Source organism: Saccostrea echinata, unplaced genomic scaffold (genome assembly GCF_033153115.1).
Source record: "Saccostrea echinata isolate AGI-Se365-2 ecotype Australia unplaced genomic scaffold, CSIRO_AGI_Sech_v1 ptg000014l, whole genome shotgun sequence".
NCBI classification, from domain to species: domain Eukaryota; kingdom Metazoa; phylum Mollusca; class Bivalvia; order Ostreida; family Ostreidae; genus Saccostrea; species Saccostrea echinata.
Window position 1 is genome coordinate 4,808,719 of NW_026889763.1, and position 72,089 is coordinate 4,880,807.

Genomic DNA, 72,089 nt, shown 5'->3' on the forward strand with positions numbered 1-72,089 from the left:
CAATACTAGTCCCCTACCGGTAAGTGTAATTTGGTTCCCGTTAGGAATTGAAAATGTCATAATTCCGTCAAAAATCAATAAAGCGGAACGAAATGCAAACTTGATCTATAACTTATCAAGGTAAAGTCACATACCAAAAATCAGCTCAATATCAAAAAGCATTTAGAAGAAAATTGCGGAAATCCTTAAAAATTGAAAAGGCCATAATTCCGTCAAAAATCAATGAAGCGTAACGAAATGCAAACGTGATCTGTAACTCATCAAGATACACTCACATACCAAAAATCAGCTCAATATCTACAAACGTTTTGGAAAAAAGTGCGGAAAACCAAGTGGGACAGACTGACAGGCAGACAGAGGGACAGACCGACAGACAGACAGACAGACGAACGGACAGACTCAGAGGAAACCTATAGTCCCCTCCGGTTTCAACGGTAGGGGACTAATAACCACAATGAATGATGATTTAACTTTCACTAGTCATCAAAGTGTTAATTTACCTATAAGTACAGTAGTTTCTTACATTACAATTCGAGTGATTCTTTATATACAACAAGCATTCTGAGAGTATTGCATTAGCAATACTAGTCCCCTACCGGCAAGTGCAATCTGGTTCCCGTTAAAAATTGAAAATGCCATAATTCCGTCAAAAATCATTGAAGCGGAATGAAATGCAAACTTGGTCTATAAGTAATCAAAGTAAAGTCACATACCAAAAATCAGTTCAATATCTCCAAGCGTTTAGAAAAAAAAATCGCAGAAAACCCTTAAAAATTGAAAAGGTCATAATTCCCTCAAAAATCAATGAAGCGGAACGAAATGCAAACTTGATCTGTAACTCATCAAGATACACTGACATAGCAAAAATCAGCTCAATTTCTGCAAGCGTTTAGGGAAAAAGTGCGGAAAACCAAGTGGGACAGACTGACAGAGGGACAGCTAGACAGACAGAGGGACAGACAGACAGACAGACGGACGGACAGACTCAGAGGAAACCTTTAGTCCCCTCCGGTTTCACCAGTAGGGGACTAACAAGCATTCTGAGAGTATTGCATTAGCAATACTAGTCCCCTACCGGCAAGTGTAATCTGGTTCCCATTAAAAATTCAAAATGCTGTAATTCCGTCAAAAAATCATTGGAGCGGAACGAAATGCAAACTTGATCTATATGTAATCAAGGTAAAGTCACATACCAAAAATCAGTTCAATATCTGCAAGCGTTTAGAAAAAAAAATCGCAGAAAACCCTTAAAAATTGAAAAGGTCATAATTCCGTCAAAAATCAATGAAGCAGAACGAAATGCAAACTTGATCTGTAACTCATCAAGATACCATCACTTACCAAAAATCAGCTCAATATCTGCAAGAGTTTAGAAAAAAGTGCGGAAAACCCTTAAAAATTTAAAAGGCCGTAATTCCCTCAAAAATTAATGAAGCACTTGATCTGTAACTCATTAATATACACTTACATACCAAAAATCAGCTCAATATCTGCAAGAATTTAGAAAAAAAAGTGCGGAAAACCAAGTGGGACAGACTGACAGACAGACAGCTAGACAGACGGACAGACTCAGAGGAAACCTATAGTCCCCTCCGGTTTCACCGGTAGGGGACTAAAAATAAGAATACCAGCTGACATAGAATCCTTTATTCAGCTACATGTATACATGTACATTCTAGAAGTAATTTACATAATATTACATCGCCTTTAAGTAAAGCTACTGTTTCTTCGATACAAACAACCTCAGGCAAAAAATGTGGATCTTGGGTCCGGCAAAAACGCCCTCCAACCCAGTCGATAAATGTATAAATGTATAATGTTGATACTTTTACACTGTATGCTGATACTTCTTCATTGTATTATGATGACATTATATCATGCTGATACTGGAACATGACTTTTTTCTGAGTACAGTATTTTACTCTAGTAAATTTTCCTTTAGATGCTGGTTGCCCCCCCCCCCCCCCCCTTGATGTTGTTAGGTCGAGCAATGGCAAATTCCAGGATTTGGACAGTAAATTAGGCTTTTTTTTTTGCTTAATTGTCAGATTTTTTTTGGGAAAGTACCCCCCTCCCACTTTAAAAACCGTTGCTATGGGCCTGCATGCTGCTACTTTATCATGATATGAAGATGCCCAAAATTGTGATGGTTATTTGTCATTTCTGATGAAATTCATAATGTTTTGCTGAAAACTGAAATTTCCGTAAAGCAAGACGAAGGGTGATGAGTTTCAACATGTGTGGAAAACATCTTGGATTATTTTAGAAACTGGAGTTGCAACTTGCTTACCAATATTTTGAAATGAAATGTGACGATAACAAATAGTGATCATACCCAAAATCCATTTAAACGATACAAATTGTGAGCAGAGCAAATACGGAACCTGAAAACAGAGGTGGGATCAAGTGTCATAGAGGAGTAAGCATCTCCTGTCAACCGATAAAAGTACTAGTGAAAAAATGAGGCAAAATATTGTAATTGGCATGAGAGATGATAAAACTTAGAATACCTAGTGTTAAGTGTGGTTGATGTCTAGATATCAAATCCAGTTCAGGCTGAAGTGGGACCACCTATGTTTGATAATCCATAATCGACATTAGAGAGTTTTCTTGAAAAAGACGATCACATCGTTGACGACGTTGCTAAATAAGAAAGGGCTATTTACGTACGAGAGAGAGAGAGAGAGAGAGAGTATTTATCGCAGAATGAATGAAATGAGTAAGTTTTTGGAAATCAATGAAAATTATCTTAAAAAAGATTGGACGTTTAAAAAAATCTTCAATATGATGAAAATACATCTATTTTGAAATGTACTAGATGTTTAAGAAAAATTATCACTTGTCTCTTTGAAATGTTTGATTCCTGAGCAAACTGTTTACAGACAATATATGACCTTATTTTTGTTCCTTTCAAAATATTCGTAAGGATGTTGCAACCCCAGTTTCTCCAAAACATGAAAAGTGGTCGCCCACGTGGCGCAGTGGTTAGAGCGTTCGCTCTGGAGTCGCGGAGTAAGGAGTTGATCCTTACGTCGCGGGTTCGAATCCCACTGTTGGACGTGGAGACCGGGCCTTCGGATGAGACCGTATAAACCGAGGTCCCGTGTCGCAGTAGGTGTTGGCACGAAAAAGATCCCTCACTGTTCGATGGCCCTGAGTGCCGAGTATAGGTCAAAATTTGCAGCTCTCCAATGGCAAGTGGAGACGTCTCCATATGAGTGAAATATTCTCGAGAGGGACGTTAAAACACGTTAAAAACAAACAATCAAACATGAAAAGTGTTTTTCACACATGTTGAAATGAGTTCCTGTCTTACTATCCGGAACTTGATTCTAATTAAATTTAAGCAAAAATAAATTTGGAATTACATCAGAAAATGACAATCATCATATAACAAAGAAGTATAAAGTATAATCTTATAATGTCAAAGTACCACTATAGGAACAAGGATCATCCGATACAGTCAGACTATTAGCATATAATGAATAATAATCATTGTCAGCATATATTGAATAATAATCATTGTCAGCATATATTGAATAATTATCATTGTCAGAATATAATGAATAATAATCATTATCAGCATATAATGAATAATTATCAGCATATAATGTATAGTATCATCATATAGAGAAAAAACTATAAGCATCGACATATAGAGACAAAGTATCAGCACAAAATGTTAAAGTATCAGCATATAATAAAGAAGTATCAGCATATAATAAAGAAGTATCACTTTATAAACACAAAGTTTCGAATATAATGTTAAAGCCTCAGCATATCAAGAAAAAAGTATCAGTATAGAGAAAAAAGTCTCTGCATATAATGAAGAAGTACATGTATCAGAATTTAGAGACAAAGTATAACAATGATGAGCTATCAGAAAATGAAGACAAAGTGTCACTGTGTTATACGGTATCAAATGTAAAAGGTAAATATGACGAACAGTGATCAATATCATAAATCCAGTCAACAAAACGAATCGTGAACGGACAATAACACGGACAATGGAAACACCAGAGATGGGATCAGAGGCCTAGGAGGAGGAGAAAGAGAAGTAAGCATCCCCTGTTGATCTGACACACCCGCCGTGAGGCCTATGTATTGATCAGGTATACGGAGTACTCCGTAGTTAGATTTAGTACTAGTATACAGGCAATGATCTAACAAATGGTATGAAACATTTCAGGCGAAATACGGCCCAACGATAGATTGTATTTACAAACAAGGTCATTGTCAATACCGTAGAATTTGGGAAAAGCTTACATTAAACGGGTTTGTTGAAATCCTTGTAACATCAACTTATTTGTTCGTAGCTTGCCTTGGTTTAAAAATTGATCGTACTCAGAGCATGCTCTTGCGTATCGAATCAGTTGGGAGACATAAACACCATACGCAGGCGATAGCGGAATATTACAACATAAGGGAAGTTAAAGATGGAAAAGCTGAAGTCAACCCATTAGTCATACGCTTTAGTTATTAGTTAGATATTATCGTCTACAGTCGGTAAAACATTCAAATATGAAAAAGATGGGGTAGAATCTTTAGGGTCATCAATTTCAAGTTCACTGGGATATGTGGAGTAGACATCTGAAGGAAAGTAACAATTGTTAATTTATAAAACGTCGTTGATATATCTAAATGTCGAACTGAAGTACACAGAGTTTTCTTCTTCTCATTTAGAAGTTTTTGAATAAATTCTGCTTCACATGAATATAAAAAACAGATCGGATAATAAAGGGGCATAATTAGAGCCCATCGGAATTCCAACAGTTTGTTGGAAGACCTTGTCTCCAAAGATTATATATATATATATATATATATATATATATATATATATATATATATATATATATATATATATATATATATATATATATATATTGTCAATGACGAACTTCAGCATCTTTTTGATATCAACTTCAGAGTACTTATTTGTAGAATCAGAATTATTTTTTAACAAATAATATTGCAGATGACCAATCACAAGATATGAAAATTTGCGAATTCTATTTTCATTGAACAGAAGCTATGATGTCAAAAAGCCCACTCTTTAATTTATCGTGAGGAATGATTGTATAAAAGGTAGAAAAGTCACATATGTTGTGATGCTATTGATTTTTTTAATTGAAGTTTTGAGATTTTAAATTTTCTAAAAGGTCTTTGGAGCTTTCTAGAATCCACATTTGATTTACACCACTTCTGAAACGTCTGAAGTTTCTCCTCCACAGCAGACAACGTTTTGCTCAGGCGTAAGGATAAGGGCTCGATTGAACATTTTCTGGACCCTATAATACATCTTTGTTTTTAAGAATTTACATGTATATGAACTTTTGGAATCCAGTATAGGTTCAGTATATCAAACTCACTTCCATTGACTGGAATGTTACGTAATTAAAACTGAAAGGCGATTTTGAAGAATTTCATCCTTTGAAAGGGAACTACGAGTATAAGTTGGATGACCAGATGTGAAATTAAAAAGTTCTTCAAAAATGCTGTTGAAATAATTAGCATTGCAAACAAAAGCTATATTGTTACAAGCTTTGTCTATTGTAGCCAAAACATATTTCTCTTTTAGTCTTTCTTATTCTTTTATCACTTCCAGTCAACTGAAATCGGAACGATAAATAGTTCTTATCAAATTTTGAGCTTTCATTTTCTAATGCGATTCATTAATAATTCTCTAAAATGCTTTATCCATTCAGACAGAGTATCAAGGTCTCCCCCTTTCATATTTAGCCCATCATCTAACATAATCCTCGACGGAATTCATAATAGAAATGAAGTTCTGTCGCCATATGAATGATCTGGGGCCCCTCAGTTTAGGATCCTTTAAAATGTTAGCTTTTAGATTGTCATTTTGAACTATACTTACATCACCAATAATGATGTTTTTAGCTGGACTATAGTTGAAAGAAGAGGAAGAACAAGAACTTAGGAGGACTTTGTTTTAGAGTTTGTTTATAAATAAAAAAAATTGGATGCACCGGTTTGCAAATATCTGTAGGAAATACAGCAGTACAAAGTGCAGACTTATAATGTCAAAGTATCATCATAAAATGGAGATGTATCAACATATAGTGTCAAGGCAACAACATATAATGTCAAAGTATCATCATAAAATGGAGAAGTATCAACATATAGTGTCAAGGCAACAACACAATTATATATCAAAGTATCATCATAAAATGGAGAAGTATCAACATATAGTGTCAAAGTTACAGCATATAATGTCAAAGTATCATCATAAAATAAAAAAAAAATATCAGAAAATAGAATATTATCACCATATAATGTTAAAGCATCAGCACTTAACACTGTCTAATGAAGAAGTATCAGTGTGGCTAATATAAAAGTTTCCTTTTCTAAATAAAATATCACATACTTCTTTGAGATCTAGTATTTATTGGATTAAAAGAGTTTCTCTAAGTTTAAAACATTAAAAACAAAAATACTTGTTCATGTAGAAATATTTTAAGACGGGGTTTATATACCATTGTGGTATGATGGTGTGAACAATACACTACACAGTACAAGAAAAAAAATTATTCATGAAAATATATCTATAAAATAAATTTGGAAGTACATAACAAAAAAATTAAAATTATTAATAATTCCAATATTGGATGCATATAAAACAGAGGGCGGATCTTAAAAAAAAAGATTAAAAAAATAAAGGAACAAAAATAGAAATAATCTCAAGTTTCTTCTTCTGTAACGTCTACTTCCATAACCTTTGGCGACCTATTTACACTATAATGACTAACACATAAAATAGTAGCGGCGAGTATGCTTAATGACCCTACAAAGTGGTAAGTTAACATGTAATCTCCCGAGACATCCCGAAGATACCCTGAAAAGAGAAACAAAATACACGTAATTTATACTTGAATTAATGTACTTCTATTCAAAATAAAACAATAATTTAAAAAATACATGTAAAGTTTATATTTTGTCTTTTGGTAGAAAATATCAATGACTTTAAAACTTACCTGTGATCGGTAGAATAGCACTCCATATGATACCCTGTGATAATTGCAGAACACAAAGACCACTTCTCAGGTTTTCAATACCCAGTATGTCTACCACAACCGAGGCATACAGACCATGTATAGGACCTCCAAATACACCATTTACAGCAGCAAAGGCAGCTAGAAGCCAGAATGTTTGCAAAAATCGAACTAGATTTTGTGCAATTCCAGCAATCAATAGAGATATGGCAATGACAATTTGGCGATGTATTAATTTTCCTGAGAAAAATCCACTCCCACATCGCCCGATTATCTCCCCCACCATATAAATAGATATTAATAGGGCGGCATCGTCGCTTGGAATCCCACAATCCTCTGCAACATCCGGAAGGTATACCACAGTTATAACCACTGGAACCCCTAATGTAAACCCCAATGCGAAAAAAATATATTGAGCATTTTTAAAGATAGAAGCATTGAAGAAATTTCTGATGTTTTTCTCTTCTTTTTGATATTCGGCATTCACTTTCGCATCCTCGTGATTGGTATATCCATTTGTTTGCTGTCCATTTAGATGTTTTCCATTCAGTAAAACGCTATCTGATTTTTTGTCATTAGCTGAACTAGATATTGACCCTTTTCCATAAGGTACAATCAAAATCATATCGGCACTTCCGTATATCTTTGCTTTCTGTTTAAGGTCATGATCACATATACTTCTATTTGAATAATAATGTATACTATTAGACATTTTCGGAATATCGTAACTATGAACACTAAGGGTATCCTTTGGTTTCATGGACGTATGTAATAAAATGGACGAGGAAACAGAAGACTGACAGCCATCTTTCAAAATGGAGGGATTTTCGGTCTCATTAACGTCTGAATCTTCACTTAAGACCTCCCCATCAGATTTTTTGACCAAAAGAGAAGTTCTGCAAGTTTCTTTTTTATTTTCGTCTTGCAACATTTTCTGATGGGTCCACTTTTCGTATAATTCAGGGGGACGTAGCAACATCCCTGCAGGAACGATGTGGAAAGCCAGTCCCGCCAAAATTAACAGAGCACCCTTCAAAACAAAAGCATCGATGAAGTATCTGAATACAGGGGCAAGAACTAGTGCACCAAAGCTTGCAGCAGCTGTATGAAGCCCGTTGGCGATTCCTCGTCTTGTGTCGAAATACTGACCTGTGATGATCAGAGAGGGACCAAGTACTGCTGCCAAACCAAATCCTGAAAAAAAAGATAGAAGGCTGATAAAAATTATAAACAAAATTTGAGAGAAAACTCTTTTTATTTTCTGAAAATCAAGAAAACACGAAAAAAGTAGAAGATGAATATGATCAAATGACTGAAAAAATTGAGAGAGATTTACATACCAATTAGAACACTGTGTGTAAAAACCAAATGCGTGACATTTTTGGCAAATGTGCTCAGTATGAGAGACGTTGTCACGAAGAATCCTCCAATGACGACACACTGTCGACTGCTGAAGTATTTCATTCCCACGGTCATTAGAAATAATCCTGTAAATAGAGCAAGTATTTAGACTAGAGTGTGCCAAGGAACGCATGTGTCGCCTTAGCATGATTAAAATGTGAATATGTCTCAGAGTGGTAAACTATTTATGCTGGCATTTGCCTGCAAAGAAAAATTAAGACTGCGAAAGAATAGCATTTATCAAAAAGTTTGATAATCATATAGAAATATGATTTTTCAATCCTCAAAAGTAAAATGAATATTTAGAAAGAAGTATTCATGCATTTCATTCATAAGATCCCACAGATTCATAACTAGAAAAAGATTTCAGACCGTCTTTACATTTCTTTGCAAAATGTCAATGTACAGCTTTATTTGAAGTACAATCATTATACCGACCCCGATTAATTCTCATAGTATTTAATAGTAAATTTATATGATATAGTTTAAAAGTACAATTTCATGAGCTCATAATCTTGTAATGTATATGTCAGTTATCGAAGCTCTGTATCTCAAATTGCAGAAGACCTAAGACAACCTTTGGAGTATTTTTGAAAAACAGGACAAAGTCAAGTGGACCGTAAGGCTGGTCTTTTTTCATTCTGTTAATAAGAAACAGTCCTCATGCTAAATAGCACAGATTTATTTCTCAAATGTCCAAAAATATGTTGTATATCGGCATTATGATACATTTTGAAAAATAAAATAGGTCAAGGGTCAAGTTGAAAGGTCAAAAGGTCTGTAACATGGTATTGTACAATAGCACTAGTGCCAAGCAATACATGACCAAAATATCAAATCGATACCTCAAGATATAAGATGTGAAAGACGAACAGATATACAGACAGACAGACAGACGCTAGGTAAAGGTATCCATATTAAGTATCGTTCTACTCTGCAGGCGACTATTAAGTCAAAGAGGACTTCTCAGTATAATTATATAAAAAGAATATTGACCTTGACCTTCGAGAAAGAGGCCTCATAGTATATAGGATTTTTCTTGAATTGTATAGAAATTAGAAGTCTGCGTGTTACATTTCTCTTGTACCATATAAAGTGTTCACATGAAAATAAGCCATTTTGACTTTGTCCTTTAAATACTAGTAGATGACCACAAAATCTATAGCTGTCTTCCTCTTACCATTCTTCACAAATGAACGAAAGTATTGTTTTAAGATTAAAACATAGTAGAGTTATTCAAGTCTTCCAAAACTCTGTTGGAATTCCAATGGGTCCTAATTGCGCCCCTTTATTAGCAGACTTATTTTTGTATTCATATCAAGCAGAATTTAACTTCTACATGAAAAGAAGTCCTCCAATTCAACATTAAGATATATCGACGACGTTTTATCTATTAATAATGTTCATTTTCATTTCTATGTTGATTCGATATATCCCTTTGAACTCGCAATAAAAGACACCACAGAGTCTGACACATCTGTTTTATATTTGGATATTTTACTAGAGAAAGGCATTGATGGCAAACTGACAACTAAAGTGATGACTTCAACTTTTCTATCGCCAACTTCCGTTATTTATGTAGCAATATACATTATCCCCTGCATCTGGAATTTATGTGTCCTATGCTGTTGATTCGATGATCCGAACAATTTCTAAAACGAGACAGGCTATTGACAAATAAGTTGATGATGCAAGGATATCAACAGTCTCGTTTACGGTCAAATTCTGTGGTTGATACAATGACCTTACTTGCAGAATATAATCTGTCGATAAAGCGAATTATGTCATACAACTTTGATAAAAATATTTAGGCCATTATTTTCACACTGAATTGTCTATGGATTTTTCGTTAACCCAATCACGGCGGGTGTGTTGGTCGACAGGGGATGCTACATATGTATCTCTTCCATGGCACCTGATCCAATCTTTGTTTTCAGAGGTACGTGTTGGCTTATAATTTGTGTTGTTTAACAGGACTTTTGAGATTGGTCACTGTTCGTTATAATCACATTTTATAACAATCTATTGCAGTTTTACGTGTAAAGTATCACTTAATGTTCTTTACCGGCGGCACTCATCACTGCAATCTGCACACTGACCACGATGGACATACTGGCTGAGGAGGAGTCAAATTTCTTACGGAACTCCACGAACAAAATTCCGAACCCGCGATGTATCCCTCCGTATATCATCATTGCACCCAGAGACGCTGAAATACAGATTAATAGAATAGAATATTTAAATGTAAATATAATAATCTGAATTCCTATCGGAGACATAAATATTTAGTTTACCATTGTAAAGAGCTGGAATCACTTAATGCATAAAACTGCCATCTTCGTAGATCAATTACGTACTTTTTTCCAACCTTTTTTCCCATTTTACAAATTCATATTAAGTACAAATTTAAGTAGAAAAGATGTTTAAGAGATTTCCTTCAGAGATTTCACACATTGTAAAGCAGACTTCATGAAATTGCAATGTTCTTGAATTAAACAGAAAACTAGTGTATTTGGATACATGAAAATAATATCCTGTAAAAAAAGTTTAAATATATTGCCCAAAATGGAAGAAATTGTCATGAAATTGAAAAAAATCCAACAGTTCATGATGTCATATAACCCCGAAAAATGAATACCGAAAAATTTATAGAAGTGCAAATGAATGGAACAGTTTTCATTTAAACAGAATTTAAATATGCACCTTAGTGAAGATTGCTTTTTGTTACATTTCGGTTTGTCAAAATCTGGAGTTGGAATTTTATTGAGTGGAAATAGACCCTCTAATTAATTTCTGGATCCTTCCGTGTTTGTCCTTCCTTTTAATCCACTCTCCGACAAAGACGATACAGCATAACTTATTAAATTCAAAACGAACTGAAAAGGACTCAGTTACTTAGTATACATTGTACTAAGCTAAAATAATCGATATCTTCCATAAAAGACAGTATATTAAGTGTTCATAGCCGCTACCTGGAGAAAGGATAGAAAATTTGAATTTTATGAGATTTACGCAGTTTAAAAATTCTGTTTTAAAACTTTCCAACAATTCAACAATCTGATGCTACGGTGAATGTGTATATGAAATGGTAAACAAATATTGATGTACGCTAGGTAAAATGAGAGCTACAGTGTTTAAAATGTCAGAGGAATGCATTTTACTCACCATATAAAATGACCCAAGCCCACCCTTTATCAACGGGATGAGCAGGTTCATTTTCTGTATCCTTCTGTTCCGATCCCATCGTCGCTGTTGATTTGCTTCTCAGGCAGACGACAAATGCCAGCAGGTTATTCCTTTCAAAATCACATACTTGTACGTTGCGTGGCAAGTGATGATGTTGATAACACACCGCACTGTATGATTGTCAATCGAAACAGAAAAAGAATCCCCAGTGAAAAAGCTATTAATTAAATATACACACTCGGCAAGTCGATACGTAATTCTGTAATAACTCTAAACGAGAGAGTTACGGTAGACTAAGTATTTATAAAGCCAAATATAAGGTGTCCGGAAACACACATGAAATCTACAATATTAATGTTACGTGTACTTAACAAATATCTTTCTTTTTAAATCCAACAACATGCAGCATATAAGACATTTATCCCGGAATTCTTCGAAATACATACATGCATAAACTGGAATAGTCTAAAGATATCTAATTTCTTTTTATGTGCACTAAATATCCAATCCATGCTTTGAATTAAGAATAATCTGGAAAAGAAAAATACTTAAAAATATTCCAATAGTATTTTCCAGAAGACCTGACTTCTGTTTTGAAACTTCTGAAGAATCTGGGTCTGGAATATTCTTTCATGTGGCGGTTGGAGAGGTCAATAACAGCATAGTTGTTTGTATCTCAAAGTCAGCGCGTGGATCCAGCTTGAGGTGTTTTTCCCATGAAAAAAATTACACTCTGACTGAGTATTGTTTAAAGCAGTGTAGGAAGTTACTGAATCTGCAACATATGACCGTCAACGTGATAATTCTTTCCAGGCTAAACTAGATAATTTAATTATTTTTAAGATAAATTCTACATATCAATTCTATGCATTAAAAATACTTGTAACAGTAACTGTAACAAAAATTCTATTTGCCATTACTTTTTTCCCGCCTACTTGATCAAAACATGGGGCTTACGGCGGGTGTGAGGGGATGCTTACTTCTCCTAGGCACCTTGTCCCACCTCTGGAATTCCGGGGGTCCATGTTGTATGCCCTGCTCACAGATGTGTATTGTATGTAGATTGTTTAAAGATTGATCACTGTTTGTATATCTTCACGTTTTTCAATTTAAATAAGTTGACTTGAGTGGGTTATATGTTAGCACTACGGACATTTCTATTATATATAAAACTTTACGGTTAAATAACCTTCGTTTAATTCCATCCTGTAATTTATGTACACCTTAAAAAAGAAAACTTTCCTTGAACTTTCCTTGAACTAGAGGCTAACTACATGTTTTCGTGAATGGTAGGGAATTGCAATGTAAGCAATACTGAACCTTTCTCGAATGTCTAAATGAGAAATAATACAGATCTGTAATTTGGTTCAAAAGTGGATTGGGAAAATTTTATCCATATATATTTTCTTGCATTATTGAAAATATAGCAATCCTACAGATTATCTAAATATTGTCCGTTAACTGTATCTTCGTTTACCCATAAATCTGGTGTATATAAAATGGATTTTAAAAATAATTTCACGGGATTTAATTTTACAAGAAATTCATTCTATTAAAACAATAACTTATAATTCATAAAACGTCTGGTAACTCAAGTTAAATCACAAAAGTATAACTTAATAAATAATTTTTTTTTAAATCCAGGTCCAGATTATGTACTAGAATATTCTTTTTTGTTTGAGTTTGGTGAAATAATTCACACCACGGTCGTTGGTAAATTGAAATCTGCGTGTGGATCTAGACTTTTTTTTCAAAAAAGTTCTATAAATTATTATACCGAGGATTTTTTAAAAAGTGTTCAGGTGATATTTGATTTGTAAAACAGGACCATCGATTCAAAAGTAAGACTGTTTTATAAATCTGCTCATTTACGATCAATCTGATTAAAATCAGCTGTTCTGATACGCTACAGCGTATCAATCAATCAATCAATCAGATTGATTTACGATACGCTACGATACAAGATCTAACAAATTTCGAATCGTAGAGGAGCGGATTTGATTGTTTCTAGACATTTAATTCTAAAATATTTCAGGATCATTTCAAACCATCGAAAACATTAACAATTGCTCTGACTAAATCTGATATAGATCTATTATTTGTTCCTTCAGACTGGTTTTTTGATTAACAGTTTATCTAGCTAGCCTTGTCTTCATGATTACATATAACCTCTTTTTTAAAGGCACGCTCCATTGAAATTCAAATGTCTGTGAATTTAATCAGGGTTTAATTTTTTTTTGGTGAGAGGGTAAATGTTCTTCACGCTTGTAAAATTCTAATGTGAAGACTTTCTTTAAGCTTGTGAAATCCCAAGTTATTGACGCCTGGCCTGTTTATAATGTGATTATTATTATATTAATTCACAGATGTTCACATATAAAGGACAAAAAATGATGCAGAAATTGGTAATAGGTCAAAAACATGTTGCAATGATAATAAAATGTTAAAATCATTAGGGAAATGCTTACATTAATTTTCCTTGTAACTATATATAAAGTGCTTTCTTGCCATGAATTGCTACATGAAATACATTGCAGCCGAATTGACCGTAATTAGGTGCGTAATTAGGCAATGGATATCTGAATTAGACAGGCGTTTGGGAACTGCCATGTCTCCCCCCTCCCACCGGTCTATCCTGGGAAAGGAGCATGGGGCTAAGACCCAGGAAACTGGCGAACCCCTGTTTAATAATCATATTTCACTTAATTCAGTTACATTATTGTATTCAGGTGTATTTTTTCAAAAACTTTTGAAAAAACATATAGTATGTGATTTGACGCTCCGGCGTACAGGAATATGCCTAGCAACACCACTGGTATTCATCAAGCTGCAGTAAGAAATTACATTTATCATTGTTTTACTATAATACTTGCCAAATGTTTTGAAGAAGTTGGATAATAATTTTCTTATTTTCAACATTTCGATAAAAGATACGCGACATAATTTTTTAACAGTATATTGATTGATGTCACATCCTATGTTTAGCATTCACAAGAAGTGAGTAAATAAATGGCGTATGAAAATGCATTACAATTCATTATGTCATAGACATGTGCCATCTTTGTGAGTTGACTACAATAGCAAAGTGTCGGCAAAACCTAAAACAAAAGCTTTAAAAACCCGTTGTTGCTTTATAAAAGTCTTCTTTTCGACATAAAATTTCGCATACTTGTTTGAAGCATAGTTTTTGTTTTTTAAAACATGTTTTTTGCAAAATAAAAAACTCAAAACAAAATCTCTTGATTATTTTTTTAAAAGGGTTTAGATATGGTATAACATACGACTATGGAATGATGCATTGGAAGATTCATAAAAAAGTGAAAAATATGTGATATTAATAAAACAAATTAAAACTTTTAATAATGCTTTCCAATACCTGATGCTTTAAGCATGTACATAATAAACAAATCTAAAAATTAAATTGTAGTTGCCAATATAAGATGGATATAAAACAAAAGGTGGATCCTAATAAAAATAACAAAAATAAAGGAACAAAGTTAGTTATAATCTCAAGTTTCTTCATCTGTGACGTCTACTTCCGTAACCTTTGGTGACCTCTTTACACTGTAATGACTTACACATAAAACAGTAGCGGCAAGTATGGTTAATGACCCTACAAAGTGGTAAGTTAATATGTAATCCCCCGAGACATCCCGAAGATACCCTGAAAAGAGAAACATTATAACTTACTCATTTAGTTATAGATTGTAGTTGAAAAGCAAAAAAAAAAAAAATACATCCACAACAAAATATTTCTGAATATTGGTAGAAAATACAAATTACCTGTAATCGGTAGAATAGCACTCCATATGATACCCTGTGATAATTGCAGAACACAAAGACCACTTCTCAGGTTTTCAATACCCAGTATGTCTACCACAACCGAGGCATACAGACCATGTATAGGACCTCCAAACACACCATTAACAGCAGCAAACACAGCTAAAAGCCAGAATGTTTGCAAAAAGCGAACTAGATTTTGTGCAATTCCCGCAATCAATAAAGATATAGCAATGACAATTTGGCGGTGTATCAATTTTCCTGAGAAAAATCCACTCCCACATCGACCAATTATCTCCCCCACCATGTAAATGGATACCAAAAGCGCGGCCTTATCACTTGGAATCCCACAATCCTCTGCAACATCCGGAAGGTATACCACAGTTACAACCACTGGAACCCCTAATGTAAATCCCAGTGCGAAGAAGATATATTGAGCATTTCTAAAGATAGAAGCATTGAAAAAATTTCTTATTTTTTTCTCTTCTTTTTGATATTCTAAATTTGCTTTTGCATCCTCGTGATTGGTATATCCATTTGTTGGCTGTCCATTTAGATGATTTCCATTCAATAATAAGCTATCTGATTTTCTGCCTTTAGCTAAACTAAAAATGGACCCTTTTCCATAAGGTACAATCATAATCATATCGGCACTTCCGTATAACTTTTCTTTCTGTTTAAGATCATGGTCACAAATACTTCTATTCGAGTAATAATGTATACCATTAGAAATTTTCGGAGCATCGTAACTATGTACACTAATTGCATCTTTCGGTTTCATGGACGAAAGCAATCTAATGGATGAATAAACGGAAGAATGATGCGTACCATTCAAAATGGAGGGATTTTCGGTCACACTAACGCCTGGATTTTCATTTAAGACATCCCTATTAGGTTTTCTGACCAAAGGTGAAGTTGCGGATGTTTCTTTATTATTTTCGTCTCGCAATTTCTTCTGATGGGACCACTTTTCGTATAATTCAGGTGGACGAAGCAACATCCCTGCAGGAACGATGTGGAAAGCCAATCCCGCCAAAATTAACAGAGCTCCCTTCAAAACAAAAGCATCGATGAAATATCTGAATGCAGGGGCAAAAACTAGTGCACCAAAACTAGCAGCACCTGTATATAGTCCGTTGGCTATTCCTCGTCTAGTATCAAAATATTGACCAGTAATGATAAGTGATGGACCCAACACTGCTGCAAAACCGAATCCTGAAAAAGACAGACGAATATAGAAATGTAAGTTAATGTAAGTAAGAGAATCTGAGTTAAAACTCAATGTCTTCCTCTCTACCTACCAATTAGTACACTGTGTGTGAAAATCAGATGAGTGACATTTTTGGCAAATGTGCTCAGTATGAGAGACGTTGTCACGAAGAATCCTCCAATGACGACACACTGTCGACTGCTGAAGTATTTCATTCCCCCAGTCATTAGAAGTAAGCCTGTAGATAGAGCAATGGACTAGAAAACTGACACATTTGTACAGGACCCAGATATATATGCTTATGTTTAGAAGACCTTTTGATGTTGTCTTTTGAAAAAGTGATCTTAGAATTTAATTGTATATATGATATGTTGAAATATACTCATTTCGTATGCTAAAAATTGTCTTTAAAATGTGAAAATAAACCATTTTGAAATATGAATGAATGAATTCATAGTCTGTGTCATCCTCTTAACACTTTTTACCTCATGGTAAATATTCAATAACTGTGTAATTTCACTGCATTGGGTGAATAATTAACATCTTGAAAAAATGTCTTTATTTATGGAGTATACAAGACACAGACGTCGGAAGAAAATTGAAACCCTAACCCTGACCCTGATTGAAGAGAAAAATAAATATTCAAACCTGAAAAAAAAACTTGACAAAAATAACCCCAATGTTCAATACCTATTATATATATATCTTTGCAAAAAAAAGTGTGTGGGGAAGCCCCCCCCCCCCCCCCCGGTTCCGACGCCTATGCAAGAAGATTTCACGTTGAAAAAATATCTTAGTAAACAATGTATATAGACTTTGACAAATCTTTAGGCGTATTTTCCAGACCTTCCCATGTATATAGTACATATGAAGATGTTTATGTAATAAATTGAGTACCTTTTCACCTAAAGACTATATTAGGTGGAGAATCATGAAAGACACACCTATACAGAGATGACATAATTCGGACGTTTTGTATCCTTCAAACTTCATTTGAATCATGTGATGCAGAACGATTCGCGAGAAAAAGAGATTTTAGGGTCAATTTGTCCTTTATAAAATGTTGAAATTATCTCTGTATATCTATTGTATACTGAGTATAGGTAAAAGCCTTGGAGAAGACATTACAAAAACATTCAATATCATTGGCCTGTCTTATCGTAGGTAGAACTTAAATGTCTTTTTCGGGATTTGGTATTTATTTTTTGACATATTGCATAAACAGAGCTTGATAATTATCAAAATTTCTGCACATAAAATCTTATTTAATCTTTTCCTTTCTTATTCGTATCATGAATGTAGCATATATTTAAAATAAAAACAAAGTATGTTTTTTCCTAATTATAGCAGTCCAAGAAGTTTTATATAGCAGATTTGCAGAGAGTTGCACACTCTCCTTCAGATTTCAATGTCAAATCTGATCAGTTGTCGTGGCTATCATTATTCATGTACATACTTCGTGTTCCTACATTTTGGGTCACAGTACTGAGAATATTCGTGTCAGACACAAATTTCACCTCAAACGGAGATAATGAAACCTCTGCTTAAATACCTCACCAAACTGGTTGCACGAAAAGATAAAGATTAACCTAGGCTAGCTCTCTTGATTGAGATATATCAATTAATGCAATGTTATTACTGTTGACATGTTCCAATTATTATTCTATAGCATTCTGAGAGTGTTTCATGGATTGATTGTATGTTGTTTTACGTCCCATTCGAGAATTTTTCACACTCATATAGAGACGTCATGGACAGAGTGTTTCAAAAGCAATTCTAGTCCCCTTCATGCGCGGTAGACTGGTAATGCCTGTCTCTAACGTGTATATCGCGCATATCAGGCAGATAAAGCCAGTCTACATGTATGGGTGGTCCGGTACAGACTGTTAGACTAAAGGTCGTAATTCCATTAAAAAAATCATCAAAAAAGAATAAAATTCAATTGTGATCTGTAACCATTTACGTACACTCACATGCAGAATATCAACTCATTATCAGCAAGGGTTTAGAAAAAAGTCCAGAAAACCAAGTGGAACTAATTGACATACAGAGGGACAGAGAGAAAGACCCCTCCAGTTTCACCGGTAAGAGGCTAATAAGATAAGTTAAATCAATCTCTAGCTATTTTATATTTAAACTCTAATTGTTTTTACCGGCGACACTCATCACTGCAATCTGCACACTGACCACGATTGACATACTGGCGGAGGAGGAATCAAATTTCTTCCGGAACTCCACGAACAGAATTCCGAACCCGCGATGTATCCCTCCGTAGATCAGCATTGCACAAAGAGAAGCTGAAAATTTATTCGAATGAAATATTATTAACTGTTTGTGATAAACTATATATTTTAATTTGGAAATTTTTTGAATTCGTATTTAAAACTAAACATAGTAAATTTGTATTAAATGTTACAAATTATAGTAATATTAGCAATCATGGCCTTCGTATTACTTCAATTTCCGACAAGGTCGCTGAATGTTTTGATGTTGAATAACTTATGAATATTCATAACATATTGAAAAGGACACAGTTATACTTCAAAGTCAATGATCAATACTTTTTCCGCAACGTAAATGAATATAGGTCATAGATGCAACCTGCCGAGACGACTGATTCACTGTAATTTAATTTTATTAGATTTGAGCACATTAAAATCTTTGTTTTAACTTTTCAACAATTTAACAATGTAGGTTAAATCTGATGCTATATACGGTAAATATGTACGAAAATTGTAAACAACATTTAATTTGACATGCACACTAGGCAAAACGAGAGCTAACACATTTCTTGAACATGCTGAATAGCATAGTGTTAGAAATCTTACAAAATTTGACTTACCAGATAAAATGACCCAAGACCACCCTTTATCGACGGGATGAGCGGGTGCATCGTCTGCATCCTCACGTTCTGTTCCCATCGTTGCGGTTGATTTGTGGCCTGAGCAGACGACAAAAGTTACTTATGTGATTCTTATCAAAATCACATACAATCATGTACAAGTACGTCGCGTGGCAAGTGATGATGTTGATAACAAACTGTACTGCATGGTTGTCAATCTTCCACGTGTATAGAAACGGAGAAATCTTCAGCGGAAAGGATTATCTTTAAATATACACATCCAGCATGTCGATACACAATTCTGTAACAACTTTAAATGAGAGAGTGACGGTAGACTAAGTATTTAAAAAAGCAAAGCGTCCGTAAACATACATGAAACCACAATGTTGACACTACTCAACAAATAATTTTCTTTGAATCCAGTACCAGCACCGAAAAAAGCTGAGGATTCTTTGAATTATGTGAAGCCTTCATTTGTTTAAAACAGTCTAATGATTTCCAATTTCCTTTTATGTGATTAAAATATGAAATCCATTCTAATTGATACAGAAAATCTGGAAAGAAAAATACTTTATGATAAATGTGCAGCAGTAGCTTCCAGAAGACATTAGTTTTCAATATACTCCATTTTGAATTAGTGAAAGATTCTGGATCTAGAATATTCTTTCATGCTGAGGTTGGAGAGGTTAATGACAGAACAGTTGTTTGTTTATTGAAGTCTGGGCGTGGATTCAAATGTTTTACTTACAAAAGTGTACACTCTATCCAAGGAATTTTTTAAAGCAAGGGAATGAAAATAAAGCATGGAAATAATTTGCATCATATGCTGTCAGTGTGATGAATTTTCAACTAAATACTTTCATTTTAAATTAATTTAATTTAAATATACAATTTTTAAAATCTAGGTTAATTTCAAAACAAAATTAATTGTTAGTTAACTATCGATTAAACAAAGAGACATTGTGTAGCTCCAAATAACTCTGTTGATAGAAATTTGTCAGCATGTCTAGGCATTCTGGTCTAGTCAACATTGAGTCTTCCTAAAAGTTCATTATCAGGGTGATACCGTGCCCTGTAAGCTTGGTTAAGAGAGAACGATCATAAAGCTCGTTCCATAAAAATACTGCATTCTTGAAAATATGGACATCTTTCAGATTATTTAAGACTCTCATCACCGTTAACTGGATCTTCGTTTAAGCATTATATCTCTGATGTATATGAAATGGACTTCAAATAAATTCACGGAAATTATAAACTGAACAGTAAATCTATTTTACCTCTACCATAGCAACATTTGCAGAAATTTTATTTCATTTTAGCAATCACAGCATTTTGAATATTAGTGTACCTTCACATGATTGAGGAACGTTAACCTTATGATTTTACAAGCGTGGAGAACATATACCCGCTCAACACAAATATTTTTAACACCTGATTAAATATTCAACCTAGTCGCCCGCGTGGCGCAGTGGTTAGAGCGTCTGCTCTAGAGTCGCGAGGTAAGGAGTTGATCCTTACGTCGCGGGTTCGAATCCCACTGTGGGACGTGGAGACCGGTCCTTCGGATGAGACCGTATAAACCGAGGTCCCGTGTCGCAGTAGGTGTTGGCACGAAAAAGACCCCTCACTGCTCAGTGGCCGTAAGTGCCGAGCATAGGACAAAATTTGCAGCTTTCCACCGGCAAGTGGTGGCGTCTCCATATGAGTGAAAAATTCTCGAGAGGGACGTTAAACAACAAACAAACAAACAATATTCAACCTAATTCTATTTAATGGGTTGTGTTAATAAAAGAAGACTTAAAAAGAAATTAATCCTCCTGACTTCTATTGCAAAGTCTGCTCTTGAGTTTAATTTTTGTTTTCTTTTATAAAGTTGATATGGTTTGAGTTATCCTTGCACTTTTCCTCTATTTTTCTTAACATACTTTGTGCTAATTGATAATATAATAGATAAATAATCAATTTAAACTACATATATATTTCTTACGTAAGATTCCTTACATCGTATAGTCCCTAGGGATTCTCAAAAATGTATGTTGAGGTCAGGTAATAACCCATGAATTGTAAATATATTGTAACTGGTATTCTAGTTCACTCGTGAAAAACGGAAGAAGGAAGAAAATAATAGGTTTGTAGAGTTCACCAGCATATTACGAATTCTTGTTTGAGTGTAAATACATGTTTTATACTTGCAGTATTTCCCCTTAGACCACATTGGATTCAGTAATACATATTAAAAGATTTCAGAGTATATCACCATTCTTTTAAAGTGATGGACCGAGAAGTTACTAATGAAGAATGGAAAGATCCGAGGATTTCCGCTTGAAATTTGCCTTTCTTTATGCCTCTCAATAATTTTTGTGTAGATGGTCTTTGAGTGTAAAGTAAAGAAATCAACTTCTTTGTATTTACTCTAAGCAATATTCAAATACTCGAAAATTAAGCCAGTACAGGTTTGTTTTTTTTCTTTCTGACTTTAACATGCTCATATCGATTAAAATGATTATGTAATTATGCGACTGAATGCATGATTTGAGATTGAAAGCCATCAAAATCATACTTAACAACATTTCCGAACTTACTAGTATTTCTTAAGCACCTGAAAATAATTACAAATTGCATATTCAATTGTAACAATACAAAGACGAGAAATTGGCAATCTCTTTAGCATATTCATCGTTGCTTGGACAGAGACTTGAAACTGCCCTTATGAATTAGCACTCTGAGAGTGATTTGAAACTGTCTCTTTGATTAAGTACACTTACTGAGAGTGCCTTGGAACTGTTTATCCACTGCTAACTGATCTAGTATATTAAGTGTTACACTGACAGTGATTTGAAACAATATAATTTACTGAATTCATGTCTTTAAGTAAATAGACAGTTACAACTTACTGACAATTTCTCATGGTGTATGTACTTTATTAATTGGACAGTTTCAATTCATGTTAGTGTTAAAGTCATTTTTTTTTAATTAGGAAGATAATGTTAGAAAGAACGTGCTAAATCAGGCCTCGGGGTCATGGCACATCTCAAGCTTAAGTCAAAATCTGTATATTGCGCTGAAATCAATTTGACGCCAAACAGTCCAAATGAATATGTTATTCAACATTGCATCACCAAACTGCTGTTGTATGCAAATTAAAGAGTTCACAAGTAGTAAGCATTTTTGAAATGATTGAATTTGACTTAAGTCTAAGTCTGTTTCATGATCCCAGGACCAAGTGATTAATTTCCAATCACTGTCAGTGTCAAAGATGGTGTTCTAAATTAGGCAGACACTTTGAAGTCACCTTTAGAGTTACTGGGAATATTCTTAATCATATGGACTATTTCATGCATAGTAAGTGTTTCACTAAGTTTGCGAAATCAAATAAATTCTTTCAAGTCAATGTCAATGAACATGCTTAATCAAATGGACATTTCTACGATGGCCGATATCACAGGCACTTGAGGTCTGGACCCCCCCTTCCATTTTTTTTCTTTTGAAATATGGGGTCGAGTCACCTTTTTCCTATTTTTGTATTCTAATATGCACTATATGTTATCAATAATGTAACTCTTTTGTCTCTATATGCTGTTTTTAAATATACCGTTTTCGACTGATACATAAAAAGAGAGAAGGCTTGCAACTCTTTTCTCATCGTCTGCCTCACCTCGCTTAAACTTCGCCTGATTATTTATCGAAAGAATAAGAAAACATGGAATATGCATACATCAATAAATTCGTTATACATTCTTCTTCCTTTTCCTATTTTCATTTAATTTTTATGTGCCCCCGATTTGTAAATATTTCGATTAAATCAACCGCATCTAGGGTAAATTTTGTTGATGTGCACTAGCTGGGACGGAAGTGTCCGGTATTTTCGGGCGTCATCATTAAGTGTAATGTTATTCGGAACATTAAATGAAAGAGGGAAAAATTCCCGAATTTTCTCTTCATAATATATGTAACGGTAAGTTCTGTGAATAACAAGATAACTCCAACTAGCAGATTCTAATGGATGAAGATTAACATTTAACATACGACTTAGACAACCAAATTTCTCAATATTTTTATTACAAAGCTTGGAATTTTTATTTAATACAGAACATTTGTAAAGTTAGAGTTACCGTTCTTGCACTTCCGTCCCAGCTGGTGCACATCATTGCTCTTACTTTTTATCTGTACATGCTAAATATTGTCCCAGAAAAGCAAATAAAAAAGTGGGCGCATAAAACACTCATCCCTTTATTCATTAAAATCTCTGGTCATATTGACATAAAAGCGCTAAGAAATCATTGTAGAAGCAATTTTATTTGGTATCTTTTCATTCTTCTTATATATACCGGTAAATAATTGGTAATAAATTTTAACTTGTAATAAACCGTGGTTTGTTGTAAAATGTGCTATATATATATATATATATATATATATATATATATATATATATATATATATATATATATATATATATATATATATATATATATACTTTTTTACAGTGAAATTCTTCCCCGCGAGTAGCAATTTTATTTGGTATCTTTTCATTCTTCTTATATATACCGGTAAATAATTGGTAATAAATTTTAACTTGTAATAAACCGTGGTTTGTTGTAAAATGTGCTTTTTATATATATATATATATATATATATATATATATATATATATATATATATATATATATATATATATATATATATATATATATATATATATATATACTTTTTTACAGTGAAATTCTTCCCCGCGAGTAGTACGGATTTATTCATATTTAATAGCCTTTGCCAACTATAGGGATTTCAAATAAAAGGGAATGAGTTTTTAGCGCCCACTTTTTGACATTGACCTTTTTGCTGTTTTTCACATGTACAGACAAAATGTATCAGCAAAACGTGTGCAATGCCAGTGTAATAATGTACATGTCAATGTTCATTTTAAAAGTTCAGATTTCAATGTCAACAGAGTACACACAGACTGATACTGAGTAGCGTTTATAACCAACTACTGGCACTGTTAATGTACATATGCTAATTCAGATTAACATATACAGTGTCCCTAAAATTGTTTTTGCTACAATAAATACAAGTTGTATGTAATTTTGCGTCTATAAGAATTTTTAAAAATAATTGACAATGAATTTGTTGGAGAATGACCTGAATCAAACCAGATTTAATTTTATGTACATATACTTACATACATACATACATACATACATACATACATACATATATATATATATATATATATATATATATATATATATATATATATATATATATATATATATATATATATATATATTTACTAGTATATGTAATCTAGACGTTTTTCTACAAGAAGAGTTGTTACCCTTGGAACACAATTATATCTATCATATTATCTGTTTCGTTTATTCATTTCTTATTATGAATATTTTATCATACATGAAAGTAAATACATTCAGCCAAATGATACAGATTGTATAGAATTCAGCATTTGCCGACTTGTATATACTTATTTCATTAATTTATATTTATTTTTGTCATTGATAGAAGAGAATAAAAGCAATCTTTTCCTTGTTGGTCAATTTCAGTACATCTGACAATAAGGACTGAACAAAGTAACAAGAGCTGGAATTTATTATGTAACGATTTAGTCACAGGCACTTGGGGTCTGGACCCCCCCCCCCTTCCATTTTTTTTTCTTTTGAAATATGGGATCGAGTCACCTTTTTCCTATTTTTGTATTCTAATATGCACTATATGTTATCAATAATGTAACTCTTTTGTCTCTATATGCTGTTTTTAAATATACCGTTTTCGACTGATACATAAAAAGAGAGAAGGCTTGCAACTCTTTTCTCATCGTCTGCCTCACCTCGCTTAAACTTCGCCTGATTATTTATCGAAAGAATAAGAAAACATGGAATATGCATACATCAATAAATTCGTTATACATTCTTCTTCCTTTTCCTATTTTCATTTAATTTTTATGTGCCCCCGATTTGTAAATATTTCGATTAAATCAACCGCATCTAGGGTAAATTTTGTTGATGTGCACCAGCTGGGACGGAAGTGCAAGAACGGTAACTCTAACTTTACAAATGTTCTGTATTAAATAAAAATTCCAAGCTTTGTAATAAAAATATTGAGAAATTTGGTTGTCTAAGTCGTATGTTAAATGTTAATCTTCATCCATTAGAATCTGCTAGTTGGAGTTATCTTGTTATTCACAGAACTTACCGTTACATATATTATGAAGAGAAAATTCGGGAATTTTTCCCTCTTTCATTTAATGTTCCGAATAACATTACACTTAATGATGACGCCCGAAAATACCGGACACTTCCGTCCCAGCTAGTGCACATCAACAAAATTTACCCTAGATGCGGTTGATTTAATCGAAATATTTACAAATCGGGGGCACATAAAAATTAAATGAAAATAGGAAAAGGAAGAAGAATGTATAACGAATTTATTGATGTATGCATATTCCATGTTTTCTTATTCTTTCGATAAATAATCAGGCGAAGTTTAAGCGAGGTGAGGCAGACGATGAGAAAAGAGTTGCAAGCCTTCTCTCTTTTTATGTATCAGTCGAAAACGGTATATTTAAAAACAGCATATAGAGACAAAAGAGTTACATTATTGATAACATATAGTGCATATTAGAATACAAAAATAGGAAAAAGGTGACTCGACCCCATATTTCAAAAGAAAAAAATGGAAGGGGGGGGGGGGTCCAGACCCCAAGTGCCTGTGGATTTAGTGACTATGCTGTTGCTAATACAAAGTATATTTATTGCACGACAATATAACAATGTCTTCCGCGACTAATCCTCAAATGTGACATAAAACTGTTTTTCCCTTGACTTTCTCATTTTGCTTTACATGGCTTTAAATGATGTTTACTGTATGATAATTTCGTGACTTTCCAGTTCGCCTGTCTCTAGATCTGGCTGGAAGACTTCTCTTCGATGTTTTTTCAAACATACACGTGATATCATGACAACAAAACCCGAAGCTATGGCTAAAGATCCAAGGAAATGAAATGGAATGGAATAACTCCCCGATGAATCTCTTAAGATTCCTGCAAATAAAAATTGTCATGATGCAGTTTTTTAAAATTGGACTTGGTTTCTTTTTCAAGTACAAAAATATGCTTAAATATTTCAATAGCATAAACAGTACATATGTACATACATTATAAATATGTTGATTAAGAAATAAAAATAAAGAAAAAGTTATTTCCCATAACAGTGGACGTGCTTTACCGTATTCATAATACAAATATACTACTATATTATGGCAATGGTCTACTGGATAAAAACCCACATAAAATGAACTTTGCGTTAGATTTCCTTTTAAACCTTATGAACGTAAAGCTCACCTGTAACTGGTATGACTACGGTCCACGATAGACCTTGAGCAATATGTAGTACACAACCTCCACTAGAAATTTCATTATGATGCACAGACCTCTGAATCACATTGGCATAAAGCGAATTGATAGGTCCACCACACACACCGATCACTAATGAAAAAATAAGGAGGAGAAAGAAGTTAACAAAATATTGCAGAAGATTCTGGAAGATTCCTACTACAAGTAATGACGTAGCTATAATGAAGAAATCGTCTATGTGTCGATATGATAAAAACACCCCTCCTGCTCTTCCAAGTATCTCTCCAATCATATATATACTGATTAAACTTGCAGACTGAATGTCACTTAAATCATTAGAAGTTCCAATGTCTGGAAGAAATAACACAGTTATCACTGTTGAAATTCCCAAAGCAAAGCCTATGGTGAAAATAACAAATGACGTGCTCTTTATTATTGAGCTATTGAAGCACTTGTCAAAGTTTACTACTCCACAATTATTCTTTGTCGTGGAATTTTCAGAGTAAAAAGAAGACTCACTGATATCACTAATGATACTTTTATCACTTTCTGTCCGTTTTCTTGATTTATATCGTTGTTCTAGAAAAGGTGTTGAAATTCCAAACTCATAACTTCCATATAAAGGTTTCCTTTGTAGTTTTGGTTTCTGTTGATTTTTCATTAAGTTATCATTTGATCCTTTACCCTCTTTTTTTGTTTGCTCTGTTTCCATTTTACTGCTTTGCTTTGGAGATTTTTCGGTTTGACTTGTAGCTGTATTTTCCTCATCCATATCGCTCCTGGATATCATTCTTTTAAACATTGCCTGCCTTGCTAAAGGAGAAAAAGTAGAATCTGAAGTTTGAGAACGCGGCCTGAAGGGTTCCATGGTTACTCCATCCCTACCCAGAAGAGAAGCTTTCATTGCCTTTTTCTCAATTTTTCGTTTTAATTTTTCCCACTTTCTATACAGTTCAGGTGGTCGCATCAAAGCGGATGCTATGAGTAAATGGCCAAGAATACCGGCCGTAATAAGTAGGGATCCTTTTAGAAAATATTTGTCAATTAAACTTCTTTGCAACGGTGCAAACAACAGAGCTCCTATACACGAAGATAACTGAATACACCAGGCTGCCACGTTTCTTTTCTCTTGGAAGTATTGTGATACTAGAAGTGTGGATGGTCCTATTACTATTGAAAAGGCAAGGCCTAAAATTAGGAACAACAATAAAAGAATCAGGAAAATAGCATAAAAATCTCTTCTTTGTGTTAGGTCTAGGAAAGTTAATATTAAGTCTTCTGCTATAATATATGATATGAAATGGAATTAATTAGTTAAAACAAACCAATTAAAATTAATTTAATCAGTTAAAACAAATTTTAACTTTGAAATTAAAAAAAAAATATTGTACTGCAAATAATGAATAATAATGGAAATACAAATTATTAAAAACATTTAGAAGAATACATGTAATCAGATATTAATTCTTTTGTCTCTCTTTGTTAAGATGAAAAACAATTAAAAATGACGAGACAAAAATGGTTTTAGTTTTGTTACCTAGAATTAAGCTATATGATATAAATAGAAACCGCCCATCTTTTGCCAGGCTGGAGAAAACAAACGAAAATACAGCTAACACAGTTCCCATAGCTAGGCATTGTCTGGTCGTTAGGAACCGCACACCGTAGGTAAGTGATACCAAACCTTAAAAAAATATCAGCCAAGAATGAAAAATTGGACGTCCGAAAAAATATAACTAAAATATTAACAGCAGTGAAGGAGAAACTTCAGAAGTACTGTACAACAATATATTCGAGAAGTGGTGTAAATCAGATGTGGATACTTAACAAGAGGCCCATGGGCCACATCGCTCACCTGAGCACATTGGCTAGGCAAAAGCACAAATCAGTTCAGTATTGAAAAGATTAAGGGGGAGGGGGGTTGAATTTTAAACTATCTGATGATGCTTCCATGTCAATATAACAAATGGCTTTAAAAAATTTCCATATATTCCTTTGTAAAAATTTGATCCCCCATTGTGGCTCCTCCCTATCCCAGGAATCATCATTTGAACAATCTTGAATCTACCTGAGGATGCGTCCATATCAATATGACTAAACATAGCTTTTCTTCTCTTGAGAAGAAATATTTTTTCTATATGTTCCCCGGGGGTCAAGATTAGAACAAATTTGAATCTACACTATCTGAGGATGCTTCCACATGAGTTTCATCTTTCCTGGCTCTGTGGTTCTTGAGAAGAAGATTTTTTAAAGATGCTATTATTTTTTCACTAATTCTTTATTATCTCCCCTTGAAAGAGGGCGTGGCCCTTCATTTGAACAAACTTGAAACCCCTTCACCCAAGGATACTTTGTGGCAAGTTTGGTTGAAATTGGTCCAGTGGTTCTTGAGAAGAAGTCGAAAATGTTAAAAGTTTACAGACAGACAGACAGACGGACAGACAGACGGACGCCGGACAAAAAGTGATCAGAAAAGCTCACTTGAGCCTTTGGCTCAGGTGAGCTAAAAACTCCAAGTTATTCCAGTGAACTTGAAATAAAAGATACCACAGAGGCTGAAATATCTGTATTTTACTAGAAAAGACGTTAAAGGTAACCTAACAATAAAACTTTATGATAAACGTGGTGACTTCAACTTTTCTATCGTAAACTTTCCTTACTTAAGTAGCAATATACCCTTATCACCGGCATATGGGGTTTATGTCTCCCAGTTGATTCGATATGCAAAAGCATGCTCTAAGTACGAAAAAAATTTCTAAAACGAGACAAGCTATTTTCAACCAAGCTGATACGACCTTGTCAGCAAATACAATCTATCATTAAGTCGAAAGTTGACTGAGGTTTTTCATACAAATGTTAGATAATTAATTACTCATTGAATTGTCTACGGATTTTTCCGTTTTCCCGATCATGACAAGGAGCACACGGCGGGTGTAACCGGTCGGCAGAGGATGCTTACTCCTCCATGGCACCTGATCCCACCATGTTTTAGAGGTCCGTGTTTACTCTGCTCCTGATTTGTATTTTTTCTATAGACCTTTTAGCTTGATTACTGTTCGTTATCTCCATATTTGATTACATATATTTCGATATTTCTCAAGAACAGAAAATTATTCATTTCAAATGACATCACCAGCAGACTAAATAAAAAAATTTATATATTTCATGTGACTTATACCATAGATTACTTAATAAGACTTAATAATTGATCCCTCAAAGTAACAAGTGTTTCGACACTGATTACTTGAACATCACTGATGTTTTAATGAATGAAAATGGCCCGAAAAGATTCTATTCTATAGTAAGTAACTTTCGAAAGGATTCACCCTTTACAAATATATTTCAGGAAAGTTTCCTTTGGTCCTGATTTTAAAAAATATATGAACAGTATAGAACACCTTAACAACCTGTGGTTAATAAATTAGAAATTACAGCTACGGCCCATTACATTACTGATTCAATAAATCTTTCTTTGTTCGAACAATACAAATTTACATAGCCCTTTATGTTTCTAGACGTTATTCGTATTAAAGTCTTAAGTGTAGATTGTAAATCTTTCAATGGGGTCTTTAAAGATAGTTGTTGTATTTGCAGTTATTAATTCGGTTATCTATTGAATTCGCTAGAAGTCGGATGTGAACAAATATACATGTACCTGTTTTCATTCAAAACAGTTAAGATATGATAAGTGTTATTTTACAATAGGACCGTGTACCTGATATGGAGAAAAACTTCAATTTCCCCATGAATGAATTTTTTCAATCTTTCTCTTTTTTGATATAACATCTTACTTTAAAAGATATATATGTATGCAATATATGTACACATAAACATCATTGTATTAAATACGTGGTTTAGACGGATATCTGTCTACATTAGACTTCCGGATATATAGGTTATAACCCAGATTTAACAATTCTTACAACATAGTATACCTCCGATGGTAAACAGAGCGATATGTAGCGCCACCACAAGCGATATTAGGAAGGCAGACATCCGAAATTCAGACTTCATCTCCACAAAAAGCACCCCAAATCCTCTAACCACGCCTCCCCAAAGAAACGTTGCAATCATTGCAGCTGCAAAATTCACCATGCAAAGTTATAAATTTAATTATGTGAAAAAAGTTAGACTTAACTGTTTTTATTTCTGGCCAGTTTTGGTTTGACCTGGTATATCATATATTTGAGGTTTGAGGTCAAATCAAATAGATAAAAAGAAATAAATGACAACCTACCTGCTAGAACTAACCATGACCACCCCTCATCTATGGGCTGGGGAGGGTCTTTGGGGGGTTTTAACTTCACCTCCGGCATTTAATGATCAGCCTGTGATGCTATAATTAAGATCGCCTTTATTTAAAAGATTGTTTATTTTCTCGTCCGACGTAGATGTGAGGTATTTAATCAACAACCAATTGCCGCTATCTATGCCAATGTTATCATTGCTAAACACACAATCCAAAAGTCACAAATCCTGGCAGAAAAATAAAACACAGTAACCTTAATCCGTGTTTTGACTGCAAGTGAATGCATAGTGCATAGTGTTATCCAACGTCGTTTTGGCTCTATATTCTACTTCAGAATGGCGTTTTAAATCGCGATTTCCCGTAATCCGTTATGTGCCCAGTTTATCTAAATCTGGGATCAATGACCGACCGTGTTATCGTGATAGGACTGTGACTGTGGAAAAGGCAACCACTTCGAACGGTGAAAATATAAGTTAATATACCTTGATAAATAATAAAACGTTGCTAACTTCTGAAGAATTTATTCCATTTCAAAAAAAAATATTTCTAAAATCAAAGGAAAATCAATTAAAGAATTCTTTTCTTTTGTAACATTTAAAGGATCCTTTTTCGAATCAAATTTTAATGCACTTCATCGATCTGTGCTCTATCCAATAACAAAAATTTTATGTTCTGTCAATATTGAAAGAAGCCAGAACTTTCATTTCAGTGCAAATAAATTATGGATTAAACTAGCCATGTGGAATAGCTCGTCTTATATGGAAGGCATACGTGTACTGAACGTTATCTCTGGGAATTAAGATAATGTCAAAGTTACATAATATTAAGGGCGTTTTACTCTGACGATAACAATTTCTTCATCAGATATTTCAGTAATCCTAAAAAGGAAACCTATCTTCATATTTCCGATGTATGTGTGTAATGATGAAGTTTTAAAAAATTATGGAAAAAAATGAAGATTAATGGACTGTGTGTGTGTGGAGATTTAAACTTGTATCAAATACAAGAAGCTCACTGAAAAATGGTTTATATGCAAATTATATAATAAGCAAATAACTGTCCTGACAATTTTAAGGATATACATTTCTCTCTATATATAAAAACAAAGCGCTTTGCAATACATGCACATATTAGATATCATTAGTTACGTAGAACCTTAGAGGGGTAATACGGAAAAAGATAGGGTCCACAAAAATGCTTTGGGGATATGCATTTTTTTCAAGAACCTCATCTATTTCCCTATTTTCCTCTAAGTTTCTACATAAAGAATTTTTCCTGTCGAATATTTTTTCTATAAAGTTCATTTTCTCCCAGAGAAGCAGACTGTTCCGTTACAATTGTGATGTCGTCTGATGCCTATGTGACGTCAGTTATTAGGATCCTTGTGAGGTCAAGTGAAAACAGCATGGAATTTGATACTTGGTCAGTAGGTCACTTGGAAGGGGATATTAATTTGATAGTAGGTCAGGTTTGATAGTCGTCAGTAGGTCACGTGGAAGAGGTATGTTAACAACATCATGTCAGTAGGCACCATGACATGGTTAAATACAGCATTCTTTTAGAAAAATGAGATTTTAAAGAATTTTATCAGAGACATGAGACAGAATAATTAAGAATTAAGGTATCAATTTTAAAATCTATCGGGATATAAATACTGGTTGGTCACGTGATGAAATCCCAAATGAAAAAATCCAAAATGAAAAACTTGTATTTATATCCCGATGAATGTTTAAAAATAACACCTTATTACTTATATTTACACTTTCATTCATAAGTCGACTCGATATATCCCAGTGAGCTTGAAATAAATGATACCACAGATTCTGACACATCTAGCTCATATTTAGATATTTTACTAGAAAAAGACGTTAATGGTAACCTAAAAACAAAGCTTTATGATAAATGTGATGACTTCAACTTTTCAATCGTCAACCTCCCTTACTTGTGTAGTAATATACCCTTATCACCTGCATATGGAGTTTATGTCTCTCAGTTGAATCGATACGCAAGAGCATGCTCTACGTATGAACAATTTCTAAAACGAGGCAAGCTATTGACAAACAAGTTAATGAAACAAGGATATCAACAGTCTAGTTTGAAGTCATCTTTTCGCAGGTTTTACGGTCGATACAATGACCTTGTCAGCACATACAACCTATCATTGAGTCAAATGCTGACTGACGTTTTTCATACTAATTGTTAGGCCATTATTTATACACTGAACTGTTTACGGATTTTTCCGGGTTTTTTCCCCGATCATGACAAGGAGCACACGGCGGGTGTGACCGGTCGGCAGGGGATGCTCACTCCTCCATGGCACCTGATCCCACCTCTAAATTTTGAGGTCGTGTTTGCTCTGTTCCAAATTTGAATCGTTTCATTGGACTTTCGAGATTGAATACTGTTCGTTATCTTCATATTTCATTTGTGACTGATATATAACAAATATTTACATATAATCTTAAACCAATGAAATGATTTATGCAGTATGAACACGTCGACCACTTATGACGTCACTGTGCAATTATGTTGATCATTTATGACTTAATGATGAATTTGTGGTCATATTACGATCATGTTTATATATTATATACTGTAAAAGTGGAAACTCTGACGTTGTGGAATCGTTGACGAAAAGGACGTACATCTAATATATGTAATAATCGTCCACTGGTCAATTTTTTCCATATTCTTGTTAGGGAGCATTGTTAAAAAATGTATATTAATCATTGATATTAACAATACATGTGTAAATTTGATCAATTCCGTGTGTTTCTACATTTTTATCAACAACATTTTTTTTACATTCATTTTTTTATTCACTAATATATGAAATAGACTGATCCACTCCTTTATTTCATTAGAACAGAATTAAAAATACTTACATACTTACTTTCTTTTGCTAAACAATTCTTCAAAAACACCCCTGTAATCTTGCATTTCAACAAACATTCCGTATTACTAGCAATTGATGGCTAAATTAATTACATATTGGCAATGCATTGCATCTTTAAAATGCTTGTTTTATTTTATATTAAGGATGATATAATGAATAAAAAGTATCAAAATTGTGAACCTACATGGTAGGTACTGAAGTCTACGGTTGATTTCGTTGGTCATGTATCTTAAATACATTATACATTGTAACTTAATGAAAAAAAATTCCCATATTATCTGAGTTACCCCAGTAAAACTGGTAGCATGATCTTGATAAGCAAAAAAAAAAAAAAAAAAAAAAAAAAAAAAGAAGTACATTTCAAACATAATTCTGGCAAATGTTTTACTTACAAATATTTGGCAATGTACGACATTGTATGCATTCCACCTTCTCGTCAGTAAATGATGTTGCTATACCTTTCATCAGCAGTATATCACGTTCTCAAGAGATTATGATAAAAATAAATGTCGATAACAATGACATTTAGGTATTCTACGTAAACTATATATGTGTGCTCTATTTCAACGTGTTTACATTTTATCATAGAAGTACTTGTACTTTTCGTAAGTTAATAGTAGAAAAAGTTTGCAGTACATTTCAAGTTTTAAGTGCCTAGTCCCCTAATCATGACATGTTGTTTTGGACCATTAGTTTATCAAAGTACTCAGAAAGTACAGAGAGCCGGGCTCATTTATAGAGCAGTGACGTGACCAGTACCGTTTTACATGAAATATACATGAAATAACTGTTTTTATAAGAAGTTCAGAAATATTATTTGGCGATTTATTATTACATGCATTTGAAAAGTTTTTAAAACACAGGGAAAGCAGGTTTTTGATCACCTCTCTGTATAACACTGTATAACCTCAGTTTCAGGTTATAGCATTAAATTACACACATTTCATTTGATTGGAACAACATTCTCCAGATTATTTTGTGCGATATTTTTAACTTACAATTTTCAATACTATCACTTCATTTATCGTCATCTTTGATTATTTTCTCCTTTTATTTTTAAATTTTAAATTAATATGCTTAACATCGCAACATTTACCTAACAAGGTCGGATGCTTGACATAATTACAAGTGCGCATTACTATGCATACTAGCGAGGCAGTGAAGTTTTCCATCATTCTATAAATAGAGGTTGTCACGATCTTGATTGTGTGTCGCACGTGGCCTGTGTGTACAGGTTACGTTCACTCTCACGAAGATATTAACTTTCCTTAAAATATTGTCTAACATGAGAAAAACTAAATTTCTGATCTTTGAAAATTTAGAAAAGTTTAACCCAGCGTCATTAACATGATTTTTTTGAGAACGGGAACTGATGTAATTTGAAAGGCGTAATGTTTATATTGGTGGTTGTTTGGTTACCATCCGGTGATTAATCCGCGCAGATCGGCGATCCCGTAAGTTGGGCCATAGCTTACGGGAGCCCGGCTAAAAATGAACCACTAGTTTATATTTTGATAGTGAATCTTTGATCGTCAAATATGGAATTTAGATCTTTAGACCTGTTTACTATGACCTAACTCGGCAGAAATGTTATTTAAACATGATTTCCTTGCATTGTGAGTTTTATTATCAAGAAGTAATTGTCTTACAAGCCCGATCACATTCATACCAACCTACAGTGGCCAGCAACAACATGAGACACGTACAAGACAGACAAGTCAAAAGTTGAAGCAGCAAAGAGTATGACATTTTAAAAGATAAGTAGCTATGTGCATGTTCGCATATAGTACTTCATAACAGCACTCAATAGTATATCGCCAAGAACCTAAATTTAATGTACACGTAAAATAAAAACTACAAGCACCATAAACGCAGTAACTTATGTCTAGAAGAGCATCTATATTAAATAATCCTTATCTAATGAGAAGGTCTCATGATTCATGTACGATGTAGTAATGAAACAAGAAATGGTGGTGTATTCGGGGACAAAAGACTAACAACGAAGATAATTTACATATAATAAAACATTTTCTATTCGACAAGTTAATTTAAAACAAAAGACATCATTATCTTTGATATTGGCTTTAAAACGCGCAATTTGATTGGTTGATGAAAATGTTAGCACTCACTCTGAGGTACAACTCAGGAAAAATCGCGTGGACCAATCAGAGGGTGTCAAAATGTCCGAGCATTTAATGATGCAGAATACAAATAGAAGTTGCAGAATACAAGCGAAATAGAGGGATACATATACGAATAGAGAAGGAAGAATGTATACATTAAATTATACAATACAAAAGTAAACATACCAATGGAATTTTTTTTCAATCGAAATGGAAAATATATCATAGTTTGACATGCCATTCATCAAAAGTACTTCATATATATTTTATTGATCTATATAATATTCAAAGTAAGAAGAAACATATGTCAAAAAATGTACGAAATTTTTCAGGAAAGCCCATTGTTTTCTTGAATGAATGGAATTAATATAATTTCAGCAATAAATAATTTCTTTTTACAGATTTGTTTTTTACAACTCACTTGTTTTCCTCTCTCATATGAATTTTTATTTTTTTAATCACAAATAGATGGAACAAGTGGTGAAAAAGTTTCAACCGGGACTCGAACCCAGGTCTTCTGGCTAGCATGCCAACGCTCCAACTGAGCTATTGGGGCCTGATTTGGTGACTACTTTTCAAACACCTATTAACTTCGTAACTTATATTCTATGGAATAATTTAAAATGCACAAAGCTTTGTAATTTGTGCCACAATGTATTTCAGCCTTTTATATTGTATTTCATTTCTATCCTTTAAAGATTTCATACAGATAAAAAATTAGAATATTCTTATAAGTCAGTAAAAATGAGGACCCAAGAACAATACATAATGTTATATTTTATTTAAGATAAAATAATACAATTTTTAATAGTTTATTCATAAATGTTTTCTTAAATATGTTGAATAATTTTCTATATATTCTAGAGCACTCTCGTAATAGAAAAACAAAACAAATCCATGTTCTAGTCCGTCCATATGCTCATGGTCAACATTTAATCCCAAAGACTTCATTCTCTTAGCTAGCAGAAATCCATCGTCCCGAAGAGCGTCAAAATCAGCCGTCATGAGGTAGGTTTTAGGTAACTTCCTAAGATCATCATCGGCGGCTAATAATGGCGAGAAGTACGGATTGAGAAAGACACTGGTATCAACATCTGATTTGGATGTGGGCAAAGACCTTTTCACAGGTGCAACAGTCTTTTGAAATTTAGATGGCAACATTTTAACATTGATATACTTGGAGTATTGAGCTTTGTCTGCTTCTGATATGTGGGTGTTTTCTAACATAGCACTAGTTAACGGTTCATGTCCAAAGGCATACAGTTGCATGCAGTGGATAAGGGTATCCTTCATGCAAAATGACGTACTTCGACGATTTGGATTTTCTAGATATGACGGGAGATTCAGATCGACGGCCTGTAGTGTAGGATACATCAAACTGAGTAGTTTTAACTTCTGGGTGTCCTCTTTCAGGAGTCGAAGGGCAGTCGCCATAGCAAGGTTTCCTCCAGCGCTGTCCCCTGTAAACAGATTAAGCTGTACATATACAAGTATAGTATGCATGTAGCACCAAGTAATATTAAATAGATACACCAACAGATAGAACAAGCAGTCACAGTATAGATTGATTGATTGATTGTAATTTAACGTCCATTGCAAAATGTTTCACTCATAAGAGACGTCCCTGCCGTTTAACACTGTGAAAGGGGGTTTAGAAAATTGTCTATTCAATACCAAAGAAATGGATAACTCTGTTATAATATGAACAAAAATGCAATGTCAAATTTATGCTTCAAACAAACTTTTAAAGACGACCGGAACAGATTCTGGTTTCATCAACTTATTTGTCAATAGCTTGCCTTGTTTTAGAAATTATTCGTACGTAGAGATTAAATGCTCTTGCGTATCGAACCAACTGAGAGACATAAACTCTATATGCTGGTGATAATGGTATATTGCTACATATTGCTACAGGAAGTTGACGATAGAATAATAGACGTAATCACGTTTATCATAAAGTTTTGCTGTTAGGTTACAATTAACGTCTTTAACTAGTAAAATACATGTATTTAAATTTGAATCAGGTGTGTCAGACTCTGTGGTATCTTTTATTTCGAGTTCAAAGGGATATATCCAATAGTAAGAGTGAAAATGAATATTGTTAATTGATAAAATCTCGTCGATATATCTATATGTTGAACTGAAGGCCATAAAAAGAGCCTTCTTTTTTCCCTATATATTCTTTTTAAAAACCCTTTCCCTACTGTTGCCCTACCCTTCACATGGGGACCATGATCTGAACAAACATGATTCTACTCTATGCCAGAAAGCTTTTGTATATTAAGTTTCATCTTTCTGGTATATGGTTCTTCTTCAGATTTTTTTTAGACATCTTTGGGGGGGGGGGGTTTGTCTTTTTGTGATAATTTCCCTTTGTTCAAGGATACATTAAGCCAGATTCAGTTAAAATTGGTTCAGTGGATCTTGAGAAGATGAAAATATGACACGTTTACGACGACAACCTCGACGACGAAAACGGCTGACAACACACAAATTTCGATAATAAAAAAAAATATTTGAGTCTTTGGCCTAAAAAAGTCATGTGTGTATATCCCAAACTACACTTGACATCAGTATTATTAACTGAATGTATAATGCTGCTAGGATTAAGATCACTGATCTATCGTATTCATAGTTATCTCACTTTGAATGTGAAGTACTGGATTAGTGAAAGCTGATAATACTTAAACTTCATTCCCAAGTCAAGATTTTCTGTCTACGGTCAATGGCTTACGTATTAAGTAACAGTTATAACTTTACTACTGTATTAATGTAGTATTATAGTATCCTCCTGCACATAGAAATAGTCAAATTCTGTAAAACAACCTAAATAACTCAGATATGAATAATTCTGCAACCCGTTATTGTTATATATTACATGTATTTATTCTTTGAATTCAATTCTAATTATCAAGTAACATGTTTCCCAGCCTTTTTTTCATCCAAGAAAAATCACATTAAAACATTTAAAAAAAAACTAATCAACAATAATTCTTAAAACTTTTACAGAAATGATGCATATCTTATTTCCCACGTTATTTTGTTTTTCCATTTAATTTGTCTCATGGAGTTTTGGTATCATTCCCAAAATAACGTTTGATCCACAAAATAAGAGTCATCTGGAGAGAATGGCCGTGTAATGTGAGGATTGTATTGAGATGTAACAATGTTTTAAATATTCTTCGGGACTTTTTTTGTCTTGTGTTCAAATATCTTAAACCGTTCATGGTAGTTCAGTCGGTAGAGCGCTCGCTCCGTGATCGGGAGATGGTGAGTTCGAATCTCGGCCGCGACTGACCTAAGTCGAAAAAAATGGGTAGCAACTGTTCCTTCGCCATGCGCTCGGCACTTTGAAGTGAAAGTTGCGGGTCCTTCGGATGAGACCTTCAAAACTGAGACCGTTAAAGATCCCTCACTGCTCAATGGCCCTGAGTGCCGAGTAAAGGTCAAAATTTGAAGCCCTTCATCGATATATGGTGACGTCTTTATATGAGTGAAAAATTCTCGAATGGGACGTAAAACAACATACAATATATCAAACAAATATCTTAAAAACGAAACCAAAGTGTTCGGAAGACAAAGAGGGTTTGAAAACTCCTGCAATAATTTTCAAACTTCATTATTATTATTTTTTATTAGTTATTTGTATCTAATCTGTAGTAAACATTTACCTGTCAAACCAACTCTTGTCGGGTTCACTTTGTATTTTGCTGCATTTTTCAAGAAATATTTTACAGCTTTTACACAGTCATCAAGAGGGACTGGAAATGGGTACTCAGGTGCGCGTCTGTACCTATAGCAATGTTAAAGAAGTCATAAAACATGTTAAATAGGACAACGGGGGAGATGAATGAGTTATATTGATTGTGTTTTATTACTCAATGAAATATATATCAGGTGTTGTCCCTGGTGTTGAATATCGTTAACAAAATAAGAAATGGATTTATTAAACGAGTTGCTGTGAGAAGCAAAATAAACACATACTCTATTGACACCACCACCAGATTTGCATGCTTTGCAACCCGTTGACAGAATGCATCGTAATCATCTAAATAGAAAGAAAGGAAGAAAGTGAGTTCTCTATTGCATTCGCACTAAAAGGATATTATCTTCACACAATGAACATACCCACGTCTAGATACGCCCATCCACCACCATGAATGTTGATTAGAGCAGGTGAAGACTCTGAAGAGAGACCTTTAGGTGTATAAACCCGGACTTGGACTCCGTCAAAATAATCATCTCGTATCTAGAAAGTGTCAATTAACTTCATAATTAAAGGTTGTTGTAAAGGTAAACAGATTTTTAATGCAGACCTATTAAGGAGTCATATCTATAAAATTCACTATTATACTGATTGGAGAGAAGATAAATTTTAATGTGTGTGTGTGAGAGTATGTGTGACTATGTGTGTGCGTGTAAAAATGTCTATAGTCTATTCACCTGTCTTTTTGGCAATCTATGGTTGGTAGTAAATAATTTTTTAAAATACTACACTATGATTGTCTTGCAACTGAATATTTGAATAGAACATATTTGATTCTCAGTTTTTAAAAGATGTGTTTGTGAAACACTGATCAATGCCCCATTTGGTAGCTCGTGGCCAAGGTTAAATTTTTTCCAAAGTAGGTCAAGGTCCTGAGATTTAAAATGGTTGTATCATAAGAAATATACATGTGAAATATGAAAACCCTTGCATCAACCGTTCAAAACTTATGGTGAAGGTAAAAGTTTTTCAAAAGTCAAACTCCCCAAGGTCAAAGTCATGAGGTAAAAATTTTGATATTCAAAAAAAGATCTTGTCACAAAGAATACACATCTGGAATTTAAAAAAACCCAACACCAACCATTCAAAAGTTATGGTTAAAGTAAAGTTGCAGACAGCAGAGGGGGCATAAAAATGTTGCGGAAGCAATGTTGTCCAGACAATTCGCTTAATATGGTTCTTTTGAATGGCATACTATCTATTTCAGCTCCGAATTAAATATTACCTGCAGCGACCCATCATTAGGTTCTCGTGAAAATATTTTGTTTGCGGCAGAGACGTGTCTGGTGATGTTGACGTCTGATCCTAAACCGAGGCTGCTTCCAATGCCAGCCTATAAATTCATATAACGCTACTTGTACATAACATTAGGTAGAGTGTAATATCGATTTAAATGCTGGTATTCGTATTTATTTTTTTTAAATGTAATTTAAAGATTTAAAATTTTGTTTAACATTATTTTTAAAGCAAAACAACACCAGAAATTAATGATAATCGCGTGTCTCGCGGACAAGATATTATAAAAGTTTGAGTACTTACAATATCATACATGAGTCTGACCATTGCTCGTGAAAACCTCTGTTTAATTGGATGCTTAGCATTCTCGGGGAAAGGTGTGTAGAGGTAAATGGCCAGCGAGGCCCCAAGTATCAGCCAGACTACAAGGATCCCTATCCTGGAGTCCATTACGTTTGATGTCAATCTCAAATTTTAACGTACGCTGGCTCTTTGCGCTACACTGCCCGCACTTTCAAACAAATGAAAAAAAATCTTAAAGTAAGCATGAGATACAGATAAAATGCTTTATGTACATCTAACAGCTACAGTGTATAATTATAAAATGTGCTTGGTGGATGTAATTTTTTTGCTAACCATTGCAATTCGTGTGTTTATTATGCATATATTTGTTTCCCCAGGATTGAAAACTGAAATATTGTAGTGATTATGAAAGCTACAATTTATATGCACCGTAAAGAAAGCAAAATTCGGAATTCCACGTGAGAATCGAGTCCTTAAAACTCCACATGTATTAGTTAATTAGTTGAATGACCTTTCCTTGACTTGAATATTTTTTTCTGAGAAATTAACATTTTCAGCATTTATCATTGTAATATCCCATGAATTGTTTTTTTTTTAATTTTAAAATCCGAGTAACTGATTTTTGAAAAGGATAATTATGGTTTAAAAACAATACCATACATAAAACAATTATTGTATCGATCTAATTCATCAGAATTAAAAATATTTTTGATATCTTGAAGTACACATTTGTATAATAACTCACTATATGTTTGTTTTCGCATCCTTTTTGAAAGGAGGTTAAATTCAAAGTAGAAATATTACTAGAAACTTTGCATTTGCCAGCAATAGCATATGTCACCCCGAACTGACCAAAACAACACAATATACGAGTTGAGAACAGAGTAAGCAGCTTCATTTTGCAAAATTTCAAATTTTCAGAAATATATGCATTTTTCTTCATTTTAACGACAGACATTTAGGGAATGAAAGCCAGGAACTTGCACTTCAATATTGTGCAGTTTAAAATATATTTAATCAAAAAATCAAATAAATAAGAAATTCCAACTTTTTTTTATTTCCATGGCAACAGTAAAAATGTTTGTGCAATCGATTGCATTTTTTAAAAAACCTGTTTGATTTGGCTAAATTAGAGGAATAAGTGTAGGTAATCAGTCGTATTGATCATTTAAAAGAGATTATTGCTTTATAAATGTTGTACTAGTTTTGTGAGTTTAAATTTTTACAATGGTTTTGTTTTCTCTATCTCTATATAAGACATATAGAACTGCTAAAAGTTTAAACTCATTCATTAAATTACGAAAGCCTGAACATTGTAAACGACAAAACACTATTCACCAGCAATTGGATGTACATAAACCGCTTGACCTTTCCAACGCTTTTGTCAATGACCAGTTTATTTGGAAGACATTTTTAGTTTATGTCTGAAATTTTCTATCTATACAAATCTCTTTATTTACACATGGTACATTGAAAGGTCAATCAATATGAGGCCCCTACATATCTCAATAAAAAGCAATACATACACTCATTTATTTGAATGCCGCTGTACAACATAATAATACTAAAAGCTTCGCCAAATCGCTATAGTACACATAATTACTATGACCTTAATTACAGCTAAACATTAAATGAGTAGGTTTTGCAATGGTAAATAAACACCTCACCTCGATATCCTTATAGTAGTGACTTGTAACATCATGTGATGTTTACCACCTCTACCACGATAAGTATCCCGGCGTCTAACCAGAGTGGTCATAAACTAGAACGTAAACAACGATAAGTACCTAGGTCAGACACTCTGTGAAATTTGAGTTTATTTTCTGCCTTTGGGTGAAATCCAAAGAAAAAAGACCAAACACACATTTTTCAACCTGCACTAAAAGTAAAGGCAAGAATGTTTCTGTTTGACATCAGTTGCTTACCATGTTTGTTCTGTGAAAGAAAAATATACTATGAAATATATTTTATCTTCTAAATACATATTTTAGCTAGTTTTTTGACATGAATAGGGAATAATTCAAGATATAAAGCCAAGTTTAAATACTTTCATGTGTTTTAATTATGAAGTATTGGACTATAAATATTGCACAATTTCGTTACCTTTTGATTACGTATTTTAGAAAGTCTTTTGGGATATAGTGATATTTTCTTTTTTCAAATAAAGTTTTACTTATAAAAATTCTGTAACCTTTTTATCCAATTGTCTATTCTATTGCAACTTCAGGAATTTTAACTAGAATGCATGTACATTATGATGATATAAGTGAAAAATATGTTATGGATAACTGAATTTTTTCAAAAAAATTTCAATTAGGTGGTCACTTCTTTCTGAATACTCTACCTTCCTGATATACACAGGAATACAAGGATATATTAATACATACATATCACCGATAGAAAATGCATCTTTTATATTCTTGATTGAAGATGTCGACACACACGAGCAATTTAATATTGACAGTTTTTCAATGGGACGTTAATACTTTATTGCAGTAGCTGAAATTATTGCTATGATAGGGGGAAAAAACCAAAACAAAACAAAAACAAAAAACAAAAAAAAAAAAAACAGTAAAATATATCCAAAGTTATATTCATATGAACATTTGTTTTTTTTTATTCCTTGTATTGTTCAAGATACCAATTTATTTTTATCGAGAAATTGTCATTCTCGCATAGAAAACTACATAAAGAGGACCCTACTAGTCAGCTTAAACCATACAGTATCTGTCATGTCCTATAAGGTTTCAATATATTCTATCGATTTTGAAAGCAACGCTTCTTAAATCGCATGGAACATTGCAAAATGTGCATCTTTTTATAACAAGGCAGCGAGCGCAATAGACGAACGTGTAAGAATAAAGAATATTTGAACTGAAATCCTGTATATGTACTGTATATTCGTCAAGCAGATTCTGATGTGAAACTTTCCCAGAATTTTTACACTAACAGGCCTGCAGTTATCGTGAAGATTTCTTGTAGAAGCATAAAAATATTAATTGCATATACTGTACAATGCCTTTTGTTTAAAAATGCACTACTTTGACTCTTTGTTATGGAAGTGCAACCAACTTGCGTCGTCATGTGACGTCACAGTCTAGACTGTCTAGTGCGGTTAGAAGTTTGAAGTAATAGTGCAAGCTATGCAAAGCTTTTTTTGATGGTATACAACTGCGCTCCCCCTAGCGGTCGCATCGTTAAGAAATATATAATATACAATTATTTACCCCTTATGAGGTAAACATGGTGAAATAAGGACCCGAGACATGGCTCACGAGCAGCGAGTGGGCCAGGTCGAGGATCCTTATTTCACCATGTTGAACTCATAAGGGGTAATCAATTGTTCTATTATACCGATGTAAGTTGAGACAATTTTTGTAGGCCTAATTACTAAAATAGTTAATTGTGTGTTAGGCTTACAAACTGTTATTACTAGTGCATTTCTTGATCGGGATCGGGATTCGCTAGTGAAGTTGTTTACGTTTTCGCCTGCAAGTCTTGTAAGTTTTTGCACCGCTGATTTATTAAAACACTCTGTGATTATCAGTAACATGCATTTTTATAAATTCACAATTGCCATTCCTGAATACAATGAAAATCTGGCGTAGATTTTTACTGTATAAAAGAGCCGAGTCTGCATTCGTTGAATTTGACATTGTACATGTTGTAACGAAAGTTTCAATGAAAACGATAAATTTTATGACGTATCTACGTCAATCGTATTCTGTATCATAAAGACAATGTATATTTTTATAACGGCATGTTTTTTTTTTTTTAAATGTGCAATCATTATTATATTCATAAATTTTAATTTGAATGGAATTTAGATTAACAGGTCATTTTTAGCGGTCATTATTTAGAATGACCGGGTCATTATACCCCACGTGCAATGATTTCTAGGTCATTATTGTTGTAAACAGCACTTTTTGGAGTCATTATTAAGTTTAAAAGCTTTCTTACAAGCCAATCAAATTTGAGTATTCTCAATAGAGGTATAATATTAATGACTACAGGTGTTTCCTCAGTTATATCCTCATGTTCTTAACTGATCTGCATCTACAGGACTTTAAAGAAAGATAATATGGAAGGGCAATTTTAAAAATATGAATTAGGGATATATTATGAATTTGGAAATCGGATATAAAGAAATACACAAAGATGTAAACTGTAAATATCTGGGTAGGTTGTTCCGAAATTGCTAATGAATTAACGGATATGTTTACACTATATAGAGAGAATGAATTTGTTTGTTACAATCCGGGATTGGGTCTAGTTCACGTTCATCCTGGTGAAGTCATTAAGTTTGTTAATACCATTAGAAAGAAAGAAATTTCTCCGAGACAGTGTTCCGCAGAGCAAGAACAACCGGTCAGAGGTCCGAGTTAACAAAACACGTAAACCCCGCTCGAGACGCTTCAAGCGCTTAACGACAATCGCGAGGGACGGCCATGAAATTCACAGTTTTGGAAGAGGCATCCTTGCATATCATAACAATGTACTTCTTTGTTTAAATAATACCCAGGAGTAGAGAAGAAGATTTTCAAAGAAATAATGCACTTTCACTATATAATCTATATAGCCCCGCCCTAGCACCAGAACCCCTGACCCTGGGGACATGAATTTCACAGTTTTGGTAGAGTCACTCTTGCTTATCATAACTGTGTATTTAATTTGTTTAAATAATACCCAGGAGTAGAGAAGAAGATTTTCAAAGAAATATTGCACTTTCACTGTATGATCTATATAGCCCTGCCCTAACACCAGAACCCCTGACCCTGGGGACATGAATTTCACAATTTTGGTAGAGTCACTCTTGCTTATCATAACTGTGTATTTAATTTGTTTAAATAATACCCAGGAGTAGAGAAGAAGATTTTCGAAGAAATATTGCACTTTCACTATATGATCTATATAGCCCCACCCTAGCACCAGAACCCCGGACCCTCAGAAACTCCTGACGTCTGCCCAGTGCTCAATAAATCTAGTGTTCCTCTCTCCAAATCGGAGACCAGTAGAGAAGATTTTCAAAGAAATATTGCACTTTCACTATATGATCTATATAGCCCCACCCTAGCACCAGAACCCCGGACCCTCAGAAACTCCTGACGTCTGCCCAGTGCTCAATAAATCTAGTGTTCCTCTCTCCAAATCGGAGACCTCACTTCTTTCCAAGGGGCTGAATTTCTGTCCCACGCCACATGAGGTCGACGAAAAACAAGTCAGAGAGGACACCCGAGCATTCTTTCGGAGACTTCGGTTGAAGGAGCACTTTTCTAGAAAAGACTCCGAAGTTGACTCATATGACTCTTCTTAGCCACGATTGCACGACTTAGAGGAACACAAACTCTATCGGCCCAAAGGTGACTGGGAACCTGCACCGGGAAAATGCGGAGCCCTTGAGTCGTATATTGACGCCGTTGAGTCAGACATAGAGAAACTCCTTTCAATGCCAGACAAGGCTCCCGACAATTTGAGTAAGGAAGAGAGATCCGCCTTACAATCATTAAAGAATCGGGATGACATTGTAATCAAGAAAGCAGACAAAGGCTCTACATGTACAGTAGTAGTACTTGATAAAAAGACGTACATGGCGGAGGCCCATAGACAACTCTCAGACGAACGTTTCTATAAGAAACTGGTCTCTGACCCTACTAAAGAATTCTCCACCGCCATCACCAAAACTCTTGACGAAATGTTTGAGAAAAACGAGATTGGTATCAATGTCTATGAGACACTCAATCCTATTGACTGTAGACCAGGACAATTTTATCTGCTTCCTAAGATACACAAAGAAGGTATGCCAGGTCGCCCTATAGTTAGCGCAATTGGACACCCCACGGAGAAAATTTCTGAATACATTGATTTACATCTCCGTCCACACGTAGAGAATTTGCCATCCTATCTCAAGGACACCACGGACTACATTAACAAGACGCCCTCTACTGGCCTTCCAGATCATACCTTTCTTGTGACTATGGACGTCACATCTTTGTACACCAATATTCCGCACGATGAGGGTATCGAAGCCTGTAGAGAAGTCTGGGATAGTAGATCCATACAAATTCCTTCTACCGAGTCCCTTGCCAAGCTCCTTGAACTTGTTCTAAAGTATAACAACTTCATGTTTAATGGAGAACATTACCTGCAGGTTAATGGCACTGTTATTGGTACGAAAATGGCACCATCTTATGCCAATATTTTCATGGGCAGACTTGAACGAAACTTGCTACTTCAAGCACCATTTGGGCCCCTTAGCTGGTTGCGTTTCATTGACGATATAGAGATGAAGTGGGTGGAATGTCGCGAGAGCCTCGAGGCATTCATTTCGTTTGCCAACACCTTTCATCAGTCTAACAAATTTACAGTAGACGTATCTAATTCGAAAAACATATTTCTAGATACTACATCTACCCTGACTGATGGTGAAATCGAGTTCAGTCTCCACACGAAACCCACAGATTCCCATTTGTATCTTATGCCAACTAGCTGTCATCCCCCACACACATTTAAGGGTGTGCCTAAGGGTCTAGCCACCAGAATTCGGCGCATCTGTTCATCCCCTGCCTTATATCAGGAACAAAGCGGTCTCCTCAAGTCCCACTTATGCAAGAGAGGCTACAATGCCCGCAACGTACGAATCTAAAGGACATGGTAGTAAGAACCAGATTGGACAATCCATTACCTAATGGGGGCTTTAAAACTTGCTCTGACAAAAGATGTCTTCTCTGTAAGCACAGCTCTGACACAGACAGCTTTAACAGCCCCGTTACAGGCCGCAGCTACAAAATACTAGGGAATTTGTCCTGTCAAACAGACAACTGCATTTATCTCATCAGTTGCAAAGTTTGCTCCAAACAGTTATGTTGGTGAAACAGGAGATCTCCGCAGGAGAGTCAATAATCACCGTTCTACCATTAGGACCAAAAAACTCAATGAACCTGTTGGGGAACATTTCAACCTTGAAGGTCACAAATGGGAGGACATGACAGTAGTGGTTATTGACCATAATCCAAAATGGACAGACGCTCAGAAAAAAGGCAAGGAAAAGTTCTGGATGCACAGGCTGAGGTCATTCCGCCCTAGTGGTACATGTATTAACAAACTTAATGACTTCACCAGGATGAACGTGAACTAGACCCAATCCCGGATTGTAACAAACAAGTTCATTCTCTCTATATAGTGTAAACATATCCGTTAATTCGCATTAGCAATTTCGGAACAACCTACCCAGATATTTACAGCTTACATCTTTGTGTATACGTATTTCTTTATATCCGATTTCCAAATTTATAATATATCCTTATTCATATTTTTTAAAATTGCCCTTCCATATTATCTTTTTTTAATTTCTTTTTATCATGTATAGTTACGCTATTTTGAGAGAATAAGACAATGTACGATTTACTGCTTGTCGTAATTAATTAGCGATAACTAATTCGTTCAATTATGTAAATCGCACTTCACCAGAGTTCACCCGATAGACCGGACGCAATTCATAGCGCTCCGGATTTCTTTGTTCACGACTGTTTATTAACTTGAAATTAACCATGTAACACTGTAAATATTTAGTGTTTGGTAGTTTAGTAGTAGTGCTAGTTGTTTTTGTTTCTCTATTTCCTTTGTTTTTATGACTTCTTAACTTTTTCTTTGTCCTGAGGAAGGGGCAGGTCGTCCCGAAAATTTGACAATTATTATTGTTCGTGTCGTTGGTCATTTTTAGTGCTTTGTATTAATTTCCATCCGTGACCTTGAATCTACTTAGTAGATCCGACATTTAGGATATACAGTGTTGTTGGTTTTTAGTGCTATATATATATATATATATATATATATATATATATATATATATATATATATATATATATATATATATATATATATAGTGTATTTATTGTTTGAAGACGCTGTTGGTTTGTTTACTTCATTGTTTGAAGACGCTGTTGGTTTGTTTATCCCCGAGAAAGACAGTAAGTCACTAAGGTCAACAAGTCAAAAGACAATAAAATCACACAATACAAGACAATTAAGATACACCCGACAAGTCCTATAGATTTCGAGGACAGTCTCTCATCTTCAGCACATGTTTTAGTTCGAATAAATTTCGACGTCTTTCTTTTGTCTACTGTTAGTGATTTTTTTCGTTCCGTCATTATATTGTACAAATTATTACTGTCCAAGATCGTAAAATTTTGTTGAGATGAACAGTTACACTGGTTTATACAACTGTTGGTGATATTTTCTTGTGGAATTTCATAAACAGAAGTCGTAGAAGTCGTAGAAATACCTGAAAGATGGAGTTATTGGTAAGTGCGTGCACATAAATATATCTATTTCTGTAATAAAGAAGCCTGAATCAATATCATTTGCTCTGTGAAATTCGTTTTCTTTAAATATTTAAGTGGGTTTGGAAAATACAGTGCAATTCAATGATGCTTCGCTTAATTTTTACATTATCAATTTACCGAGAAATTTAAAAGGATATATTTATTTGGTTTCTTAATTGTATTTGATGTGATACTGTAAATCACTTTTTATTCGCGAGAACTTTATTTTCGTGTAATTACGCGAGATAATGTGCTTGCGATAATATCATTCTCGCGTTTGTTAGTATTCCTAAAGATTGTATAGAGCCGCTACCAGAATTCGTGAAAATTTTGTCTGTCTCAGGAAAATAAGGTGTCGCGATAATTTAGTCAGTGCTTGAATCATGATTTTGCCTGAAAAGTAAAATTTGTACATTATCTCTAAACAAGACTCACATTGATATATGTGGCTTAAAAACATTGTTATATAAATTCTATTATAATTTGTAGATTAAGTCAGAGCAAATGATTGATACTTTTTCAGACATTATAAAAAAAAAAGCTATTGATGAAAAAGGCTCTCATTAACTATATTATATAATTATATCGATCATAATAATACATCGTTAATTCAATTTGATATTGTCATGTTATTAGCTACATTGTATATTTTAGTGCCATTACCTGTAGTTTAAAGCTTTGTTTTATCATTTGAATGAGTATTTCACTGTGAGAGACATCTTAATTGCTTTTAAATCTATATATTATTAGATTGTTAACATAATTGTCATTATGAAATAAAGAACTATTATAATGAAAGCTAAATATGATTTCAGACAGAAAAAAAAACCCACATTGATTTCCTTTTCCAGTTAATCATTTACCATTGCTTTTATTTCTGTGAAAAAAAATCTGGATTGATGTTTACTTTTGCAATATCACATCAAATACAAATAACATCGAAAAATGGCTGTATAGTTTTTGAACGGAAAAAAGCAACAGCACAATATACTCGAAAATTGGACGGTTACTAAATTCAGATAAAGTAGCATTTTAAAACTTTAAATAATAAATACATTCAGCAGAAGAATATGTCAAGAAATGTTTTAACAATTGATAAAGTACTTAAAGATTCTCTTGAGTACTTAGTTAAAAATAGTCTTAAATTATCTATGTATGATATATTTTCTGCTTCTGAAAAATTGGTCTTTCCTTGAAATGGGTTCTTATTTTTAGCAACCGTTGAACATATCATATATCAAAGTGTGCTTACCAAATTTCGTGGAATATATAGATAAACGCCAGTGTCCGCCACAATATTCGTTAACGTTTCCCGAGCACACAATTTCCTCACAGTCGGTGTCATTACGTAGTTTGTCTGATGTCAAATATTTCCCGTTTCCACAGAAGCACTCTATTCCGTACTGCGGAAAAAATGGAAATAAAAATATAAAAATGAAAAGAAGTTTTTTTTTGTGTGTGTAGATATATTCCATTGATTTGCAAAACCGATATTATCTCTATAACTATTGATCGTTCTACCGATAGATTATTTAAAAAAGAAGGATTTCAATTGAAATTCATTGTAAAAGAGGTTGTAGATCGATCTAATTTTTTTTTTAATTTTGCAAAAAAATAAACATATTTTTGAAATGGGCTACGAATAACAGTGTACCAAATCTTAATCAATCATATATGTTTTATGAAAAATAAAGAGAAAATTATTTCATTCTTAGTCAATAATCGATGTCTTATTTTTAAATCAAAATACAATGTCTATTTTTTTAAAATCAGAATCAGAATGAAATTTTAAAAAAAAGCTGCAGCTCCCTGATGGATATTTGTTATCACAATCTCTAATATTTTGTCAGATTATATTTCTTTTGTCCATAAACTTAACTTCAGCAAAATGGTCAATCTTTGTATCGAATGAAAACATTACCTTTAAAGTGTAAAACATCGTGCAAAAGCTAAAGATTCTTCTTCATTCTTAACTGTCGGGAGTTTTTCATGACATGAATGTTCCTTAAGTCTATTTGATACAGCGATTTAGTTTGATATCACTCAGTTACAAATAGCGTACTTACCTGAGTACCAGCGTATTGATATCCACGAGAAAAACAAGTACTGATACAGAAACCGTTTGACATGGAGTTTTTTCTTACAATTTTTCCTCCTTTCAAAATTCTGTTTTTGTTATCTTCGAAACAGCCAAAATAACCTATAAAGGGCACACAAAAACCTAAAATTTATTATATTTATTGAGTAATATTCAATATATCTTATAATTAACACTATAAGGAGTGATGTACCTCCTTTGGACCTCGAGAGGGTGTCCAGAAAAATACAGAAATAAGCTAAAGAATATAAAATCCTATCCATCCTTTACCATAAGGTGATCTTTTACAAAAATAAATCAGGATAGAACGTGAGAGCTGCAGAGAGCTGTATTCATAATAGTTGTTAGTATTGGGCATTATAATGGAGAACGATTTTCGATTAATTCTAAAATAGACAGTTATAAGTGACAATGCACTTTAATTTCTGTTTGTATAGTGTATATAAATAAAATTGTGCGATAATAATCATAGAACGTCTGGTAATCAATATTATTGGATGCTTACTCCTCCAACGTACCTGAAGACGCCTCTGGTGTTTTCAGGGGTACGTGTTTGTTTCTGCTCAAAATTTGTTTTGTTTAATAGGATTTTTTAAAATCTTGATTACTGTTCGTTATCTCTTCACACTTCATTTACTAGGACCCTCAGTTGAAAGTGGAAGGAGAACGGGATGACGGTGACGGTGCACTGACGAATGTTAAACTGGAAGGATCAATGCGTAAAAAATTATCAACATATTAAACTTTTTCAAACAACAAAGAAATTGCAAAGAAGTTTCTGCTATGTTACTCTTTTATATTCATTTTTAATATAATCAGTTCTGGGAAGAATAAATTCCAAATTTTCAAAATTATTTTCAAATTATGAGTACTATTTTCAAATTTGCATGTCTGAATAGCTGTCAAATAGCGAAATACACTTTTTTGTAGTTTTCAGAATCAAACAGAAAGGAAACTTTCAAAGTCAAAACTGTTTGACTAAGAAACACATAAACAATATAAAATTATTTATGAAAAATGGAGATAACAAACAGTATTCAAGCTCATAGTCCATTAAAACAATACAAATCGGGAGCAGAGCAAACACTGACCTCATAAAAGATCAGAGGCGGAATCAGGTGCCATGGAGGAGTAAGCATCCCCTGTCGACCGGTCTCACCCTCTGTGTGCTCCTTGTCATGATTGGGTAAACGAAAAAATCCGTAGACAATTCAGTGTGTAAGTAATGGCCTAACAATTAGTAAGAAAAACGTCAGAGAGCATTTGACCTAATGATAGATTGTATTTGCTGACAAGATTATTGTATCGACCATAAAACTTCCGAAATGATGATTTCAAACGAGACTGTTGATATCCTTGTTTCATTAACTTGTTGGTTAATAGCTTGTTTCGTTTTATAAATTGATCGTACGTAGAGCATGCGTATCGAATCAGATGGGAGACATAAACCCCATATGCAGGTGATAAGGAATATTGCTACATAAGTAAGGGAAGTAACTATTGTTAATTGATTATAGGTCGTCAACGTTTCTAAAGTTGAAGTTGATATTTCAAATTTTACATCTTGTGAAGGGTGTGAATTCATGGGTCTCTTCATACCGCGAAAACAACGAACATTATACCCCACGAAAATTATATTTTTTTTCACAGTATTGTGCTTATCATGTGACGCCGAAATCTTCCTTCCTGTATATGTGAACTGTTACTCACAAAATCTCCAAGTAACAGCTTTTTGAAAACATCAGAGGCGGCTTCTAATCTATTTTATAACTTTTTTTTTTTAAATTCTAAACTTTGTTAAGGCTTGAGACTTCGGACTTTAGCATGTTATAAACTTTTCTATAGGACTCCTAGACTTTGTGACCTTGAATATTACTTTTAAAAAATAATTATATCCTTATTTATACAGGATAGAACAATAAGTTTACAAAACTAGTTTACATTGTAGTCATGAAAACATATGTATACCTACAGCAAAATTATGTACAAATACAATCAAATATAACAAAAATATAAAAATATGAAAGAGAGGGAGAGTATAACAAACATAACATTTACATAAGTTATATAAAACTTAAATAAAACTTAAATAAAAATTTAGAGCTAATGCAAGCAGGACGTTAAAAAACAAGAATATCTTTATTTTTTACCGGCTACTGCGATAATGGATATTAACTACCCCCCCCCCCCCCCAATCGCTCTGATAGTAAACGTTGGGCCTAGCAGTGAATATTGTTGGTGCAAGATTCATTTGACCATGAATGAAAGTGTCTTACATCATATTATATAACTTACCATGGATCTTCAAGTAGCCTAGCACTGTCGCCATACACAAAATGATTTCATTGTAGAATTCATTTCTCGGTCCTTAATTACAACACTGTGCAACATCAAGTCAAAAGTTTGTATTAAAATGAATCTCCAACATATTGTCACGTAACTTTTAAAAGACGCAGCAGATAGCACTCCAAGGATCGTTCACGGTAGCCCAGTCGGTATAGCGCTCGCTCCGTGATCAGGTCATGTGTTCGAATCTCGGCCGCGACTGACCTAAGTTGATAAAAGATACATGTAGGTAGCAACTGTTCCTTCGCCATGCGCTCGGCAATTTGGAGTGAAAGTTGTGAGTCCTTCGGATGAGACCTTAAAAACCAAGGCCCCGTGTCACGGCAGGCGTTGGCACGATCAAGATCACTCACTGCTCAATGGCTATTTTAATTTAATTTTAATTTTAATCCCTTCACCGGTATATGGTTTCGTCTCTATATGAGTGAAAAATTCTCGAATGGGACGTAAAACAACATTCAATCAATCATTCCAAGATTTCATATTTGGTATCAACGGATAACTTTCTTTCGGCATGTCATTGTCAACAATGCGACGTCATCGATTTGGGTCAAAATCAATCAACATAGTTTCACAGGGGTTATCTCAAAGTTTTTTTAAAAACGAAAATCGCAGTCTATAATTGTGTGATTGAATATTTGCTTTATCCATCTCTTTGAAATGGTGAACCTCGCGAATATACACCATTTCAATTCGTTGGATAAATCAAATATCAAATCACACAATATAAATATCCTCTCTCTCTCTCTCTCTCTCTTTCTCTCTCTCTCTCTCTCTCTCTCTCTCTCTCTCTCTCTCTCTCTCTCTCTCTCTCTCTCTGCTATAAGATCCAATTAAGCATAGAAGTCTTATTTTTTATTCTTACAACAGCACCTGGTCGTGTTCTGCTCATTAGCGCCGTATAATAATATGTTGGCAGAGACACGTGCTTTTATACGACCGACGGCATCCAAAAATAAGATTTCAATGCTTATATTTATATTTTCTGATTTTCTCTCTTCATAATTGTTAATATTATTCATCTTTATTACATATCTATATCCTGGCAGAACAGGTGTGATAAATATGATTAAGAGCCGTTAAGACTTGGGAAGTTAAATAACGCAGTAGAATATTCCTAGGCGGAAAAAGGACAAATTAATTTGAAACGTACGATTTCATATTTTTACCCTAATTTAATATGGTTTTTTTTTTTAAATTAAATTAAGCCAAACAATATACATTTTAGTGTTTCTAGTGTGTTGAAAGAGTATGTAGTTCTATTGTGTATTCTACCGCAACGTGACAAGATTCCGTGTCTTATAAGGGGTTGAAAGTTTTAGATATCCAATTGATTTTATATAAGGAAAATTACACTGAATGTAAATATTATTGAATGAGCACTTTGTGATCTTACTCTTGGTCCTACCTATTTTTCAAATCTAAAGGGAAAAAATCTATATTTTTCATGACATATCTCCATATAAGTGTAATCACCAGCAAAAAATTGTTTTCAGTCCTTTTATATCTATGTAATTTTTGCAATCATGTCTAAATCAGATCACCAAAAGTTTGTTAAAGCATAAAAACACAGGTCCAAAATATAAGTATCATCTAAAGAGGTTTTCATTAAATTTAATACAAATATTTTTCAGAATTCTGTTATGTATGAAAACACTAATGATCAATTAATTTTATAGAACGCCTCTATTAATTTCTGAAATGATACTGAGCAAAGCGCAGGGAATAGTTAACATTAAAAGAGAGGAGATTATCAAGGAGACTAATTTTCCTTTCCATAAGAAAGGAAAGGCAATCTTCTTTCCAACAGAAGTGAGAAACAATCTGAAAATAGTGACACTTCGATATTTTGTTCTGTGTTTCATTACTTGAATGCGAAGTTTAATTCAATCTGCAAACATTTTGATTGTCAGGCTGCATGAGGCAGTCTACGCACTTCTCACTCGCTATTTACAGTTGAATTGTATTTCTGAATACTCAGCGGTTATGCGTAAATACATGTAATTCAAATGAAATATTAATAGATGTACTTTTACTTGTAATGATTAACAAAATCAATGTAAAAAGGTGAAGATAACGAACAGCGATCAATCTCATAAATCCAGTAAACAAAAAGAATAGAAAACAAGGCAAAAACACGGACCTCTGCAAACACCAAAGGTGGGATCAGGTACCTAGGAGTAGTAAGCTTCTCCTGTCGACCGGTCATACCCACCGTGAGCCCAATATATTGATCAGGTAGTTGGAGTACTCCGTAGTCATATTCAGTATAAAAGGAATGACCTAACAAATGGTATGAAATATTTTTTTTTAAAAAATAGAGTTATCCTCCTTATTTTTTTTTTACCAGAAAAGACGTTAATGGTAACCTAACAACAAAACTTTATAATAAACATGATGGCTTCAACTTTTCTTTCGTCAACTTCCCTTACTTAAGTAGCATAATACCCTTATCACCTGCATATGGGGTTTATGTCTCCCAGTTGAATCGACATGAAATTTCTAAAACGAAGCAAGCTATTGACAAACAAGCTAATGAAACAAGCTAATATCAACAGTCTCGTTTAAAGTCATCATTTTGTAAGTTCTATGGTCGATACAATGACCTTGTCAGCAAATACAATCTACCATTAAGTCGAATGCTGACTGACGTTTTTCATACTAATTGTAAGGCCATTATTTACACATTGAATTGTCTACGGATTTTTTGGTCTTCCTGATCATGACAAGGAGCACACAACCGGTCGGCAGGGGATGTTTACTCATCCATGACACCTTATCCCACCTCTGATGTTCTTGGAAGTCTGTGTTTGCTCTGCTCCGTATTTGTATTGTTTTGAGCTTGATTACTGTTCATTTTCTCCATATTTGATACATATTAAATGTATTCAATGCTGATACAAATGATTTGTTCATGACTTAACGAAAATGTTTTCAAAAAATCTTAAAGGACTCAATGAAAATTTTAAAATCTTTATTTTAAAAAGCACAATGTCCGGTATAAATATATACATCTAATTTATATGTATATAACATGTATTTAAATACATGTACTCTTTCGACTTCAAAGATGTTGACAGTATGAAGTTTTTTTTTACAAAATTTTAACGGACTTTGTTTTGGTTTTACACATGTGACTGAAATTTTTACTTTTCCTGAAAAATGCATTTAAAATATCAAAAGAAAATATGGCCACCCAGTACAAAGCAATGATTATAATTCCCACAGATCCTAGAGCTTTGGAGGACAATCTTTCATCCTTAGCGCACGTTTTACCACGTATGTATTTTGACGTCGTGGTCTTGTTGACTTGAAGTAATTTCTGTCTTTTCTTTATTGCATTAAGTATCATTGAACCATCCCTTGTTATAGATTTGTGGTTTGACAAACAATAGCACTGGTACAGGATATTTCTGGTTCCATTTTTTTGTTGGCTTTCACACAAAAAAGTTGTAAAAGTATCTGAAATGAAAAATGGTCACTTAAAATAGCAAAGACATGTAAAACAAGGGTACTACATGTAACTATATGACAAGTACTTGACATTTTCCTTTGATTGTTATGCTTTTAGAATTAGACTGTATAATTGGATATTGACTTCCACTTTTAAAGCATTTTAAAAGTTACTAAGATGTAGTAAGAAGTATTAATTTTAGATTCTTAAAAGTTAGCTGCCGAGTTTTAACACCGAAATGGCAATAGTAATCTTAGTAGTAGAAACTGTTTTGTAAAATGCTCCAATTATTCGAAAATTTGTGCTTAAACTGATGTAAGTAAAACTCTGTAGAAACTGATGGAGGAAACTAAATAATAACATAAAAAAGAAATATTCTATCTTGAGACTTTATCTCAAAGTATGAACTCATAGGAATTCTTTTGTAGCGAGTGATATGAAAGAATTTCTTCCAATAAATCAAAACACAATTGATTTTAAGGATGGGATTCGACTGTAAACGCTTCTCATATCCAACAATTTAAAGCTTTTATATATATATATATATATATATATATATATATATATATATATATATATATATATATATATATATATATATATATATATATATATATATATAACGAAGTTGATTTTTTTGTTGTCTATTGTAAATATTGTTTAAATGTTGTTATAACGGGGTTCCGTACTGTTGGGGTTGTTTTGCTGCTGGCATATAAAGGGACCGGTTTTGTCGGAGTGATCAGATCTAGTTTTGTGTCTGGTAGAGTGACCAGCCTGAGGTGTGCCACGTTTGCGGTATCCCCTGCATGATTATACAAGTGGCAAATATATTTCGGTGAGATATAGAACCGAATTCTACGGGTAGCCATATAACATGTCTAGATGGATAATTTCAGCGTGTGCATGCAGTTCTAGCCGGCAAGAGTGTTTGAATAATGTAAATAGTTGGTTTATTGTTATAATTTCCGGTTTCAGTTGTAATTTAGGTAGGTTTTGTAAAAGTAAATTTATTTCAGTGCGTAAAGTGCTGGGAGAATAATATGTAAATAAGTGGATGTGCTGAGGGCCATTTGACAGTCGTTAGGTGCTGAGGGTCAGTCGACGAGTGTTGTATGGAAGACCACAGGTGTCATATGTCTATGCTGTAAATGTTTGTTAGGATAACCGGAGTGAGAGGCTATAGACCCGGGGCTGCGGTTAAATCAACTACCACGTGTTGAGGAGAGAACGGCGCAGGACTTAGAACATTCCTTGATGAGTGCTAATGGCGGATGCACGTGTGGTGTGACTTCCGGTGAACGTTTATAAGCAGTTTTGATATAGTAACTATTGAGTAACTTTCAGCCGTTTAAGAAAAGGAAATTATCTTTTTGAAGTATATATAATAATTAACTAAAATTATTTGAGCTTTATCGGAATATTATTTTAAGTCAATTTTGGTGAATTTTTCATTTGATATAATATCTGATATTTACTGAATCAGAATTGTAGAAGTTAATATTGAAACTATGTAAAGTATCAGAATTTGTAATACTGACTTAACAGATTATATTTATTTCATTTTCGGTGTGTGAGCCTGTATGTGAGAGTGAGTGAGCGACATAGAATTTATTTTTTTTTATTTTTTAAAATTTTTTTGTTAATAAACTTGTTTGTTTATCCTGATTGATATTGTTTTCCTTCTCAACTCTACAAAATCCAAAACGAACTCATTACAATATATATATATATATATATATATATATATATATATATATATATATATATATATATATATATATATATATATATATATATATATATATATATATATATATATATATATACACACACACACACAACAGACCTGTAGAATACACGGCTATCCTCCAATACCCACCACAGTATTCGTTTCTGTTTCCCAAACACACCATCTCATTGCACTCAGCATCATCTCTTTTTACGTTTTGGGTCAAATGTTCCCCACCTCCACAGAAACATTCCCGTCCATACTACAAAAAAAAAAAATAATAAATATAGACCATGCGAAGCCTGTCTTCGAATAAAACACGCATTAATAAATTGTGATAACCTAGTATTCAAAAGATGACAGTGTAACGTAAGTCATCATAATCAAAGCCAGTCTACATATGATGAAACAGCACTTGCTTAAGATAGGAAGTTCACATTTTGCAAAAAAGGAAGCTTTCAAATAAAGAACATGAATGGAAGAACCACTAGATTTATACTTTGCCATTTTCTATGTAGTTTTTTATTTAATGATTATTAATACAGAAATCATAAATATGTTTTCCTTTTAAGATTCACTTACAGGGGAAATACAGAATTATGTATGGTCACTAAAAAATTATTGAGCTATAATCAAAGATAAGCCAAAAACTTTTTTTTCTTCAAGCACTCCATATATAACGCAGTAAATCTTTGGGCTCTTCTTAATTTAAGGATATAATATTTTTACAAATACGGATAATAAATGTGAAATGTGAAAAAATTACTCCGAAATGGTCCATACTGAATGTGAAAATGTGTTTATATATATATATATATATATATATATATATATATATATATATATATATATATATATATATATATATAATAGAATGACAATCCTAAGTGAGGAAAAAGAGAGGATGAATTGCATTACTCCACCTATCTCTTATCCGTTCAAAATCTGCTCGAAAAATCGACATAGTCATACATGTATTTGGTTCTAAATATTGCTTGACGATTTCTAGTTTTACTTTTTTCTGCTATTTTTTTTTTCAAAATATACTTCAGATACTTTTCTTATAAGTTTTGGGGACTTGATCTTAATGAAATTTATGTGCTTATTATAGCTCAGTCAATCTGACAAAGCAAGCGATTGTTAGATACTAGTACGTTTTATTTGATTGAATATTGATTAACATATTGCATTATCACTTCTGAAGAATTCGCATATGTCTCGTTTCGTTTGTAGCCCTCAACAATCGGTGCCGTCTGATGAAAGTATATAATAATGTATATAATAAATTGAAGTATGTTAATCCATACCATCATTTTATCAAAGGGTATATTTACCTCGGTTCCAGAATATGGGTATCCTAGGGAAAAACATTCTCTAATACAGAGGGCATTCGACATGAATTCTTGTCTTACAATTTCTGGTCCTTTTAAAAGTCTGGCAAAATTGTCTTTAAAACAGCCAACGTAACCGCTAATGACTGAAAATATACACGTTACATATGTAACAAAGCTTTTCATAAAAATATATATGCTGTAAACGAGGAACTGTTTGCGTGGTGGAATTTTTTTTGCGAATTTTGAGTAATTTATCACCTCGCAAAAGGTTTGAAAAAGAGATATATACAGGAGGATATACGTGTGTTTATGAATTCTTTGACTTCTGCAAAAGTAAAACCTACGCAAACACACTTATATGGAAATGAGAATTTTTTCCCCGTGAAAATACTAGTAGACACTGTATGTTACTGTATGTTTTGATAAAAAAAAATTAAAATGAACTTTTATTAAAAATTACCTCCATTGGATCCCATAAATGCTTCCAGTAAAACAGATGTAAAAAGGAATAAATGATCCATATTATTTTTCTTTAAAAATATTTATTTCTTGCAACATGAAATGGATTGAACAGCAGGCATGCCTATAATTGTTCCCTCCACAGCTTAAGGTACATATAATGTGTTACATTTAAGCATTGAATTAGCAGTATGTAAAATAAATCATTAATTGGTATCTTATTTTATTAGAATACAACAATGCTGTTTTTCTGAAGCTTAGGATTTCAAATACAATCGTGTGCTATTAAAATTGTTAGCATCAAAGATTGGTGTAATTATTTATTTTTGATGAATATTTAATATACTATATTAATATTACTATGAAAAAGTAAACAGAACTTTCAATATCTGCTAAATGTAGGAATAAACATTTAGAGAACACGCCAATGTAGATCAAATATTTGTTAGTTAAAACAACAAATGTTTCGATTTCCAAGTTCCAATTAAAATAAAGGACATTACATTGGTATATGTATTTGAGGCCATAGACAAAGATAATCTAAAGATCCGATAACAAATTGTTTGTTAAAAAAAAAAAAATACAATGTAGCAGTATATTTACGATTTTGAAAAAGTATACATATTGGCTGTGCATATAATAAGGCACACCGATTTTATTTTTTAAGGCAAAGATGAGTGAGTAATTTTTCTCCTCAAATTCCATGTGTTTCCTGATGTTGTATCAAAACATTTGAATTCGACATCGCAAGTAAAAGTATTAATTTTCTTTTTCTAGCAGTAATTCCGTAAATCAGGATTTATCATCTGTTTAATATAATATACTGGTATTTCAAAGATATTTCTTTTTCTGCATCCAAATATCAAAGTACTGTAGTTAAGATACACTAATACATGCAGTTTAAATAGCCTCTTCGATTATTTATTTAGACGAGAAAAAGTTGGGGGGGGGGGTTGTTATATGTTGGAATATTTTTGAAAATCTGAACCTAGAATTATATGGAGAAAAACTGTAAGCGTTAACTTCAATAGCCAATAGTTAAAAAAAACCTTGTTTTGATCTGAGATCTGAGTAATTTGTCAAAACTGAAAGTTGGCATTTTTATTATTGAGATAAAAATACAATAGATCCGTCTGAATTATTATTATTATTATTATTTATGTATTTATTGATTTATTTATTTTTCATTATTTGCTTTTAATGGTACATTCATTCATTCATTTATTCTCTCAAAAACCATATGAATGGTAAATATATATATTTATATATAAATATATAAATATTTATAATAATTATGGACGAGCAGAGATTACAGGAGGACAGACAGTGTCAAAAATTTTGGTGGTAAATCTTTCTTAAGAATGCTGGATCAGTATTTGTCATCAAATTACCGAATTTTATTATATTTGGATGTACATAGTATTTCTTAAACAGAAAATCGAATATTACATAATACATTACATTCCTGCAATTTATGAAATAAGTCTCCAATTTGATTATTATTACATAAATAGCACACTCTTTTATTTCTTTCTATCCATCTCTATGGGAAGAATGATCAGTTTTTTGCTGACGTCATATTGAAATTTTATGTAAGTAGCTAAAATTAGAAAATAATTTTTATATAAACAGCAATTTTATCATTCTCTAACAAAGCTTAAAATGTAATGAAATTTTTTAATTATGCCAAAATTCTGCGATGCTCATTTGAATTTCATAAAATATTCCTGCACATATTTTGAGAAAATACTGTAAAAATAGAAACAGAGCTGCGATACACACAGCTACGGTACAACACGGGGATTATATGCAATATGCAAAAAGGCAACACTCGGAGTTTCCTTATTTGTGCAATAGACTAAAAGACTGGCCATGTTGATGGATAAACTAAACATCGTTCCAACAGTTTCCAAGTAAAACGGATATACAGATTATCAAATGGGTACATAAACAAACGGAAAGGTGATTAGATGTTCGTGAAATTCATCTAGGAAGAGAGAAATTTCACTTCCGCTTCAGAGTAAACATATTTTCGGGAAAGACCACTCAGTTCGAGATTAAAAAATGATGATCTGTCTATAATACAGCTCATACTGCAGTCATGGAAGGCTCTATCCCGAAGACACTGACAATTTCTTTAGTTTTTAACGTTTTATTAGGGCTAACGTTCGGTGGTTTGTATGTTTTCCTTTACCCGGGAATGCTTGACCAGAAAGACAAACTGCCACATGTAAATTCGCTGTCCACGACGGATATGAAGGAGAATAGTTTCTGTATGTCCTGTGATGATCTTGGAAGGTGGGTGACCATTAATGAGACATCGTACACGGATATTGTAACCACTGATTGCGGTCATCGCTTTTGCTGTATTAAAGATGATGAGCTTCGAGATTTTCTTATGGAGGTATGTGTGAAAGACAGTTGGAAATGTACGTCATTTTTCTATTATTTTACATGCAGTATTTCTAATAATTATTTCAACCACGTTTTACTGATCTCTTAATGTTTTATGTATATTTTCAGGCTAGTGCTGGAGCCAAAGAAACAAATGGTTCGAACAAATTAAAATTGTTGTCTCTTCCTTTATGCTAGATTATTTATTATATTAATGCAAGTGAATAAAAATCTTATGAAAATAATTAAGATTATGAAAACATAATATTACTTCGCTATACATTTATTTCTTTTTTTCAGATATGTCTGAAAATAAGACTTTAACTTTAAAAAAATATTTCGAATTTTGGAGACGTCGAGAAAATGCTGCGCATTTGTATATAGACGATCATATTCCAATGACAAAAATTAAAGGAGGTAATATTTCGTAACAAATAAATGTTTAACATATTTGCTGACTTAGTACCACTTTCTGTAAAATATCTAATGTAGGGGAGGGATAAGATATACCAGTCAGAGACGATATTAGAAATTAAGATTAGAATTCACTTATTACGAAAATGATTATTTCCCAAAAAATAGCTATAACACTTGTCACATAATGTTCGACTGGGTCATAATAAATATGAATGTCCAATTATAATTCTAGGCATATTAAAGAATTACGTGATTAAATAATCTGATACTGAATTTAACATTCATCCTTTTCTTTTTACACCTGTCAGATGATTATGCTAAATGAAAACGAAATAATGGAAGAATTTTCTCTTCTTTCAAATTTAAAAATAGTTCTTCTTTTAAAATTGCTATGATGATCATAGAAAAAATATGCTAGTAAAGCAAAAAACCAAAAGAATAAATAATATAAATCTATCATTATGGTGAAGAATAATTAGAGATTCTAGGCTTATCATAGTATGAACAAATTGATTTTAAAGCATGGCTGTTGAATATGTGGCAAGGTAAAACAAGAAGGGGTAATTTTTTAAATATTTTTAGGCATAGTCATAATAATCGAGGAAAAGGATTCTTAAATTAGAATAATGTTTTATTTCAATATTTTTGTGCATAAAGAACCACCTTTATTATTTTATTGTAATAGTCTGCTTAATTTTGATATTTGTGGTTAAAAATTTATTTGGTTTGTCAATTTTCATGGATATATTTCGAAAGTAAGTGAGTTTAAAAAAAAATAGAGAGGAAAAAGATTAACTGCATTATTTCAACTGTCTTTTCTTTTATAGGTGGTGTGCTACGGTGGAAAGATAAGGACAGTTTTGGTACTGCTTTTATTTCAAACTTATCTTTAACAGAAAACAATCAAAGCCTACACTTTCTTGAAGAAGGAAAATATTATGTCTATTTAGCACTAAACGTTCCTCAAAACTATCGACGAGAGAGTAGGAATTTTCACGTTAATCTACGTTTGCATACAAGTACCAAAACCCTCTTTCCTGATATTCTCCTTTCCAAGAAATTCAGGAATGATGAGAAAAGAAGAAGTAGTTTGGTATCCCTCCACGGACTTTTTAAGTTTAAAAAAAATCAAAAGATAGATATTTTCATTCATGACAATGCAAAAGATCTTATTGACAAAACCTCAATATCAAATTATTTTGGAATCTATAAATTAAATTAGATTTACACAATTTGCAGTTCTAAAACACACTCTTATGCTTCCCGGCAATAGTGAACTGTTTTATAATATTGTACAACAAGTTGTACCAATAAGAAACTTTCTTATGCGCATGAAAAATGCTCTAAAATAATAATAAAAAAAAACAGGTTTTTGTATGGTAGCTAAAACATAAAATGATATCAAACAACCAAAGCAATCATATTCGGTGCTTAAATTCTCGTTCAATTTTAAACTTCCAATTTAAAAAATAATGTGAAAAAAGCTAAAATTTTATGGTTTATATGATTCTTTAGAAAATGTATGCTTTGGGGAAAAAAACCTTTTCTATAACATTTGTTTTTAAACTTGAACTTTATATTTTTCTTGAGAAGGATTAAACTGTAAGAGGATACCAAAAGGAAAAGGGGATGTGGTAGTACTAAATGTAATTAATTAAACTTGGTCTATATGTATGGATTAGTGAAAAATTAACGTTATATGTAATCATTAAGAATTATTAAAAATTAAGAATTGTTGACATGTTTTCGTCAGCTATTAAAATATAAAAGACTGAATGTGAATCCTGATTTCTAAAATTAATGGAAGGAAATATGTTTTTAAGAGAATAGAAAAAAAATAAGTTAATTATTATTTAACGCAAAGAGATGAAGCATAGAATTCTTTTATTTTTCATTTTTATAAAAGTACATATACATGTTCTTTTTAAAATTTAAAACTGATCACTAGTTCCATTTTATATCTTAAAAACTGATAAAATAGGTATTCTTCATTCCCATTTAAAGAAAAAAAATATGATACTACACCAGCGAAATTATTGCAACAACATTCAGCTTCTAGAAGTACGTATATCATTTATTAAATCAAACTACTGGAATTTAAATTATATGAACTGAATGTATTATACTCCTCCTGTGTCCTTCCACATACAGAAGGACACCAAGAAAACTTTAAAAAGTAATTCTGTTTTTTTTTTTTTTTTTTTTTTTTTTTTTTTTTTTTTTTTTGAAATTGTTTGAAAATTTCATTCATGTTGGAAAAGAAGGTACTCTTACATGTAGGTAAATAAATGTGTTAACGGAATTTCTCCGTTTATTTTAAAAGTGTCATCCATACCGCCCCGATAAAAACATGATTAATATCTATTAGATAATAAAAAAAAAGGGAAAAAATGACTCAATATTAAAAATAAAAGGTATGACTATTTTATACATCTTTTTTTTTTCAAAAGATATGTTAGGAATTGTATAAATATAAATGCCGTTTTCCTCTTGCGGTTAAATTAAGCCTCGAGTGTTAATTGTGTTTTTCTGGTATATTACGAAAAGAAACATTTTCCCAACTATTTATGACATAATGTTAAATCTCCTTGAAATTATTTTATGTTCACTCAGGAATATCGATCTCATTGAGTACAAATCTGGATTGATTTTGTAATAAAATATATATACATATCATTCAAATGTGTGAAGCTATGTAAACCAAAACAGTGTTAACTTATTGCTTTGTTTAACTGTTATGACGTTTTTCTTTGTAACCAAACAAGTAAAACAGTTGTTAGCAACCAATACAATAATTTAATTTATTCATAAATTTATATATAGTTTATGCATTTATAATACTGATGAAAAATTTGAAACTGACGCAAAATAGCTGCTATAAAAATATGATTTCATTTTACTTTCATGCTGAAGTTTGAGATTTAATTCGCTTATCAAGCAGTTATAATTTATACTATACTACATATAAACTTTGTGATTTCTTTGTGAAACATAACGTATCTATTTAATTTATTTATTTTTGCAACACTAAAACAGTAATGTCAATTTATTCAAACTAACATGTTACCTATACATTAAAAATGATAAAATGTGTGTTTGAAAAAGTAATGTGCACGTGAGTGTGGTACTTTGTGATACATTACCTAATGTTTAAACCCAAAAAGGTTATAATATGTTTATTCTGAATATGCATCTATGAGAATTATTATAGCTGTTACTTGTAATTTATTTGTTTTATTTCAAAAATACTCTCATCAGATCTTTTTGTATTGTATTATATTGTAACTTTCTATATGTTTTTTTTCTGCCGATGTGTCTGCGCATATGTTTTTGTGTCTGTAAATATTACAAAAAAATGGTCAAAATTATTTAGAGAAAAGCTCGATTTTCATTTAATTAAACAAAATGCAGAGTGACACAACCATTCATTCACTAAGGTTAATTTGACAAGGAAGTAGATAGGGGGACTGATATAAAGAGCACGTGACGTGTAGCTCATTATTATGCTTAAACTGGATTTCCATCCTGAACTGTACGTGACAAGTGCTCAATGTCAAGTATTATAATATCGCCAATTTCACAAAATCAGATTTCAAAAAAATAAATCCAGATTGTTGATTGGTTGAATGTGTGCGGTCGAGATATTGTCATAGGTTACATGTTGTAATTTCCTGTCAAATGGAAAGAGTTTTTGGAAAGCTTTATAATGAATACAACAGTCTCATTTTTTTTTTTTAAATTTATGTTGAAAAAATATCCTTATGCTTGTATTTTGAGGAATGCGATTGTATTGCTTTTATTAGCAAACCATTTAATAAATATCATTTCAAAAATGTCGGCTTTTTATAGTATATGGTAAAAGTTCTGATGAAGTCGTTGAACTTTTAAAAACTGCAAGTTAATAGGATTAATGGTAAGATCTAAATGCACTTATATCACGTAATATTAGAATGTAAATTTCCTCCAATCTCATTGTGATGTTTGTATTACGGAATTATATGCTTAAGTTTGAATATTCTCTCTATTGAAAGTTACAGCTTGACATAATGCCTGAGAGAGAGAGAGAGGACAACATACGAAAATATAATGAGTCGATCCATCTTTTTTCAGAGAATGAGGACATAATATACTTAATTAAATTACGTTGTTAAACACAGTGAAATAAAAAAAAAAAAAAACATGTACTTTAATATATACATATATATGTACAAGTACTGTTTATTCATCTTTTCTACAGTACTGTAACTCATTTATTGTTTAAGTGATATTTTGTCAAAGTGTGAAAGAATATCAAAGTGATATTTTGTCACAGTGTGAAAGAACATCAGGAGTGCGGCAAAACTCTCAGTTCTCCCTTCCTTCATAAAAGTGTTGTAAAAATACCCCCTGGTCTGTTATAAGATCGCAAAAATGAACAAAGCATCATGGCAGACTTAAACTTGCGAGAGAGGATTTATTTAATAATTTTCGCTCTTACTTTGCACTCGTGGAAATACAAAATTAAAAAAAAAAACAGTTTTTCCCACTCGTGAAATAAATTCCACTCCCAGCTTCAGAACATTGAATATTCTCTCTATAATATTATATAATACTATATATATTAGTGTGCTAAAATAAAACAAGGAAAAATAAATACAATGATATTTTTGCGTCCCGTCAATAAAAAATATTTCCCATTGAATCTTCCATTTTCTTAAGATAGGAAACACAATTTTCAATTCAGGGAAACTATTTTAAGATATCGATGCAATTACAATGTAATGTTCTCAGTATTCTCAAAATAACCTCAAGATAGCCCTATTTGCTTTTCCGTTGTATCAGAAGACAACTCTTAGGGAAAAAGTTCCTGCTAAGGTGGCACATTTCTGTCACCACTTGTCAGAAAATTATGTGATTTGCCATATATCTTTATGTCGACTTGTCAGATAATAATCCTCATGACTAGGAACTCGGTATCTTGATATTAAAACTTGTTAATGCCACTAGCTGACGTCTACTTAGCATCATAATATCTGACAAGTCGACATAATTTTCTGACAAGTCGATATGATTTATTTATCTGGCAAGTCAACTTGTCGCATGTTTTGTCAACTTGTCAAATAAAATATGTTGATCGACTTGTCGTCTATTATGTCGACTTGACAGATATTTATGAGTTGTCAGATCCTATAGTCGATTTGTCAGAAAAATATGTTCATGTTGACAACTGGATAGCACAAACTAGCAATGGACACTTTTTCGTGTTAAACACGTGAATAAATGACAAGTCGTCAAAAAGATCTGGCAAGTCAACATAATGATCTGACAAGTCGACATAATGACCTGACAAGTCAACAAAGTTATCTGAAAAGTATATATGCCATCATATCCTGCTTCTTAAAGAATGCATTTATTTTTGGTTTATAGGAGTAAATAGACACTGGGGTAAGAGGTAATTTGAATAAGCCGTGACGTCACCTCCTTCGCAAAAACTATCACTCGTCTTGTTTCCATCTCGGTTATTATCCCCTTATACATTTATTTGAACTTGAAATGAAAAATAGTCAAAGACAAAGTACAAAATTCCTTAATTTATTTTACTCAGTAAGACAAAAAATTTTACTAGTCTTAATAATTTCACACGCCCTATCTTTTGCAAATATAAGTGTGCTATATAAAGTATGTTAATAAGACATAGAGGTCCAACAGGCCAGGCCCCGGGGTCATAAAAATTTGATGAGCTCACTTTTGATCTCAATCTCACTTTTTCACTACATATTCCTTTTGTAAAAGTGAGACTGAGATCAAAAGTGAGCTCATCTAAGTTTTATGGCCCCGGAGCCAGGTGTAATTTAGATCGCACTCTTCTGTAATTATATAGTAATTTGTATTTGCAAATGTCACAGTCATGTCACTTTAATAAAATATTTACTTACTTACTTATAACAAAAATAGACACCTACGATGTACTTATCTCAGTTTTACCATAACTCTGCCTCCGGATAAGACTTGATACATATATGTATATATAGGTAAGCATACTTCAGGGGATTAACAAGGACATTCGAATTAAGACCTTTATCACCTAATCGATACATTCATCACATCTTCTGTCGTTATGACAACCAAATAATGACCTCATTAATATTTAAGAGGTTAACTTTGTTTTGAATTTTACCGGTATGGATGTTACACTGTAATTACAGAATTTGGGCAAATGTTAATATTTTTGTTATATAGAAATCGTTTACATTGGAAAGTAAAGTATTATATCCACTGACATTATTATTTCAATTCATGGAAACCTTGCAAAAATTCTTTCTATTCCTTATGAATATATGTAGCTTGTTCCTTTGTTTTGTCTTTGTTTTGTTGTTGGTGTTTTATTTTTATTTTCAAAATTCTTGCACGTCATATAGGTTCATCTGTATTCTTAGTGCCGTTAATTAAGAGATCTAGGACACCCGTCATCTGATCAGAGACAGGTACATGGCTTGGAACATTTCAATATCTTTAATTGATAGATGGTTATTATTATATATAACCCTACCTAAGCAAAGCTCTTCCTCTTTATCCAACAAGAAACCTCCTATATGTATTGTATTTTGAATTTCTTTCTCTGTGCGGCTTAAAATCTTAAAATTGTTACCCCCTCCCTCATTCAAGTGATGGGGATATAACAAAGAAACAATGTATTTTATGCTTATTATTTTTTTTTTTTAAAGATGTCAAATTGCTTTAGGCTGACACATTTCACTTTCAAAAATTCTAAAAATACATGTACATGTATACACCAATTGTAATATTTCCCCAAAGCGTGAAATCACTTCTGACGTTTTTCCTGCCTCTTCAACAGTAACCTTGGAAACTCTATAATCTATGGACATTTATAAATAGAGTGGGCTAATTCTACACGGAATGGAAAAACCCACATTCACGTATAAGAAGAAGCACCGTTAACGAAGTGGTGAATTCAAATCATTGAAAATGACTAACTCAGGACAAAACTGTAAAATAATAGTGATAATTTCCTGCTTGGTAAATCTACTACTAGCGATAGTATTCGGATTTTTACTTGCATTAAACTGGGAAAAAGTGGATACATACTTTCGGTTTTCAAAAACCGACACTCCACAGTCGATTATCGGAAATGTAAGCGGCGATGGAGAGTTACAAACAAAAGACTCGGTTTGTTTTTCGTGTGACTATTTGGGAAGTGGTGTGAGTGTTAACGAGACACTTTATGAGAAAATTGTTACGACCGATTGTCAACACAAGTTATGCTGCATTAAAAACAGTGTGATTCATGATTTTGTACAAGCGGTAAGTTATTATAAACACATTACTGTGAGCTATTTAAAGACGGAAAGTTTTCAGAAATTTATATAGGATTTGGAAAGTTGCGGTTTCTACTTTCGTTTTCAAACCCGCGTTTTTTCCATCTTTTTCAGTCTCTAAATCAGGACAAGGACAAAGGTGAGCTTCATTACACCTAGCCTCCTACTTTCAGTTTCGAAGAGATGAGATAAATTGACAGTTTGCTTTCTGGAGTTATAAAAAATATAATTAAGCACATAAGTAGAAATTTTTAAGCAAGTCATAATTGGCGGATCAAGGATTTTATTTCAAAAGGGCCCAGTTATAAGAATTCTAGAACTGTCCTTTATGGACCTCTGAGATTGGTTTCATTTGTAAGATGATTCACGAAAATGAAGAGATAGTTGGTTTACAAACTTTTGTCATCAATCGTCTATAAATAAGTTATTTTTTTTCCCCAGGAAATGATTCATCAATCAGGGATTCGTTTACCTGGTGGAGAAACAGACCTAATTCAGCACACCTTTACCTGGACAGGGAGAATCCCGTTACAAAAGGTCAGCGAATGTTTTGTCAACATTAAAGAGAGGGCATTCAGGTTCATTGATCCTACAAAAAGAGAGATAACTCATAATAAAAAAAATGATTTTTTTTTCTTTTACTAAATAATACATTATGTATATTTTATTTTGCAGAAGATCTAGAGTTGATTATGCAATTTATATTCTTAAATAATTCCTGTAACAAACATGACAAAACAACGCAGATGTTTAATTTCATAAAATTTTATTCAATTCTCGAAACATTTCAGTTTTGTTTCTCCATTGCAGAAAACAAACTGCGGTGGATAGCAGACGATTCGTATGGTAC

At 33.0% G+C, this 72,089-nt stretch overlaps 5 protein-coding genes across 5 annotated transcripts in view; 1 reads left to right on the forward strand and 4 right to left on the reverse strand.

The window, feature by feature from the left end:
• Positions 1 to 5,944: 5,944 nt before the first annotated feature.
• LOC133186657 (monocarboxylate transporter 13-like) lies at positions 5,945 to 11,746 on the reverse strand. The gene is made up of 5 exons (XM_061321896.1): positions 11,577 to 11,746; positions 10,477 to 10,620; positions 8,351 to 8,497; positions 6,993 to 8,204; positions 5,945 to 6,853 (listed from the first exon to the last, which is right to left on the reverse strand). The coding sequence occupies exons 1-5, from the start codon at positions 11,653 to 11,655 to the stop codon at positions 6,699 to 6,701; spliced, it is 1,737 nt and encodes a 578-aa protein (XP_061177880.1). The 5' UTR covers positions 11,656 to 11,746; the 3' UTR covers positions 5,945 to 6,698.
• A 3,223-nt stretch (positions 11,747 to 14,969) lies between these two features.
• LOC133186658 (monocarboxylate transporter 13-like) lies at positions 14,970 to 19,679 on the reverse strand. Its single transcript, XM_061321897.1, has 5 exons — positions 19,430 to 19,679; positions 18,741 to 18,884; positions 16,679 to 16,825; positions 15,381 to 16,592; positions 14,970 to 15,261 (listed from the first exon to the last, which is right to left on the reverse strand). The coding sequence occupies exons 1-5, from the start codon at positions 19,506 to 19,508 to the stop codon at positions 15,107 to 15,109; spliced, it is 1,737 nt and encodes a 578-aa protein (XP_061177881.1). The 5' UTR covers positions 19,509 to 19,679; the 3' UTR covers positions 14,970 to 15,106.
• Positions 19,680 to 26,158: 6,479 nt separating this feature from the next.
• On the reverse strand, positions 26,159 to 31,472 carry LOC133187133 (uncharacterized). The gene is made up of 5 exons (XM_061322490.1): positions 31,030 to 31,472; positions 30,728 to 30,871; positions 28,330 to 28,476; positions 26,781 to 27,980; positions 26,159 to 26,480 (listed from the first exon to the last, which is right to left on the reverse strand). The coding sequence occupies exons 1-5, from the start codon at positions 31,106 to 31,108 to the stop codon at positions 26,299 to 26,301; spliced, it is 1,752 nt and encodes a 583-aa protein (XP_061178474.1). The 5' UTR covers positions 31,109 to 31,472; the 3' UTR covers positions 26,159 to 26,298.
• A 5,401-nt stretch (positions 31,473 to 36,873) lies between these two features.
• On the reverse strand, positions 36,874 to 41,562 carry LOC133186660 (arylacetamide deacetylase-like). Its single transcript, XM_061321900.1, has 6 exons — positions 41,366 to 41,562; positions 41,052 to 41,159; positions 40,189 to 40,309; positions 40,045 to 40,108; positions 39,732 to 39,853; positions 36,874 to 37,520 (listed from the first exon to the last, which is right to left on the reverse strand). The coding sequence occupies exons 1-6, from the start codon at positions 41,510 to 41,512 to the stop codon at positions 36,877 to 36,879; spliced, it is 1,206 nt and encodes a 401-aa protein (XP_061177884.1). The 5' UTR covers positions 41,513 to 41,562; the 3' UTR covers positions 36,874 to 36,876.
• A 29,294-nt stretch (positions 41,563 to 70,856) lies between these two features.
• The window catches only part of LOC133187134 (uncharacterized), a 2,151-nt gene continuing 918 nt past the window's right edge, over positions 70,857 to 72,089 (forward strand). The window contains exons 1-4 of the mRNA XM_061322491.1: positions 70,857 to 71,225; positions 71,354 to 71,378; positions 71,681 to 71,776; positions 72,050 to 72,089. The exon at positions 72,050 to 72,089 is cut by the window's right edge and continues 918 nt beyond it. Of these exons, the coding sequence (XP_061178475.1) occupies positions 70,890 to 71,225; positions 71,354 to 71,378; positions 71,681 to 71,776; positions 72,050 to 72,089 (497 nt within the window). The 5' untranslated portion in view covers positions 70,857 to 70,889. The remainder of the gene's footprint in view (positions 71,226 to 71,353; positions 71,379 to 71,680; positions 71,777 to 72,049) is intronic.

What these genes read in the sequence shown, in the direction of transcription:
- LOC133187133 (XM_061322490.1), bottom strand. Translation starts at nt 31,108, where the DNA reads ATGCCGGAGGTGAAGTTAAAACCCCCCAAAGACCCTCCCCAGCCCATA. An exon ending in GTCATGGTTAGTTCTAGCAG is followed by an intron (nt 30,872 to 31,029) that starts GTAGGTTGTCAT and finishes TGAATTTTGCAG; the next exon opens with CTGCAATGATTGCAACGTTT. An exon ending in CGCTCTGTTTACCATCGGAG is followed by an intron (nt 28,477 to 30,727) that starts GTATACTATGTT and finishes TATTTTTTTAAG; the next exon opens with GTTTGGTATCACTTACCTAC.
- LOC133186660 (XM_061321900.1), bottom strand. Translation starts at nt 41,512, where the DNA reads ATGGACTCCAGGATAGGGATCCTTGTAGTCTGGCTGATACTTGGGGCC. An exon ending in ATGGGCGTATCTAGACGTGG is followed by an intron (nt 40,109 to 40,188) that starts GTATGTTCATTG and finishes CTTTCTATTTAG; the next exon opens with ATGATTACGATGCATTCTGT. An exon ending in GACAAGAGTTGGTTTGACAG is followed by an intron (nt 37,521 to 39,731) that starts GTAAATGTTTAC and finishes ATCTGTTTACAG; the next exon opens with GGGACAGCGCTGGAGGAAAC.
- LOC133186658 (XM_061321897.1), bottom strand. Translation starts at nt 19,508, where the DNA reads ATGGGAACAGAACGTGAGGATGCAGACGATGCACCCGCTCATCCCGTC. An exon ending in CACACACAGTGTACTAATTG is followed by an intron (nt 16,593 to 16,678) that starts GTAGGTAGAGAG and finishes TGTCTTTTTCAG; the next exon opens with GATTCGGTTTTGCAGCAGTG. An exon ending in TGCTATTCTACCGATTACAG is followed by an intron (nt 15,262 to 15,380) that starts GTAATTTGTATT and finishes TTCTCTTTTCAG; the next exon opens with GGTATCTTCGGGATGTCTCG.
- LOC133186657 (XM_061321896.1), bottom strand. Translation starts at nt 11,655, where the DNA reads ATGGGATCGGAACAGAAGGATACAGAAAATGAACCTGCTCATCCCGTT. An exon ending in TACACACAGTGTTCTAATTG is followed by an intron (nt 8,205 to 8,350) that starts GTATGTAAATCT and finishes CTTTTTTTTCAG; the next exon opens with GATTTGGTTTGGCAGCAGTA. An exon ending in TGCTATTCTACCGATCACAG is followed by an intron (nt 6,854 to 6,992) that starts GTAAGTTTTAAA and finishes TTCTCTTTTCAG; the next exon opens with GGTATCTTCGGGATGTCTCG.